The sequence below is a fragment of the Apium graveolens genome, chromosome 10 (genome assembly GCF_009905375.1).
Source record: "Apium graveolens cultivar Ventura chromosome 10, ASM990537v1, whole genome shotgun sequence".
In the NCBI taxonomy this organism is placed as follows: domain Eukaryota; kingdom Viridiplantae; phylum Streptophyta; class Magnoliopsida; order Apiales; family Apiaceae; genus Apium; species Apium graveolens.
In genome coordinates, this window is record NC_133656.1 from 207,018,261 (window position 1) to 207,090,349 (window position 72,089).

Here is a 72,089-nt window from a genome sequence, read left to right on the forward strand (position 1 = left end):
AAGGAATTTGCTCCAGTCACTTCTTCTCCATCAACTCCATCTCAGGAACCTGTATCTGACAAGGCTAATTCACCTTCTATGTCTCTTGTTGATCCAGGCACAAGTGCTGAAATTGATATTCAGAACCTGGTTGTGCCTGAAATACTTTTCTTAGAAGCTCCAACAGCAAATAATCCTTCCACAACACCTGTTACTGATGCTGTTCAAACTCCTGAGTTATCACTAACACCTTCTCTGCATCAAGATGATGATGATCAGATTTTAGGTGAGCATCAGGATATGGCTGTTGATCAGAACTTAGTATCAGATCAGCAATTAGAGGATGTTGAAGCCTCCATTGCTACTCACACAGTTATCTTATCAGAAGATACTGATTCTCTAAGTTCTGATGCTGCAAATGTTGGAGATACTGGTGAGGCTGCTACAACTGTAGATGCTGATGAAGCAGGTCCTTCAGGACATACTCCTCCACTGACTCTTCCTAAGTCTGAACTGGTAAAGGAGTTTGTTATCAGGGATGTACCAGTACCTTGGAGTGAAACTCCTGCAGGTCAGGAGTGGACTAAGGAATGGAACTCAGTTTCATGTGTTCCAAATGCTTTACATCTTGCTGAGCACTTGACTAAAGCTGATGAAATGTTACATTCTGATGATTTTAAAACCCAGCTTAGAGTCACTGCATTGAGTACTAAACATCTACAAGGTCTTCATTCCAACACTCATGCAGAGCTACACAAGATTCAGGAGAACTTTATCAAACAGGAACAAGTTTGGAAAATTGATAAGAAAAAGTTCTTCCAACCTACCATTGACAGGGTTGCTTATATTGAGAAAACTCAAGAGAAGCAACAAGCTCAGATTGATCAAATTCTGTCAAATCAAGCTTCTCAGCAATCGCAACTTACTGAAATCCAGACCTCAGTGGAACTACTTATCTCTCTTTTATTACCTGCTGATGCCAAAAAGGGGGAGAAGGTAATTGAGTCCAAATGCAAAACCAACAAGTCACTGCAAGGAAAGGATGATGGAAAAGATGACCAAGGAAACTCTGGAATGGGTAGTGGTCATAGTCAAGGTAGAAGGTTTACATCAAGACAAGATTGTCACAGAACAAGTTCTGATACTGGGAAAAGAATAAGTTCTGCTGCTGGTAAAAGGATAAGTTCTGATGAACTTCTAGATCTTGATGAGGAAATGTCAAGACAGTTATTTCTTCAAGAAAATCCAGGGATGGACTTGGAAAGTTTAAAGGAAGAAGAAGCCAGACTTAAATCAGAGAAAGTCACATCTAAATCTGAAGCTTCTGGTAAAAAGTTACTTCCAAAACCTAAAGGCATTGTGATCAAAGAAAGGATACATACTGAAGAAACTTTGGCTAGATCACAACCACAGATAGATCCAAGATCCAAGGGTAAAGAAAAGGTTGGTGAACCTATCAAGCCTTATGTACCTCCTGAGGAAGAAGAAATTACTTATGGAAAAGATGATCTTGCTCTGACTTCAAGAAAAGTTCTTAAAACAACCTCTGACATGGCTCAAGTTATTCAGAGTCAAGAAATTGTAAGTTCTGATATTCAGAAGAAGCAAGTAACCTCTGACAGTGCTCAAGTTAACTTGATATCAGAAAATAAATCTAAAACACTCCTACCAGGATTCACTAAAGCAAAACAGACTCAATCTTTGAAGACTACTCCAAGTGGTTTTGAAGCAAGAGTAGTTACTGGAAAGGAAGCTAGAGATAAAACTGGATTGGGAAGTGCTGATGAAAGAAGAGTACACAACACTACCGATGATCCAACTTCCTTGAGTGAACCAGGTATTGGAGCAACTCCTGAGAGATTGAATCAACTAGAATCTGTACAGATGGTTTACCATACCTACTTGAAAGAATACATCATGTTGTATTTCATGACAGATGGTAGGGTTTATCATATAAGACAAAATGCCATTCCTTTGAAGTATTTTGAAGAATTGGAGCATGTACTTTTCTTACTTCAAGTGGATGACAGAATAACAGAGACTGCTGCAAACTACTTGAAAGAACAGATTCAGAGACAGAAAAGACTTTATTCTGTTAAGTCTGACAGCATATATGTTCCAAAGTACAGAAATCACAATGGTGATATTGTTGATATGAAGCCTAATACTGCACAGATCAGAACATATCTTGGTATTAAGGGGCTTGAATTTAATCTAGAGTCTAACAAAGCTTATGTCATAAGACTAGATCGGGAGTTGAGAAAAGCAAAGATTAATGATCTCAGAGCTGCAATATTTCAAACTGGTGAAGATACTGCAGAGCTTAAAGATGTCAAACAGAGAATGATTGATGAACTCAGATATGTTGAGAAATGTTTGTTGAAGAATTATCTCAGAACAACTCCTGACATCAGAGAGATCAGAAAATGATGAAGCCAAGTCAAAGATCTACAACTACTTAAATTCTGATGTGTATACAGACCAAAGTTGTTATCAGAAGTTGAATTGGTAAAAGCTTTAAGGACTGTAAGTTGTAGTTATCTTGTCTATTTCTCATGCATTTGTACTTAATGTTTTTGACATCATCAAATATCTGTTAAACTTGTATATTTTGCTAATTTACAAGTTGGGGGAGATTGTTAGATATATTTGATAATGTCATGGCTAATATGTTTTATGTTTAGATTTCAGATCTTATTTGAACAGAATAAATCAGTACTTAACTGATCAGTACTTATACTGGACGTCAGAACTTAAGGGATATCAGTACTTATGTTATCAGGAGATAAGCATCAGGAGATAAATATCAGAACTTAAGTGCTGAAGGACGATCAGATAAGGACAGTAGCTGATTAAAGTTAAGAAGATCAAGATAAACATAAGAAGAGATATGCATGAAGAAGGAATTCCGTGAAGAATGGAATACTTGGAATAGAAGATATCTGATTGATATATTTTAGGAAGCAGAATTATATTCAATATCAATTAGAGATTATCTTGTAAATGTGTAGTATATAAACACAGACATAGGGTTTACACTATAAGTTTTATCATTATCGAGAATATTATTTACTGTAACCCTAGCAGCTTTCGTGATATTTTGTTCATCACTGAGAGATAACAGTTTCAGATTGTAACAGAGTTTATTGTTTCAATAAAGTTTGTTTTCTGTTACATAAGTTCTTGAAGTTTGATTTGATTGTAATAAACACTGTATTCACCCCCTCTACAGTGAAAGTGTGACCTAACAAGAACTATCTCAGAACAACTCCTGACATCAGAGAGATCAGAAGATGAAGCCAAGTCAAGATCTACAACTGATTAAATTCTGATATTTGTACAGACTGAAGCTGTTATCAGAAGTTAAATATTGGTAAAGCTTTAAGGACTGTAAGTTGTAGTTATCTAGTCTAATTCTCATGCATTTGTACTTAATGTTTTTGACATCATCAAATATCTATTAAAACTTGTATATTATGCTAATTTACAAGTTGGGGGAGATTATTAGATATATTTGATAATGTCATGGTTAATATGATTTATGTTTAGTTTTCAGATCTTACTTAAACAAGATAAATCAGTACTTACTGGAAGTCAGGACTTAAGGATATCAGTACTTATATTATCAGGAGATAATCATCAGAAGATGGATATCAGAACTTAAGTGCTGAAGGACGTTCAGATAAGGACAGTAGCTGATTAAAGGAAAGAAGATCAAGATAAACATAAGAAGAGATATGCATGAAGAAGAAATCCTATGAAGAATAGAATACTTGGAAGAAAAGATATCTGATTGATATATTTTAGGAAGCAGAATTATATTCCATATCAATTAGCGATTATCTTGTAACTGTGTAGTATATAAACACAGACATAGGGTTTACACTATAAGTGTTATCATATTTGAGAAGATTATTCATTGTAACCCTAGCAGCTCTCGTGATAATTATTCATCACTGAGAGGTAACAGTTCCATACTGTAACAGAGTTTATTGTTTTAATAAAGTTTGTTTTCTGTTACTTGAGATATTAAAGTTCGATTTGATTGTACTTTACACTGTATTCACCCCCTCTACAGTGTGTGTGACCTAACAAAGATTATTCATTGTAACCCTAGCAGCTCTCGTGATATTTGTTCATCACTGAGAGAGAATAGTTTCATACTGTAACAGAGTTTATTGTTTCAATAAAGTTTATTTTCTGTTACTTGAGTTATTAAAGTTCGATTTGATTGTACTATACACCGTATCCACCCCCTCTACAGTGTGTGTGTGACCTAACAAAGAAGGAACCAAGAAACATGTCCAACAAATCCAAATCTCACAAACTCAAACCATCAAGCCTATCCAAACATTATCTCAATCAAACCTACCTCAAAAGACAAAATACTTGTATATATAAACTGCAAACACCCTACTCATTATACAAATCAGATCAAGCCATGTCACACTAAAGAAAATCACAAACCTACCTTCATTCAAACCTCCAACCATAACTCACTTCAAAACTGTTGGAAGAAAATAAAGGAAAATGCAAGCTGGAGTTGGGGTCATCTAGAACTATTTCAATCTAAGTGACTTTCTGCCTCTATACATGTGCATCACAGATGATGACTTTTTCCAACAACTAGCTGAAGAAATTGTTAGAGTTTGGGTTATATCTTTAGCAGAAGTCAGAATCTACTACATGGATGGCTCTTTCATTTTTCTTAGCAGGACAATAATGGAAACATATTCAACCACAGAACTGAAGAGGGTGATCAGCTTGATGAAGGATAAGGACACAAGTACAAGAATGTGGAAGGCTGTGATGTCTGAAAGGTTGAGGGAAAGGAATGAAAGACATGCAATATTGAAGGTTGAAAAGGAGGAAAGGGACAGAAAATATGCAAAGGAGATAGAGATGTTTGAGTAGAGATTAAATGAGCTCAATGCAAGGGAGTTGAGTAGAATATCAAAGGATGGACATTTTATGAACATACAAGTTAGAAGATTCTCAAGATTCAGAGTTTGTTACCTAAATGGTTACTCATTGGATGATTGGCTCAAGCTTGTAGAAGCTCTAAGAGGGACTGAAATAATAGAAGAACTTCAAGTGCTAGTAAATCTAAAGGACCTCATTTAAAAAAAAACCAGGCTATGAGAAATCCATTTGATGGCTGTAATAATTGAATTAATTTAATCATCATTTATAAAATTTGTATTTGCCAATCTGTCAGTTTTTATGTAATTATTTTAACTTAGGGTTAGTCTTTCTATCAGGTATGAATTTATGATAAGTAATCTTTTCACAAATTGGGGGAGATTATTGTGCAAGACATGCCTATATAATAACAAGACTAAGTCACATTAACAACCATGAGATTTAGTTGTTTGATAATCAATTTTATATTTTGTATTGTATTACTTGAGTCTGTAAAAAGGTTAGAAGATTAGACTGAAGTATTTTTCTTTAAACAGTTTCAAGCAAAGGAATAAACTCGAGAAGAAGATCAAGCCATGATCATGCCTCAGAGAAAAGTGAAGAATCTTGGAGTTAAATAAAACTGTTTTATGAAAAATGTTCTAAGTCAAGATATCAACAAGTCAGAGATCAAGCAATATTGAGAAGTCATTCAAGGAGTCCATAATGACTTATCGAGAAGTTCAAAATGGCTTATAGAGAAGTCTCAGATATTTCGACAAGTCAAATGAAGATATGAAGATTGGAGATATCGACAAGTCATTTCTATATGTAGAGAACTCAGAGATATCGATAAGAGAAATGAAGATGTGAAGAATTGGAGATATCGACAAGTCCAGTTCTCAGAAATATCGACAAGTCAAAAAATATATAGAGATCTCAGAGACCCCAACAAGCCAATTCTAGATGTAGATATCTCATACATCTCGACAAGTCATTTCCCATGCAAAGATCAAGAGACCTCGACAAGTCAATTATATCTATAGAGAACTCAGAGATCTCGATAAGTCATTATACTTATCAAGATGCCACTACTCTATAAAACAAACTGGAGATCTCGATATGCCTCTCAAATATAGAATGCAAACAATTCAAGATTCAAGATTATCAGTCAACAAACGATCTATCGACTAGATTGAAAAGTCTATAAGGTAGCTGGGAGAATACAAGATCAAATGCCAAGATTAATCAGACAAAGGATGGTCACAGACCTGCAAGATTCTGTATATATTTTCTAAGCTAGAAATGGAAATAGAAAAAGGTTGCTTTAGAAAAGAGTTTAGTACATTTTAGTGCAAGTTTTGTAAAGTCGTGCTGCTAGTGTATAAAACATGCACTGGTCTTTACTTTAGATGTAACAAACAGATTCATATTTTCTTGTATCCTCTCAAGGAAGAAGTCGCGTTCTTATATTTTTAAGAACAAAGAATTTGTAGCAAGACAAACTTAATTAATACAAATTAAGTGAGTTTTGAAATATTGTACTTGTTGTTTTAATTCTGCTAACACAATATCTATGTAATTAAACTTTTTTGTTCACACACAATATCCAAACTGTTTAAAATGCTAAAAATCCAAAAAAACACATTCATCCCCTATGTGTTGTACTCAATATCTAACAAGTGGTATCAGAGCAAAATCTGAAAGTAAACAAATAAAGATCTTGGAAGTATGAGTGCACAAAGATAAGAAGTATCAAGATACCATCCTTTGATAAAATTAATTATACACTTTGTAAAAACAAGATGATGTTGTTCATAAGGATGATCAATCCACTATATATCCAGATTCTCAAGAATGACCATTTTACTCCCATGAAAAGGGTTGATGAATCTACTGATCGGAAGATATACTTTTTGTATCTCGAAATTTTATCAATGAAATTATTTCATTCTTGACAAAAAATATGTTTGATATCAATATATGTGTCAAAACTAACATAATTGAATCTTATGCATTAAATTATCATTAATTTGATGATATCATCATGTACTAACATTTTTCTGCTAATTTATTGCACTTATCATCTATTAGTTTTCACTTTTAATAATTTTTATCTTCCTTATTCTCATTTACTTTCCTCATTTTTCACATTTTTCAATTTATAATCTTATTTAATTTACTTTTTATACTAATTTTATGTTTTTAAAATTATTTTATTTACATAAATATTCACTAATTTATTTTAAATTTTTACATTTATAAAAAAATAATAATTAAGGATGTTATAATTTGTGTGATGCTATATTCGAGTTTTTTATATAAGTTAATTATATTTTTCATAATTATACATTATAAACACAATATAATACATATTTTTTTAAACTAAACTATTTCAAAATATATTTTTATAAAATAGTTATAATATAACTGGACACTTGCACATCATCTAATCAGTGTTCTAAAAATTGATTTAGGCGGTCGCCTGGGCGTGATGCTAAAAACGCCCCGACTCAAAAATCTAGATGGTGATTTAGGCGTTTTTTTGAAAACAATCGGTAAAAATCAAATTAAAGCGGTGGAGCCAGTCAAAAATCAGGTGTAGGCGGTCAAAACGGGTATAGGTAGAAGTGGAACGTAAATAAAAATTATATATTTTTAAGTTTTTAATGATTTTGATTCATTAATTTTACAACTTAACAAAATCTAATGTCCATTTCTAATATAAAATATTGTGTAAGAAGTAAAAAGTAAGTTATTATTTTTATTTTCTTACACAAAATATTAAAATAATAAATTGATTAATTTTGAAGTACGACTTTATATCTATCTAATATTATAAATTTGATAATTAGTTTGTAATGAGTGTCAAATGTTTAGATATTGTTTAGTACCATTCAATTTTTTTATCAAACAAATATTCGATCTATTGATTATTATATAATATAAAATTTAAAGAATAATATTATATTTTTCTCGATCGATAAACCGATTAATCGATTTGATTAATCTCCAATTTACCAATTAATATCTCCGAGTATGCTTAGTGAGATTTCTAAACAGTGAAACTAATCTAGTTTTTTTATGAAATGCAGGCTTCTGCGTAGGATGGAACATAGGAGACTCGAGTGTTGACTAAGGTAAGAAATTGCCTCCAATGATTATGAAAGTTTGATAATTATCTTGTTAGAACCGGTTTTCTGTCTTGCACGATCTTCGTCCCAATAGATTGACTTCGGCCTGCAAGGAGAAGAAAGCGAGGGAGCTTCCCCCCGATTCACCTCCGGTGTGAGAATGAGATAACTGGTTTCAGGTGAGTAATTAGAATATGAGATGGTCTGAGTGAAATTGTGTGTGTTGGTAAAAGAATCTCATCGTGTATATAACCTGAACAACGTTAACGTTCTTTCCTAGAGTCTTCGGGTTGTTCCGATAAAAGGGAGAGGTGGACTTTATGGCCAAGAGGACCACGCTTCCACCTTTCTCGGGCTGGTCTATTGTTTTCGTGAATGGGCTGAACTCTTTCCGGTCGGCCCAACTTTATTTGACATCTGCCCAAATACCTATTATGAGCCAAAGGAATGTGGACCTCTAACATGTCCTTGGACTTCGGCTAAGGATAAAAGCTTGGGCGAAGTCCAGCCTTTTCGGCCCAAGGAAGACCTAATACACAAACCTTAATATTCGGTGCTTCATAAGTTGAATGGTCACCAAGATTTTGTATGGGAAGGTGTGATTGTCTTAATGATGACAGATATCGTGTCTTGAGATCACAACCGCCATCCTACCTTTGAATTTCAAACGAATATGATCTCAACCATTGGTTTTAAAACCAACGTTTCTTAGACCAAACATCTCAAATGTCGCGTCTTTTTAGAGCTATATATAAATGCTCTTTTCCCCCACTGTCCCTATCATTTGGTCATTTTCTTAAACATCAAAAAGTTTTCCTTTGTGCCATTCTTCTACAAACGTCAAACGACGGGGAACAACAAATTCAAATTTCTTCCAAATCCTTACAGCGCATCTACCTTCCTCTATAACAGTAAGTCCTTTCTTTTCTTTTATAGTTCTTCCAAGTAGTTCTATTGTTATGTGATGCACACACCATTATTGGGATTCGTACTGGATTACTCGTGTAAGAAACCAGATGTATGTCCCTCTTCCTAGCGTAGTACTTTCTTTTTATGTCTGGGGGGGATTAAAGAAGGTACGCAGAGGTGTTTCTGGGTTTGAACTTCTTCTTCGCATGTTCAAATTTTGGAACACTCTTCGGGAACCGTCACCCACAAACTCTTTTCAACTTACAGGGGGTTCATTAAGAGTTAAAGATGGCATGCGGGTGTGTTTATGGCCTTAAATAGTCCTCGAATCATTTACGCCCTGGAACACACTTCGGGAGCCGATCTTTTAGCCCTCTGTAAACTATCTTTTATTCATTCCCTCCTTCAGACCGATCCGGCCTGTTGTACTCGACCATTTTTCTGTTTTTCTTTTATTCTTATATATTCGATCCGAGTACACGACTAATATTTTCTCATTCTCGGATGCAGGAACATGGATCAGTCTACTGACGAAGCAGGGCCTTTGAATATCCTCCCGATACCGAGTGGTTTGACCCACTTCAGCGGCATTTAACTCTTTCTGACAGCCAACAATCTCACGCAATTAAGGAAATTACATATAAAAATATTATATGATAAGTATCAGATTTCTGGATCTATACCAACCGAAGAGCTCGGATCGGATTCATTACACCCCTCTCATTCCAATGAGCTGCGGCGATTATGTAGTAGGGATTTCCCAAACTACATTCAAATGTGGCTTTCGCGTCCCCCTCTTGAAGAGGCTGAAGAGTCTTTTTCGGCAGATGAAAATAGCCTTTGCCCGGATGGATCCAAACAAAAAAGAGCGTGGGCTTTTACACTATGACTTCCGGAAGAACGAAAAGAGTGCGGGCTTTTACACTATTAGCCGAAGGGCTGGTTATGGGGATCGGTGTTTCACCAATTCCAGTAATAAGAAGAGTTACACCTACTGGTGTTACATCTAGAGCATATACTTGGCAGAGTCCGGGGTCTAGCGTGAGGTCGACTCAACTCGGTTGTTGATGCCCAATCTTGAGCCTGAAGAGGCTATAAACTATGGAAAATTGGTGTTTTTGGATGTTCCGAAGTTGCTGACAACCAGTAGTCGGGAGAAGAACTGGTTATTTACCCTATGGGGTAATGGTAACATTTTCGGAAAAAACAATGTTTGAACAAGAATTTAACAAAAAATCAATTTCGAATTCACATAAATTCGAGCATACAAAAATTCGAATTAACATTTATGATCAACAAAAATTGAATTTAACAAAAGCTATAATCATGTACTTTCACAGTTCGAACATTATCAACAAACATTTAGCAAAAACTTGAAAAAATGAACTATGTATACGTATGTATATGAATTCAGTCGGGAAACTACCTAAATGAAGAAAAGAAGATACAGTTCCATAAATCACACCAAAATTGAACAGAATTCGCCCAAATTGATATTGTCGATAATCGAACCCAAATCGCCCAACTCAGTCCAAACTCGCTGAAATCCGACATGAAATCGATTAAATCAGTCTCAATGACTTGTTTCTACCCAAAATCACTAAAAATGACTTGTTTCTCCCTCACCAAATCACTTCCTCCCTCCCTCAGCGTTGTGTTTGTGTGTCTGTGACTTTGTATAAGTCTAATTTGAATATTTTAGGTATTTACTTGGGTCGGGTTTAAACAAGAAAAGGGTAAATTCATACTTTTCTATACTGCAATGTGTCATTGTAGGATTAAGGAGCTACCGCAATGAGACATTGCGACAAACGAGAGAATATTTAAAGTACAATTTTGCCCTTTACACTGAATTATTAGTAAAAATATTCAAAATAATAAAATATATTCAAATTTTACTTATTTGAAAAAATATTATAGATTTCTTTTTAATTCTTTGTTATTTTTAAAATATAAAATATTAAATTTATGTTTAATAATAATATTGATATATTTAATTTTATTATTAAAAATTTTAATTTGAAATATAACAGTAATAATATAATAATTATAATATGAATATTTTATTAAAATAAATAAATAAATAATAAGATAAATGAATTATAATGAGAGAAAGGCAATACATGAGAAATAAAATATGTGGGCCATTGTCACAATGTATCATTGCCGGAGTCGTTTAATCGAAACTGCCCCTTCCTAGTTTCACGACACTGGTTGGTTGGTTGTACAACTAATCTTATCCAACAATGGTTGTGGACAAGGACCCTATGATCATTGTGTATGTATATTAATACACACCTATAAATAAATCAAACCAAACATACTCATAATATACCGCTTATAGCAGTGTCTGGGGAGGGTAAGATGTACGCAGACCATGCCCCTACTTCGAAGAGTAATGAGATTGTTTCTGTGAAGACCCCCGATAATGCAATAAATATAGAAAGTGACATATATATATGTGTGTGTGTGAGATCGATAATATTAAAACAACAAACAGAAATTTTGAAGCGCGTAAGATAATACCTGAGCCCATGGTTGTATTCACTTGAGACTTACCCACAAAGAGAATAAATAAGAACAAATAAGAAAAATTCGAAAATATATCGAAAATCCAGAGGCACACCACCCCACATCATAACAAATAAGAAAAATTCTGCAATTGTAGCCTCTACAAATCACTAGAAATCGTCTCAACTACTCGAGTTCGGCGTCTCCAAGAAGCCCTATCTAAGATCATGTCACATGTGAGATTTAAAGCCTCCTTACCCATACTTAATTGATCATCCCAAGTCTCACGTGATCTACCTCTTTTTTTCTTTCCCCTTACTGATATGCTTTCAACCCTTCTAACTGTAACTAATGCATGTCGTCTTCTAACATGTCCATACCAACGTAACCAACCTTCCCTTATCTTCTGGGAAATAGACTCAAAACCTAATACTCGTCTAAAGACATCATTTGGGATATGATCTTGTTAGATATTGAGTGCATTGAAATATAACATGGATGGGGGGGTGAATGTGTTTCTTGAATTTTACTTGGCTTTGAAAGTGTTTGACTTATAAATGAACAAAGCAGATATAAATTTGTAGAGATAAATTGTTTAACTGTAACACACAACCAAAATATAAAAAACTCACTTGATTGTATTAATCAAATTGTTTTGCTACAAATCTATGTTCTTGAAAATAAGAACTCAACTATAAATCTTGAGAGAGAATACAAGATATTTTCTAGATCTGTTTCATAACTCCTAAACTAAGGACCCGTGCATGCTTTATAGGCCAACAACACAGATTTACAAAACTTGCACTAAAATGTACTAACACATTTTCTAAAGCCATCTTGTCTATTTCCATTTCCAGTGTTAGCAAATTTGTGCAGAATCTTGTAGGTCTGTGACCATCCTTTGTTTAGTGAAACTTGGCCCTTGATCTTGTATTATTCAAGATGCTTTTGTAGACTTTTCAATTCATTGAATGGATTGTTTATTGACTGATAATCTTGAATCTTGAATTTGTCTGCATTCTGAATTTTGAGATAGTTTGTCGAGATCTCTTTTGTTCTGTAGAGATGTCACATATCGATAAGTATAATGACTTATCAATATATTTACTTGTCGAGGTCTCCAGTTCTCTATATGTAGAATGACTTGCCGATATCTCTAGTTCTCTACATGAAGATTTGACATGTCGATCTCTCTAGATCTTTACATGAAGAAATCACTTGTTGATATCTCCATTTTATAAAAAAATTTGACTTGTCGATATATGAGATCTCTACATGCATTTTGACTTATCGATATCTCTTGAGACTTCTCTACAAGTCATTTTGGACTTCTCGACAAACTTCTCGATATCTCTTGATCTGTGACTTGTCGTTATCTGACTTAAAATATTTTTCCCATAACAACATTATCCAGATCCAAGATGCTACACTACTATCTGAGGCATGATCAAGATTTGATCTTCTTTCATAGTTTATTCCTTAGCTTGAAGAATGTTCACGGAAAAATCCTCCATTTTAATCTACTTTACATTTTTACAGACTCAAGAAATACAATTACAGAATACAAATTTAGATTATCATACAACTTATCCTTAGGGTTGTTAATATAGCCTAGTCTTGTTATGTACATGCATGTCTTGCACAATAGATCTTCCATTGTACGACCATACATCCATCTCAACATACACATTGCCACCGTCTCTAACCTATGCTCTTGAACTTTCCGCAATAGCCAACACTCCGAACCATATAATAATGTTGGTCAAACTGTAACTTTATAGAATTTACCCTTCCACTTTAAAGGTACATGTCTATCACACAATACCCTTGTGGCATCCCTCCATTTAAGCCATCCTGCTATAATACGATGAGTAATATCCGCATAAATATCCCTACTGCTTTCGATGACCGAACCTAGGTACTTAAAATAATTTATCAACGGAACTCTATCTTCAGCGATACAAACTGCAACGTCCACCTCATTAATTTCCCCACTAAAATTAGCCCACTTGTATTCAGTCTTAGAACGACTCAAATGCAAACCTTTAAACTCCAATACTTTACGCCACTACTCTAAGTGCACATTAACTTCACTCATAATTTCTGCTATCAACACTATGTCATCAGAAAAAAGTGTACACCAGGGCAAGTTGGTTTGTATATCACGAGTGATCACATATAAAATAATGATAAATAGCAATGGACTTAACACTTATCCTTGATGAAGTCCAACCTTACTGGGAAAAAGTAAGTATCTCATATTGGCGTTCGAACACATGTCCCTACCTCCGAATACATATTTTATATCGTGCTTATATATATTGGGGGAACCCCTTTAGCTTTTAAACACCTCCAAATAACCACTCTCAGTACACTATTATACGATTTTTCAAGATCAATAAACACCATATGAAGATCTTTATGACATTCCCGATATTTTTCCATAAGATATCGAATGAGATATATCGCCTCAATTGTTGATCGACCAGACATAAAAATAAATTGATTTATCGAGATATCAACTACCCTTCGACTCTTGAACTCGATAACATTCTCCCAGAGTTTCATTATATGACTAAGTAATTTAATGCCACGGTAGTTACTACAATTTTGAGGAGCCCTTTTGTTTTTATAGAGAGTGTTAGAAATCCATTTTCATCAATTTTATTCTTGTACACCCACTTTATTCCAATTATACTTCTACTCTTTGGTGCAGTAATCAACTTCCAAACTTTATTTCTTTTAAATTAATTTAGCTCTTCTTGCATGGCACATATTCATTCAGGATCAAGTAGAGCTTCCTCAGTTTTTTAGGCTAATGTGTGAAAGAAAGCATGCATGTAGACATTCGTTAGCAGTTGCACTTCTAGTCCTCACTCCAGCATTTGGATCATCAATAATTGCATCTCTTGTGTGACTCCTATCCCATTTTATGGTGTGATTTTGTTGACTTGAATTTTCTGCATTTTCTTCACCATTGGCATGACTTGCAGAACTTTCTTCTCTTTCTCCCCTGAGTTTGTGCTATCAAAATCAGGTGTATGAGATGAGTTTTTGTTCTCATGATTCACTTGCTCAGTTGACTCTTCATTCATTCTGTTGCTTGTGTTGATCTCAACTTCATCTTCAGAATCACTTTCAATATTTAGATTTTCAAACTTAAGGGCTTCAACTTCATTTTCATCAAGGCATTCCAAGCCAGGACACTTGTCATCATCAAAGTTCACATCTGTGCTTTCCACAATTTTCTTTTGTTCAAGCACATAAACTCTGTAGGCAGTTCTTTCCAATTAATATCCCAGAAAAATCGCTTCAAAACTTTAGAGTCAAATTTTTCCATATATTCAGAGTTGTCTTTTAGAACAAAGCACTTTATTCCAAACACATGAAGATGCTTCACAACAGGCTTCCTTTTTTACAAAATTGAAATTGAGTAAGGTAACTTGCCAAGATTTTTGTTGATGAGAAATCTGTTTTGAGTGTAGCATGCAGTGTTGACAACTTCTTCCCAAAAACTTGTTGGCAAATTGGCATCTTGCAGCAATGTTCTAGTAGCCTCAACTAGAGTTCTATTCTTCCTTTCAACTACCCCATTTTGCTGAGGTGCTCTTGCAGCTGAGAACTCCAGAATAATATCCTTTTTTTTTCATAATTCATATAAAATTACATTTCTGAATTTTGTGCCATTGTCACTCCTCAATCTTTTCACACAATTTTGATCTTCAGTCTGCTTCTCAATTTTCTTGATGTGTTAAATAATGATGTGTGGAGTTTCATCCTTTGAATGCATAAACTCTACCCATGTGTATCTTGAGTAGTCATCCACCATCACAAGTGCATATTTCTTTCTAGAAATAGATAAGACCTTAACTGGTCCAAATAGGTCCATGTGAATAAATTACAGTGGTGCACTTATAAAATTCACAATTTTATTTTTGTGACTGGACCTTTTCATTTTGCCTTTTTGACAATCCTCACAATTTCATCTTGAGCAAATTCTAGATTTGGCATGTCTCTCACTAATTCCTTTTTCATCAAGGTATTAACTGCTTTGTAATTCAGGTGAGAGAGTTTATTGTGCCAAAACCTACTTTGCTCAATAAATACCTTGATGTAGAAGCAACATATACCATCCTTATTTGCCGAGTATAAATCTGCAACAAACAAGCTTCCTTTTCTTGCTCCTTCCAAAGCAACTTCACCAGTCTTTTTGCTGATAATTGAGCAGTCTCCTTTGTCAAATGAAACTTTGAATCCTTTATTTGTGAATTGACTGGCACTAAGGAGATTCACTTCAAGACCAGCTACCAGTGCTACATCTTCAATGATAATATTTTCAGAAATTAACTTGCCATATCCCATTGTGAATCCTTCGTTGTTGTCTCCAAAAGTCACCAATGGATCAGTCATCTCCTTAATTGTGATAACAGTGCTTTATCACCTGTCATATGCCTGAAGCATCTACTGTCTATGATCTATATGACTTTCTTCACCTTGCCCTATACATAATTAAGTGTGTTTAGCTATCCAAGCAGTGTTGAGTACTTTCTTTATTCTAACAGAAGTTGCAGCATTAGAATTTGATGGCTCAGAAAGAACAGTGTTAAAAGATAGATTTGCATTTTCTTTTTTAGCTGTAGACCCAAGTTTAAATTTTTTGAGATCTACTCTCAGTCTATGATAGCTTGTCGTTACTTTCATATTACAAGGAATGCATTCAAATTTATCACAGAAGGAATAGGGATCTTCAACCTTTGTTTCATTATATTTGCATGCTCCCACTTTTTGCTCACTAACAGCCTTTTTACAAATATGAGTTAGATAATTGGTTGAGCTACACTTCTGACATTGTTTCTTGGGAGCATCTGCAACAAATGCAAAGCTATTGCTCTTGTTCACTCTTATTTTCCCATTGCTATTTTTCTTCTTTTGTCCTGCATTTTCAGTCTTGATTGGTGTCTTAGAAACTTGATTGACCATGGGCTTCTTTTTAATTTCAGCAGTAGGAGTGGTTTTTTTATTTTTTCTTTCATTGTCTGCATCTGCAAGTTCTTGCTTGATGACCAACTCAACTTCACTGAAATTGACTTCACATGCGTTGAACAAAGGTACATCAACTTTTCTCAGTATAACTGGGACATCTTGATCTGCAATTGCTTTACCTTTGTCATCTTCATTTTTCTTATTGTTTTTCAAGGCATCATAGTCCAAACCAATAGCTATATTAGCAAATGGTTTATTTTTCTCATGGTACTGTCCAACCAACTGAGATGCATTTCTGAAAGACTTCAGTTTCACCCCATTCTTCTCCAATGTTCCCCTCAACCCATCTTCTATTTCACTTGCACACTTGAGCTTGTTTTTCAAATATTCATTTTCTTGCTTGGCAGTTTCAAGCTGAACAAGCTGCAGTTCATATTCTTCCTTCTCAATCTCAAACTTCTCATTTGTCTTTGACAGTCTACTAACTTCCTCAATAGCTGCCACCATGCTTGTTTGGATATGAAACATCTCTACACTCATCTTTTTAATAGTTTCTTTATACTAACTTGTATTTAAATCAATGGTAGTTAGAGTTGTTACCTCTTATTTTGATGATGATGATTCTCCTTGCTCAAGAGCCATAAGTGCATAATTTTCAAACTCTTCATTCTCATCTTCTTCATCAGTGTCATCCCAACTCTTGCCTTCAGCTATGTAATCCTTTCTCTGTTATTTCTTCAAGAGAGTTTCATACTTTGCTTCCAATTTCAGACAGACTTTATCCTTTTTCATTTTATTTGGATTCCTGCATTCAGAGAAAAGTGGCCCAACTCATCATAGTTAAAGCACCTTATCTTTGATCTGTCAACTGATCCAATTTTGTAGCCACCTTTGCTAGCTGAGTTATACTGAGTTTTTGGTTTCCATTTGTTGCTATTTGAGGATTGTTCCTTGTTCTTGAAAATCTTTGGCTTTTTAACCCTGCTGTTAGAGAATTTTCTAGCCAGGTAAGCCATTGATTGATCCATCTCATCTAGCTCATCAAGGGTTTAGAATTCATCTTCCTCTAGCTCCAAAATAACTTGTTTCTGAGGTCCCTTGTTCTTTTGCTCAACAACATGAATGACTGGAGCCTGAGCATCTTGTTCATCTTCACTTGCTTCACTGTCATTAAAAACTAAGGCACTGGATCCATCAACCACATATCCTTGGTTTGCTTTTAATGACTTCCTTTGTAACATCTCAAGTTCATATGTTTTCAAGATCCCATACTGAACTTCCAGTGTCATTCTGCCCAAGCCTCTTCCTTCTCTAATAGCTGATATTTTTTGTTCAAGGTGGTCCGGAAGAGCTAGCAAAAACTTTAGGTTAACCTCCTCAGCTTCATAATATTTATCATGAAGTTGCAAGTCATTTATCAGTTTGTTGAACCTTTCAAAAACTTTAGTAATTCCTTCTTTAGGCTTGGCCATGAAACCCTCATACTGACACACCAGTATTCTCCTTTAATTTGATCTTACTTCTTCTGTACCCTCACACAAAATTTTAATCTTCTCCCAAATCTGTTTATTTGTGTCATAGTTGACAATATTGTTGTACATAACATTGTCAAGTGACTTTATCAGAATTAATTGCAGGCCACTGTCCAAAGAGACTTTTTCCTTTTCAGGTTTAATGTATTTTGAGGGGTCTTTAGGGGCGTAATGAGCTGGAATGACCATGTCTCCATCAGTAGATTCATCAACCCTTTCCGTGGGAATAAAAGGGTCATTCTTGAGAATTTGGATGTTCATTGGGTTGGCCATCCTTATGAACAACATCAACTTTTTCTTCTAAAGTGTATAGTTGATTTTATTGAAGGCTGGTATCTTGATACTGCTTATTTTTTGTGCACTCATTCTTCCAAGATATTTATCTGTTTACTTTCAGATTTTGCTCTGATACCACTTATTAGATATTGAATGCAACACAATGGGGGTGAATGTGTTTTTTGGATTTTGAGCATTTTTAGAACTTGTTTGGATTTTATGTGAACAAAGCAGTTAGATTGCAGAGATATTGTGTTTACAAAAATAAATCAACAAGAACACTATTTCAAAACTCACTTAATTTGTCTTAATTAAGTTTATCTTGCTACAAATTATGTGTTCATAAGAATATAATAACTCAACTTCTATCTAAAGAGAATACAAGAAAATTTGATATGTGTTTGTTACATATGAACTAAGGACCAGTGCATGCTTTATAGACTAGCAACACAAGTTTACAAGACTTGCACTAAAATGTACTAAACTACTTTCGAAAGCAACCTTTTTCTATTTCCAATTCTAGCTTAGAAAATTTGTGTTGCAGGTCTGTGACCATCCATTATCCAGTTAATCTTGGCTCTTGATCTTTTATTCTTTAACCTACTTTGTAGACTTTTCAGTCTAGTGAATAGATCATTTGTTGACTGATAATCTTGAATCTTTAACTTGTCTGCATTCTGTACTTGAGAGTCATGTCGAGATCTCCAGTTTGTTCTATAGAGAAGTGATATCTCGATAAGTATAATGACTTATCGAGATCTCTGAGTTCTTTATAAGTATACTTGACTTGTCGAGGTCTCCAGATCCTTGCAGGTGAAATGACTTATCGATATGTCTGAGATCTTTACATGTAGAAATGACTTGTCGATATCTCCGAGATCTCTATATACATTTTTGACTTGTCAATATCTCCGAGTTCACTACATGCAGAAATAACTTGTCGATATCTCCAGTTCTCTACATCTTCATTTGACTTATCGATATCTCTAAGACTTCTCTATAAGACATTTTGGCCTTCTCGATAAGCCAATGTGGACTTCTCAAATAACTTCTCGATATAACTTGATCTGTGACTTGTCGATATCTTGTCTTAGAACATTTTTCATAGAACAGTTTTATTCAACTCCAAGCTTCTACACTTTTCTCTAAGGCATGATCGTGGCTTGATCTTCTTCCAGAGTTTATTTCTTAGATTGAATCCGTTCACAGAAAAATCCCCCAGTCTAATCTTCTAACCTTTTTACATACTCAAGAAATACAATACAGAATACATAATTGATTATCAAACAACTAAATCTTAGGGTTGTCAATGTGACTTAGTCTTGTTATTATACATGCATGTCTTGCACAACAGAGAGGTATCGCCACACTCGATCGCCACTCATTTGGCGTCCTAACCGACTGAAAAATATCATTAAAGAGACTTGTCAACCATCGTATACCAGTTTCTCCCAAACAATACCACGCCTCAATCGGTATCTCTTCTAAACCTACTGTTTTTCCCTTACCCATCATATGCAATGATGCTCTCATTTCTTCGATAGTAATATCTTGACCCATACTACAGTCAACTTCATCGATGTTGATGACTTCTTGATCTCGAATAACTTCTATATCTCTGGCTGACTTAAATAACTCATAAAAAATATCTACCCCACCTCGCTTTTATATCATAGTCATTTAATATAACATGGTCATCTTCGTCCTTAATATACCTTATCGAACTAATATCTTTGCGGAGCCTATTACACGTTTTTACAAGTTTAAAAATGTCATTCACTCCTACCTTGGTGCTTAGACGTCTATACATATCCTGATACGCCTTACCTTTAGCTTCTGCAACTGCCTTTTTTAGTTAGTCTTTGTGCAGTTTTAAATATTGATTTCTTTCTGTCTCTGTCTACGCCATCAGAACATGATAAGAAAATCCATAAAATATTGACGCTTTAACTGTACTCGTGCCTGAACTTCTTCATTCCACCACCACGACTATTTGCGAGAAATTACTCCGTCTGAAGTTACCCCCAACATCATTTTTGCTATATTTCGAATAAAGTTGGTCATTATAGTCCACATTTGGTTGACATCTCCTTCTTACATGAGATAACTTTGAAGCATCATTTTAAACTCTTCAGCTTTCAACTCTTTCAAATTCCGCCATAGTATCCTTGGTGTATTAACACTCGTCCTTTCAACCAACTGACTATTAATAGATAAATTCGGAGCTAATAGACGGTGCTTTGAGGCACACACTTTTTTTTGGAAAAACCTGACCGTCCTTACAAAATCTGAGATCCCTATTTCCAAGAAGAAGATAATCAGTTTGTGTGGCATGACCTCCACTCCTAAACGTTATAAGATTATCATCACGCTTCCGGAATTAAGAATTCACAATAACTAACGCACGAGTTCTCGCAAATTCCAAAAACGTTAAACAACGTTCATTTCAAACACCATACCCAAAGCCACCATGAGTGCCTTGATAATTATCTACTTGTACACCAATATGACAATTAAAGTCATCACCAACAAATTAAAACTGATCCACTAGGATACTTCTATTAGAATATAGATCCAGTTGGGCCATTCTCTAACACCTTGAGATTTTAGAGTAACTGGTTTTTTGACATGGTATCAGAGCTCAGGCAGCAGGAAGACTCAGGTTCGACACACGAAAGGCAAATTTACGCCTAAAAAATGGGCGCTCGAGATCTACTCTTCGATCTAAAAATGAGCTATCGAGTGAGGAGAAGTGTTAGAATATAGATTTTGTTGGACCGTTGTCTAACATATTGAGATTTTAGAGGAACTGGTTCCTCGACAGCTTCTAATCATATCATCCAAACACCCAAAAAAACCGCCGATTCACCATCTCTCAAACCAACACGAGGGCATTGACACATATCAATATTCCAACTATTGCCCCAACCACTAATTTAATACCATAATTATATGGGAACAATCGACTCCCTGCCACCCCTAATATTTCTCACAATTTATGAGGGACACGAAAGACAATTTTATGCCTAAAAAATGGGCGCCCGTGATCCACTCTTCGATCAAAAAATGAGTTCTCGAGTGAGGAGAAGTGTTAGAATATAGATTCGGTTGGACCGTTGTCCAACATATTGAGATTTTAGAGGAACTGGTTCCTCGAGAGCTTCTAATCAAATCCAACACGGAGGCATAGAGTAGGGTGCATGTCACAGCTGCACGTGAATGCCAAGATGGACATGTCATGACGTCAATTAGGCAGACATGCGTTTTCATGATTTGGCATGCCTTTTTACTATTTTAAAAAAAATATATATTTTAATATAAAAAGTATCCATAAATAATAAATATAATTCTAAAATATTTACATATATTTGAATATCAAAAAAATTATTAATATAAATGAATATTATGATAGTATTCGGTTGTTATTATGCTAACTTTAATTTTAGATTCAGGTTCAATGTATATAAATATAAAAATTATATTTTAAATTTTATTATATTTAATTAGTAATAGGCATGCCACTTCTTTTGGTAAAAAACATGCATATAGTCATTGGCTCATTGCCTTCTGGAGTCTGGTGACACTACCCTAGCATAAACACATATCAATGTTCCCACTATTGCCCCAACCAGTAATTTAATACACACGTGTAGATGAGGGCAACAAATCAGGCAATCATTGAAATATTAACAAACACTTTCAAATATGGCTGGATTCAGTTGTACTTCCTTACACGTAATATACGGGAACAATTCTAAGATAGTACAAAATTCTATCCTTCACTGTAGAATTTATCTTATTTATTTAATAATGTGCTCTGATTTGCGATTGCAGGCGTCTTCAAAGCACTGTCGTTGATAATACTCAATTAATAAATACTGAAATAAAATGAAAAGTATTGTCTTTTGCACTAGTCGTGACTCATGACTCGATTCATTTTTCTTCAATAATCAACATGTGCCGTATGAGGTGGATACACGTCACTACATTCGAGGACGTTTATTACAAAAGCTTGAAAAGATTGCTACCATTTTTTAATGCAACTAACGTGGCGATCTGATCCACAAACTTAAAAAAATATGTTCTAATTTTTCCACTAGAAAAATTAAGATGGGTAAAATTAAAGAAAAAAGAATGAAAAAAATGCTATACTTTCAGAAGAAATTGGTAAACTCCCTCTATCCCTCCCATTTGTTTACACTTTCCTTTTTTGGATGTACCTTCCAATTGTTTACATTTCAAAACTTTCCAAAAATAGTAAGGTTTTTATAATTTTTAAAATAACTACATCTACTATTTCTCTCCACTATACCCACTTTATACATATAATATTAATCGGTCCCACTATTTTACTCACTTTTTTAACTTTCCTCCACTATTTTATCATTTTTCTTAAACTCCGCGCCCCACCCAAATGTAAACATTTGGGAGGGACGGAGGAAGTATCAGATAGAAATTATTTTCCTCTTTTTGTTAATTGTATATTTATCTTGGGTAAAATGATCAAAAAATATTGTAAGTTATTAGTTACATAATTGAATTGGTAAAAAAATTGAAACAATTTATTTTCATTTTTAAAATTTTTAGTTAAGAGATTTTTTGGATACAAAATATTGATTTTGTTTACAATAAAATATCAATTTTACAAGTACCTATGTACCACAATCATTATTCGGTAAAACAATTTTTTAGTAATTAATCGGATAATCAGATTGATTAATTGGATCATTAATCAAATATATTTAATAAAATATAAAAATAATTAATTTATTAAACTAAATATTTAAATTTTTAAAAAAGTGCAGTGATTAATCGGATTTTAAAATTGAATAATTAATTGGATGACTAATTAGTAAAATAGGTGATTTTTAGAAATAATCAAAAGGCGGGATCTAATTGAAGCAATCATTTAAAAGAATAAATCTTAACATATATATATATATATATTCACTACAAACTCACTACCGGAGTTCTAACTACTTCTTCATTTTATTATTTTTATATTCAATTCTCTAATTTTTTGGGACCATTTGTTAAATAAAAGGTAAAGTAAAATATATGTTCTTATATTACTTTATTGAATATTATAATATGACATGAATGTTTTTCTTAATTCTCTTTTCCACACAATTATCCATCTAATTATTCAAATAATTACTATACACTTTCTAAAGCTAGGCTCTTATAAGAATATATAGAACTTGATAATCTTATATGTACCACAAGGAGAATATAAACCGTGAATACACGTGACATGCAAAAAAAGTGATAGATTAAAACTTAATACGTAATTAACATTTAATATTATAAAATGTGTTTCACTTTGTTATTTAATTTAGAGAATTTATCAAAAATACTATTTTTTCTATTTTTTTTACGATTTTACTATCTTCTGTTTTTTTTTGCAAAAATACGAAATAAACGAAAATCAACCACATATGCAACTAGTTGAATAATATTTTTTTGGTTGATTTGAGGTTACATGTAGTTGTATAAACTCGTCAAAATTGCATGCAGTTGATTCCAGTTGCCAAAAAATTACATTTTTGCAAAAAAATGTGAAAAATAGTATTTTTGCATTTTTTTTTAAATGAAAATATTTTTGCAAAAATATTTTTAGACTTGGTATTTTTCAAAAAAGCCCTTTAATTTAAAAGCTGGTCCATGTAAAAGAAGAAAAATTGACGATAAACAAAACAAAATTAAAAAAATTAGTATTTCATTAAATTAATATAAATATAAAATTGACAGGTTCGAATCCCACAGGAGGAGAATTTATGATTATGCCTCCCGAGCCTGAGCCTGACGTGATTTGCAGGCTATTACGTGAACCCGTAGGGTTTACCCCGTGCGCATCCGAAGGGTAGCGGCTGCGGGTTATTTACGATAAAAAAATATAAATATAAAATTGTAGTAAATATAAATTTTTAACTTTTTACTTTCTAAAATTTTCATGGAAAAAGAAAAGAAGAAGTGAAACTAATTTGATTTTAAAAATATGCAGGGAACTAAAAAAATAAAACAAGTACAAAATGGTGGGCCATCATAACTCCTAAAATTAGCGAGTTTCCAAGATTATTGAATTTGAAAACGGAACAAATATAGGGAGGGAGGGAAAGTCAAGTAAAAGAAATACTCCAATCAGCAATGGCGATTAAACCTGTAATCTCGAATCCCAATACAGCTCCTCATTTCCCAGCTATAAATTCCCACCTCTCCTCATCTTGTGTTGCACACAATCTCACACACTATCAATTTTCAGTTCCATTCCGGAACAGAATAGCTCATCTCCGTAATCAATCTTTGTTTTATTCTCACCATTCTTCAATCAAAACACCTCAAATTAAGGTACATCTTTCCTCATCACTCCTTCATTTTATTTATTTATTGAACTGGTTATTTTAAAGTAGTGGCAGAAATTATAGAATTAGTTTAGCTATGTTATTGTATTTTTGGTTAAACTTGAATTAGTTATTGTTGAGTAAAATTTGAATTAGTTAAGTTGTGGATTGATGTACAGATAAGATTAAGATCCGAAATGACGATCAGTTCGCAAGTTAGGGTTATTGGTGGTAAATTGGTAGTCAAAGGCAGGACAATACTGACTAATGTACCGGAGAATGTCATTTTGACTTCGGGTTCGGAATCTGTTCCGGTTGATGGAGTATTTTTAGGCACGGAGTTTGGTGAGGAAAATAGTAGGCATGTTGTGTCGTTAGGGAAGTTGGATGGTGTTAGGTTTATGGCCTGTTTTAGGTTTAAACTGTGGTGGATGGCTCAGAAGATGGGAGATAAAGGCCAAGACGTTCCGTTGGAAACTCAATTTATGTTGTTAGAGGCGAAATCGGGGTCTGGAGTTGAGGATGAGACAATGTATGTTGTTTTTTTGCCTTTGGTGGAGGGACCTTTTCGAGCTTGTCTTCAAGGGAATGTTCGGGATGAGCTTGAATTGTGTTTGGAGAGCGGTGATTTGGAGACCAGGGGGGATGATTTTTATCGTGCTGTTTATGTTGGTGTGGGTACGGATCCGTTTAGGACGATTACGGGTGCAGTTGAAGCTGTTAAGTTGCAGTTGAAGACATTTCGGCAACTTAAGGAAAAGAAATTGCCGGGGATTATTGATTATTTTGGGTGGTGTACATGGGATGCATTTTACCAAGAAGTAACTCAGGAGGGTGTGGAAAATGGTCTTGCGTCTTTGACTACCGGTGCAACGCCTCCGAAGTTTGTGATCATTGATGATGGATGGCAAGAAGTAGGAGGGGACACTGATCAACCACAAACTGAAGAACAACAGTTGATGAGACTGATTGGGATGAAGGAAAATAGTAAGTTTCAGTCAAAGGATAATCCCCCATTAGGGATTCGGAATATAGTAAGCATTGCAAAAGAAAAATACGGATTGAAGTTTGTTTATGTGTGGCATGCCATAATGGGGTATTGGGGTGGGGTAAGGCCCGGAGTGGAGGCTATGGAGCAATATGGGTCGGTTTTAAAGTATCCAGTTATATCCAAGGGTGTAATGGAGAATGAACCAGGATGGAAAGTCGATCCATTAGCACTGCAGGGTATAGGACTAATGGATCCTAAAAATGTGCACATGTTCTATAATGAGTACCATCAGTACCTGGCATCCGCTGGTGTAGATGGCGTGAAGGTGGACGTGCAGTCCATGTTGGAGACTCTTGGGACTGGTTTATCAGGTCGTGTTGAGGTCACCAAGAAATATCATAAGGCACTCGATGCTTCTATTGCTAAGAATTTTCCAGATAATGGTTGCATTGATTGCATGAGCCATAATACTGATTCCCTTTACTGGTACATTTCTAGCCTTCAACAGTTCATTTTATATTTGATTTTTTTTAATTTCACCTTTAGATCATTTATTTAAATTTAAATAAGTTGTTATGGAGGGTATATGACTGAGCGTATCTTCTTCTTATAAGGGGGGAAGAGTACCTCAAGAGGAGTGAACTACCCTTCTCCTCTTATAAAAAGAGGAAACTTCCAACCAGACAGACACATTATGTTTTACTTGTTCTCTTCTACTTATAACCTCTGAGGCTCTGATCTTTAGCAACATTAGGTTCCTTCTTTTTTCTTTTTGTCTTTTTGCATATGTAGTATCAGTAATGCCATATTGTACCCTTTGGGGCTTTGTAGCCACTGCGGCAAGGATGATTCTTATTTTCAACTATTGAAGTTATTTTTTCTGATGCTGCAAATACCTCAAGAAGCAATACAATTCTATATAGGCTTCTGCACAAATACTTTACCTAGTCGAAAACTTAAACATATATTATATACAAGATGAAATTCAGCAGAAGTAAAAGATGCACCAAACATAATAGTATATCCACTTAACACTTACATTTAAAATAAAAATAAATTGTTTACACGGGAATCCCAGATTTTATTATTATTATTATTATTATTATTATTATTATTATTATTATTATTATTTGTTTTTGATAAATATTCTAGAACAGTTTATTGCTAATGCAACACAAAAGATTTTTGCGGCCAGCCTTCCAGAATCAGTGAAAGAAAAGAATGGAAAACAAGTAATTTTCTGTTCTCTCTAAATCTTTGCAAAAGTGGGAAGACGATTTTGGAGACAAATATACGAAGATTTTCTCTCCAAATCTTTTGAGATCTTCTCTTTTCTTTCTTACAAAACCTTTTGGGAACAAGTTGAAGAAATCAAATCTTCACATTTCTTTTTTTTTTCTCTCATGAAAAAGTTTGTTGAACACATTGTAAAAGCATTTGCAGCTTATATTTATTGCCTCTCCCTCCCTCCCTCCCTCCCTCCCTCCCTCCCTCCCTCTCTCTCTCACACACACACACACACACACATTTCCAAATAGTTTTAATTATCAGTTTAAGCATGAGATTTTATTGGTCTTTTTCTGTTTCTGAACTAAATTTTCCATCGCCCATACTGCAGCTCGAAACAAACAGCTATTGTTAGAGCATCAGATGATTTTTTCCCTCGTGATCCTGTATCACATACCATCCATATTGCGGCGGTGGCATACAATAGTGTCTTCCTTGGAGAATTCATGCAGCCTGATTGGGATATGTTCCAATCTTTACATCCAGCAGCTGAATATCATGCATCAGCCAGGGCTATCAGTGGTGGCCCTGTTTATGTAAGGTTAGAGAATCCAACTTAATTGTTTTACTGACTATTTGTAAAAGCACTCGCAGTCAATGATTCTGTGTTTGTTGTTACATTTTATTATCCAGTGAATGATGATTCTTGTTACAGTGATGCTCCTGGATATCACAATTTTGACCTCCTAAGGAAACTTGTTTTACCAGACGGGTCAATCCTCCGAGCCCGCTTGCCGGGCCGTCCCACCAAGGACTGTTTATTCTCTGATCCCGCCCGTGACGGAGTTAGGTCAGTACTTACAAATGCAAACTGTTTTACTCAGTAAATATATCTATTGTGTTGCTATTTGATGAAGTCACGATGATTGGTGATTACTTAAAATTATAAGAGTTTCATACATTTATAATGTAATTTATGTGCTGAGGTCCTACAAAAATATAATGTTTTTTGGGCTAGAAAGTATTCTGGCATGAACTTTCCTATTTGATTAAAATATTATAGTATCAACTTAAAAAAATGCAAGAGCAATTTTTTCCAAATAATTTTGATATATGATTCAACTTCTTGATTGCAAAGGTCATTTGCAAACTTCCTAGTCAATTGCGAGCCTTTATTGAAGAAGTTCTTAGTGTACAACTAACCTCACATCAAACCAAATTTATACAATTTAAACAAATCTACAATAAAAGTAGGAAAAAAAATTGGCCGAGTTTCTCCTAGATTTGGAGTGAATATTATTGTTGCTTGATGATATTATTTATTTATTTTTAAATTAAGTGTTACTAACACGTAAGGGTACTTGGCCATTTTTCTTTTGTTTCAGCTTGTTAAAGATATGGAACATGAACAAGTACAATGGAGTGCTTGGTATCTACAATTGCCAAGGTGCGGCATGGAACAGCACTGAAAGAAAAAACATATTCCATCAAACTCCATCCGATGCAATAACTGGCTTCATCAAAGGCCATGATGTACACCTCATTGCAGACGTTTCTATGGATGATAACTGGAACGGAACATGTGCCTTATACTGCCACCAGAGCACTAACATTTACATTCTACCTTATGATACTGCTACTCCCATGTCCCTAAAGATCCTCGAGCACGACATAATTACAGTTACACCAGTTAAGATGTTGGCACCTGGGTTCCACTTTGCACCATTTGGACTCGTAGACATGTACAATGCTGGTGGAGCTATTGAAGGGCTTAGATATGAAGTGAAGAATGATGCTCAATTGTCTGGAGAGAGGGTTGAGAACCTCACAGAAGTAGTTGCAGTAGTTTCATTGAAAGTGAAGGGTTGTGGCAGGTTTGGTGCTTACTCCACCTCCAAGCCGAGAAGGTGCACAGTTGGATCGAGCATGATAGATTTTACATATGATGCAGCTTCAGGGTTAGTTATCTTGAGTTTGGATCATATGCCCGAGGAGAACCAGAAAGTTCACATTCTCAACATTGATTTATAAATCGCTCATTGCTTATTGTTATGCCAAGATTGAGGTTGATGCTCAGGGACTAAACTGTTTTCTAGTTTATTGACATTCCTAGGTGTCAAGTCTTGGCAAACTCCATGAATACATATATCATTTTATTGAGATTTTCAAAAGCTTATATATTTATATCTTAGAATATGTACAAGTTATAAGTATTTATTTAATTATGGGTGATGAGAAGGGATAATATTTGGAATTAAATTATTTTTCATTTTTGTTGTTGGCCATATACGAATCTAAGAAATTAGTATTATATTTTTAAAGAGTCGTGCTCCAATGATAACTTTTTAAAATGAGAAGAAAAATGATAGTTTTTGTAGTTGAAATTGGTAATTTTTTGAAAAGTTAAAATATCGAATTCGATTAATTGTGCTTTTGTGCAAATAATAATTTTAACAATTAAAATTACAAGTTCTCCCGGTTTTCATTTAAGCAAAAACTTATTTATAAATACTAAATTGTTAGAATTTTGCACAGTCTCCGATAAATTGATATATATCTTGCTAAGTAGGACAGCTTTTTCTAATTATTTGATTTATTTTTTATTATATGTCTATAATTATTATCTATCTATTTATATAAATATATTAAAAATATCATAATTGGATAAAATAAAAATTCAAAAATTTAAATTTTAAGTTAGGGATCACTGAAAAATTTAATAACAATTATGATTTGGGCATATGAAATAAAAATAGTGAATTTGTATATTTTTCTTATTCTTCATTAAAATTATGTATAATAATAATATAAAGGGTTTAAGCTAGTATCGTATGATTTCTGATAATTTGATTTTTCCAAATTAATTGTCATCAATTTTTTTGCGGGTGGCTGGATTCTTATTCAATCCTTTGTTGATCTCAATCGCAATCGCAATCGCCGCTGCTATTACTTTCGCTTTTGTTATCAAGGCCTTCGAATCAGTTGTATGCAATTCAATACCTTGTTTTTTTCTCTTCAATTTCCCTGTTAAATTTTAATGTGAACAAATCAGATCTGTATTTGTGTGTTGATGTGTGTTTATGAAACGGCGCAGTTTTGGTTTCAGAAATGGTGTTCTTTCGGAGTGTTTCGCTGCTAAACAAGCTGCGCTCTCGGGCTGTAAGTTATATATTAGTGCTGTTTGATATTTTATGTGATTCGTATGTGTTTAATTTTCTGATATTTTTCACTATCTGTTTTGACAGGTTCAGCAATCCAATCTCAGTAATACAGTGCGTTGGTATCAAGTGCAAACCTCGGCTTCTGATCTCGTATTGACTCTCTTTTCTGTGTTGCTTGTTTATTTATGTAATAGTTCCACAGCGTTTATATGCTAGTTTCTGTGGCACAAATTAGTTTTTAGATGTTTTCAATGCAAATCCCAGTGGATTTGTGAATATTTTATGTATATGCATTTCTGATTTGGTGTACTAGTTATAACTTCTAAGTTAAGAAATCTGAAGACCCTAATCTATTTCTGGATAACTATCATTGGAGAACCCCGTTTTAGGATACAAATATATGTAAATGAATCTATTAGTCTCGACACAGAATAATATTTTATGCATTGAAGAGTGTGTGCATTTGCAGAAATGACAATCGTGTTAGTGGTTGGAGTTGATATATATGAATACGAAAGGGTACACTTGAATTGACTTTGACATTGATGTGTTATAGCGGGACTATTGTTGAGTCGGTCAATAGAAAGAAAGGGTCCTGAGGGATGTGAAGGTGATGGTATTGAATAATGTGTGCATAGAACTGTTTACTGTAATTTAGAGTTCACCTGGATCAATTATTTGTACCCCATATACTCATCCATTGAGATACTACATGTCAATATTAATGATTAATTAGTTTTGGTGTCCACTAGAGAAATTTTTTTAGAGTGTGTAAATTGTGATAAAGTTGAGTGATATACTGATAATGGTGTATTACGTCAGAGATGTTATTCACATTTGGAAATTAAAAATCAGTAATATAAAAAACTGTTGTTTGTTTGGGATGAATATCAGTTTTGTTTGTTTGGGCATATAGATAAACTGCAAAGAAGTTTTTATTTTCTGGTATCACTCATATTGTGTATATTTTTTGTAGGATCTCCGTTCTCAGCTTAAGGAGTTGATTCCAGAACAGCAGGTACATTTCATTAGAATAAGATCGTAACTCACTTTACAATGTACATAAACTGTTTTGTGATGCTTGATGTCATTTGTACAACCTAAATTCAGTCCAGCTTTAATTTTTGGAAATCTTGTTTAACTCTACAAGTTAAAATGGTCTGGTTTAATAATTACAAACAAGGGCCTGTTTTTGCCAAAAGTTGAAATAACTTAATAGTGACTCCTAAGTTGAATTCTTTGAAATAGGAAATATGTACTGACTTCAGTTACTTGCTTCAGAATTTTGACTTGGAACAAAATTCAATATTACTATTCTCAATTCTTAATGCAACTTCTAGGATTTCTTTTTGTTTGTTATTTAGTTATTTTTTACATTGTATTTGTAAAGTATATAGTATTAATAAAGTATACAGAACTGATAATAACATTATAGTAGGACAATTTCTTTTATGTATAAGTTTAAAAGATCAAAAAGCCAAAAAGGTAACAAGTAACTTTCTTAAGGTCAGCCAAATGGGCAGTTTGTTTGACAAGGTAAAGATGTTATTCAATTTCTTTCCCATCTGAATCACCACAAGGGATGAAATCTGTTATAATTATATGGGATCACTATTTTTAAACCGTTTAACAATATCAGCAATTCCTTTCAATTACTATGACTGTGAAGTTCCTCTTTGTCGTATAATATTTTTTCTACAGGAGCGCATTAAAAAGCTCAAAGCAGAACATGGAAAGGTTCAACTGGGAAACATAACTGTTGATATGGTAAATGATATTTAATTTTTGATTCACTATTTTTAGTATATATCTGTATGTATGTATGTATGTATGTATCTTGTACTGTATGAATTAACAATCATTATAAAATTTGATATGCACCACTCAACATAACCTTTTCCAAATTGCAAAGGTACTTGGCGGTATGAGAGGAATGACCGGACTTCTGTGGGAAACCTCTTTACTTGACCCAGAAGAGGTATATGCATGGTGACTGACTTGTTTGGTTTGATGTTCTTCTGACCTTAAATATTAGCAGGTGCATTCATGTTTTATGAGGAAGTACTTTACTCTTCATTTGTTGAAATTTATGTTTTCTTTCTTCATCAGGGAATTCGCTTTAGGGGCTTGTCGATACCTGAATGTCAGAAGCTATTACCTGGTGCGAAGCATGGTGGAGAACCATTGCCCGAGGGTCTCCTCTGGCTTCTTTTAACTGGAAAGGTAGTTAAATAGAATATCCTGAAGACATATATTCGAATGATATACTATGGCTACATAGTAAAATGTTAATTCCTTATATTGCTCACAAAGATAAAAAAAAGTCTAAATTTCTCTAATAAAATGTCATCACTGAGTTTATGCTAGATTTTCATTAGGGATCATTCTTGCTCAACTGCTGGGATTTACTCTTATAGTGTGACATATCAGCTTATGTCACCTAAATTAAACTAATTTTCTTTATGTTTGATGCATTCTTGTTTTCTGCGTTTTTAAGTTACAACGCCATGCAGTGACACTTTATGACAATTATCTCACAAAAACACATTATACTTCTTAAGGAACTAATTTCCACCTCCTTAAATACACAGGTGCCAACTAAAGAGCAAGTAGATGCATTATCTGCAGAGTTGCGAAGTCGTGCTGCTGTACCAGGTTCATTTACAAACATTATCAATATGAAAAGTATTCATTACATAAGAGCAAATTTAATTAGTGTTGCTCGTATGCATATGACTGTTAGTTGGTGCAAGCACCATACACACCATGTTTTTTCCAGACAGTCATTATATTTGTGTTTATCTATTTGTACTCTTCCAAATGTGATTTCTCATTGTATCTGTTTACTCTGTTCACTTAAAGTTGAGTCAGCTTCTGCGTCATCTTTGCGAGTTTGTTGACCAAACATAATGTAACAAGATAGTAAAGCTGGGAAGCCACGGTTTTGCATTGTGACTTTATTCTTTCAAGCTTTTCATTATACAGTCTTTCCTTTGTCTCTCTGTATTAGAGGTGAAATATAAGCCACTTGCTTGGATTCTAACTTACTCCAGAATTGAAACATTCAGGAAAAAGTAGAAGGGCGTGTTTATACATTATGTTACATCAATTTTATTGTACATACAAATATGGCTGGATTGATATAATACGTGTTCCTTTCAGAAAGTTCCTTTTACCTTCTGTTATTAGTTGGATCCATTTTTGACAGGAAGTGTAACTTACATCTGGTAAATGACCAAGTAAGGCACATGACATGATGCTAGTCTAGAAATTTACTATACGACATTTTTTATGATTTAATAGAGGACTGAGATTCTTAAATATGTTGATGTATTTTCTGATAGTTCGCAGTTATGTAATGGCAGTAGATTATGTCTGTCATTTTTTATATTTTGATTTTGCCATGCATACGAGTATATTGATAATTTCTAATGGTTGTTTCAGATCATGTATACAAAACCATCGATGCATTACCTGTTAAAGCTCATCCAATGACTCAATTTACCACTGGTGTCATGGCCCTCCAGGTTGATTATTGAATTTTTTTATTGTTCCATTGTTAAACTTCCCTTGACCCACAAAAAATGGCTGAGTACAGTTCGTTTAATGGCCCAAATCTAAAAATACTATTTCACTTTTACGTTTTAATGATATCTCAAGATTTAGATTTTAGTATTGTAGATGTACTTTTTGATTGTTATAATTTTAATGACTATAGTTTAGACAAATCACATATATTATTTTAAAAAGGTCCCAGTACTTCTATTGTTTATTAGCTGATCTATGTTTCATTCTTTAATTTTAATGCATTACCCTCTTTAAAAACAATACTCGATCTTTATATATTCTAGAGCTTTGGGACCTTAGTATTACACTGAATATAGTTAATCCAGTATTTTACTTGCCAGTGTTCCACATATGGTGTTTTGTTTTGAGCTCAAAAACTCATTCTTACATTTTTATTATGAAAAGTTGAAAACTAAATGTTATGCTTGCCTCTTTGTTACTTTGTAGACCTTATTCATATGTTATCATTTCTGTTTCCAGGTTCAAAGTGAATTTCAGAAGGCATATGAAAAAGGGATCCACAAAACTAAGTGAGTTGGTTCTTGGAAATTCTTTGATCACCACATCCCCTTTCCACAATAAACTTTTTTTAAAAAATATACTCTTTCAGGTATTGGGAGACAACATATGAGGACTCTCTTACTTTGATTGCTCAATTACCAGTTGTAGCAGCTTATGTCTATCGCAGGTCTGTGAAGTTTGTAAATACCCTTATTTTGTAATATATGTCTTATAATTAAATCCCTTTGAAGTTATCCTTTGGGTCTATCTATATGTTTTATTCTTTCTGCAACATGCTATTGTCTAATAGTAGGTGGTCAAAGTTTCATGTACTTTGCCTTTTTTTAATTGCATTATTTAGTCTTTCCAGTTCTACTAATTTTTCTGATGCCGAAGACTTTTTGTTGCCGACGGAAAAAGAAGTTGTATTATTGTGTGGAGAATCCCTGTGTGAAATCACAGTTTTCAGTATGGCACTCATTTCTAAATCGAAATGATAATATTGACATATATTATTTGAACACATTGCAGAGTTAAGCTATCTAATTTAAGTATGTGGAATTAGATTGATGTGTGTACATATCATGTATCTGTTCATTTATGTGCTCTGCATGTTTGGATTATGCACAGAAGCACGTGCAGTACCGAAAGAGAATTTCTGCTTTTAGGGTTGATTTATCATCCACCTGGATACATATATATTGGTGCTGCCAGTGCCAGGGTATAATTTTGTGCTTTTGCTTTGTTTCTGAACTGACTTGTTTCATTTGTCTTGAAGAATGTACAAGAATGGACAAAGTATATCCACTGATGATTCTCTAGATTATGGTGCAAATTTTGCCCATATGCTCGGTTATGATAGTCCTAGCATGCAAGAGCTTATGAGGCTTTATGTTACTATTCATACGTAAGTTTTGGCTTTGTGCAACATACTATTGTTTTACATATTATTTGGTGTAGCTGTGTTCAGCTATATTATACACAAAGAAACTCCGTCAGTTTGACGGTAATTGACTGGTAAATCACTATTTGTTTCAGTGATCATGAAGGTGGAAATGTCAGTGCTCATACTGGTCATCTAGTAAGTGACTTGCTACTTTTCCAGGCTGTCTGTCTGTACTGATGTGTAAAAGTAACCACCTTTTTTTTTATTACCCTGAAGTTAAATTTTAGAGTGATTGCATTTCGTATTACCTTTTATCCATCAACTCTTCGTGACTGTATAAAGGCATACTATATGACCAATTCCCTTCCAACCAAAAATCTGATAAACCTTTTATGTTTGATACAGGTTGCAAGTGCCCTTTCAGATCCGTATCTTTCTTTTGCAGCTGCATTAAACGGTTTAGCTGGACCACTTCATGGTTTGGCAAACCAGGTATAATACTTATTAATATTATCACTTTCTCACGTGTAACTCTTCATTAAAATATTACCATGTTTACCTTAATTTGTTAGTTTTGACATGTGTAAAAAGGTTATTATGCTTAAATTGTAAAATTCCTGCTGCTTTTTCTTTTTCGTAGTACTTTTGATAGACATATTATCATATCCGATTACAAAAGTGGATGCAGCATTTACTGATAAAATAATAAAATCATTGTATTCCTTGTGGTCTAGGTTTCCTTCTATTGCAAAATATTTTTTCGTTTGCCCCATGTTTTGTTGCCATTCTTATAAACATTATGGTTTTTCTTTTTTATATATCGAGATTCGAGCAGTTAATTAGATCTTCAATGACACTGTTTTGCTTTGTTTAAACTAGCTTGGAAAAATATGTATTACGGGATTGTTCCTTCTTAAATTAAAGAGATATGGTTCACAATTATTGTTGCTGACATCATCATCGTCTTATTTAACCATATTGTTGGTGCAGGAAGTTTTGCTATGGATTAAGTCTGTGGTTTCGGAGTGCGGAGAAAATGTAACAACCGAACAGTTGAAAGATTATATTTGGAAAACCTTGAACAGCGGAAAGGTCAAGCTTCCCATTGGACAAGACAGTCCCATCTTACATTTGATAATTCCTGATGTTTTTTGTATTTATTTGTCATGTTCTATTTTCACTTGTACTTTATGTATATTGTTGTAACTTGCAATTGAAACACCTGCAAGCGGCTTTTTTCTAGATAGGAAAAAACAGGTCCAAGTACGCTTTGCATCTCATCATTATCTCCTACAAACTGCAGGTAGTTCCTGGATTTGGACATGGTGTTCTGCGTAACACAGATCCAAGATACATGTGTCAGAGAGAGTTTGCTTTAAAGCATTTACCTGATGATCCACTCTTCCAATTGGTTAGTCCATGAGCCTTAATTTCCTGATGTTTGTGCTGTATCATAGGACAATAACTGACAATGTGACTAGTGTTTTATTTTACTTGCTCTCTCTTTTGCTTCTATGTATAGGTTTCAAAGCTCTTTGAAGTGGTGCCTCCAATCCTTACAGAACTTGGCAAGGTAAGTTGCGTGTATTTTTTTAGTCAACAAAAAAAGTCTCTGATATGATCATATCAAAGCAGTACTGAATTAATAGGTGTACATGTATCAATTAAACAAATTCAATTACAGTTTATATTCTAAAATTTGGAAATGTGCGGGATTATTATTATGACATCTAAAGAATTGACATGCGTTAAATGGTATTGTCAGATAATTGCCCTGTTTCTGGCCCTGCCTTCTCTCATAATTTTCTTGTTGGGACTGAAGTTTGACCAAAACAAATAAGCTAAACTGGAATGTTCTCGATCATGTCATATTGTCATTATCACCCTTATAATTTCTAATCCTATCCATCCCTTGCATGATAGGCATTCGCATTCTCATTTTGAATTACATTCTTTAAATGTTTGCACATGTCATTTTGTTGGTCTACCAACATTTTTCTCTATATGGCTTAAGCCAATAAATTTATCACAATTTAGTTTATAATTATGACTCTGATCAAGCATAGTGTTAACTTGGGTTTTTTTATGCTAATAGGTAAAGAACCCTTGGCCTAATGTTGATGCCCACAGTGGGGTACTGCTAAATCATTATGGCCTGACAGAAGCAAGGTAAATTGCCACTGGTTACTATGTTTATTATGACCAATCGTTTCCTATCCTATTGTTGTAAAATCTGACTTTATTGAAATTCTGAACAGATATTATACTGTTCTCTTTGGAGTATCCAGGGCAATGGGCATTTGCTCTCAGGTATGTTGTGTGTTGTTTCGCAAATAATTACATTCATCTTTTGTCCTCAACTTGACAGTTGACCCTATTTGCTTATCTGTTTAAATTTGCAGTTGATATGGGACAGAGCACTTGGGTTACCACTTGAGAGGCCAAAAAGTGTTACAATGGAGTGGCTGGAAAATTATTGCAAGAAATCTTCATAATAAGTGAAAGTTACACGGCTTGTACCCCATTTTTCTATAATAATTGGTCATGTAGCATTACCTCATGTAATGGGATGCCAACAATTTAAGGGGAAAAAGGGTCCTGAATCCTTTAGAAAATTATGCAAGCAGTTTTTCATTGTATAGCTGCTCTAGTTAGTAGATGTCTTAACAATAGATTTTTCTTGCCTTGTTTCTTTTAGGATAAGGTCTTTATATTGTTGGCAGCTCAGCTTTGGACATGAATAGTTCGTGATTTATTCTATCCAATAAATCAAAGTTGTTCAGTACAGTGCAGAGTAATAACGCGTACGGTTTAAAATTGGTATTCGTGAATGCATTTTTTTATATATTATCACGAAATAGTATGCTGTACAAGAGATACGTTCATATCAGACTTATAGTCAGTGGCATTGCCACAATGCACGTCTTATTCTTTACTTACCATATATATTCACCAAAATGTGATGCCTGTGGACATTGTTTTTCTCCCATATTTTGGAGCCTGAATTTGTTTGGAGTTATGGGGTTGTATTACTCTGAGAATGCAAGGAAAATCAAAGTCGGATCCTATGTTTAATTTTGGGGTTGAATTTTGTCAACCCCGGACCGAACTTAGCATTTGTAAACAAACAAGATGAGCATAGTGTTTGAATTAAGAGTCCAGGCCCGCCCACAAGCCCATAAAAAAAAACAAGTTGAATTTGCTTCATCAATTAATAAAGATGGGGCAAACGAAAAAAGACAAAGTTATGGGTAAAATAAAAAAGGGACAGAAGGCCTACCAATCGTGTCGAGCATGTGGGGATAGTTTGCACTGGTAAACTGACAAATGAGTACTGATTTTCCATGCACTTGTCGTCCCCAACATTTGCATTTTGCAGTACGCACCTTGTTATTTTCTTTCTGATTTCATATCTATTTTCTGCTTTGTCTTCCACCTCATTTTAGCCCCAAGTGTTTGTATTAGTGTATGTGTATAAAAACATTTAACGTTTTTATTTTTTAGTTCATAATATTGGGAATAATAATAATAATATAACTTTTTTGAGAAGTCCGTTTGTTTCTTCTTCTTATTACCTGGATTACAATGTACCTCTTTTTTTAATAAATTTGTTGATTATGCATTTTGGAAACTTAATTTGCATTTTAACTTCATAAATTTTGTAAACTTTTTAATTTATTTACATTAAATATTCAAATTATAGTATTTTATGAGAAAATTTTATTTCTAGACAAAATTAACTTTAGTTTTAAATGATCACTAAAATATATGACTTGAATTATTGGATTGTTTTTTGTTTTTTAATATTGATGAATAACTTGTTTTGGGTAGCTAGAATCTCGACAGTGTTATCAAATCAAACCTAACAACGGCAATCACCCAATAGTGCTAGCTGAAAGGTTAAATGATGTCTAAACATTATTAGTGTTTTATTAGTGCTTGGCATCATCACATGACACCTAACTTACCCACCAACAAACTACCAAAAATTTGCACAGGCAAACAAATTAAGTTGATCGAATTTTTCTTTATCAAATTTGAGCTCCATTTATTATAATTTGTTTAAGCAAAACTTGTTTTATTTTTCCGGGTATAATTTTTAGTTCGAAATCAAGTTTGTTAATAAACAAGTTGAATTAGAACTTTAAAATTCAAGTTACTAATCACATATACATTTTTTTTGGGGTTAAAATCAAATTAAAATTATTCTGGGACAAACTTATCTGTGTATATATTCGTGAAATTTTTAGAAACAAGAATATTTAATTAGCAAATATAAAAAAGATAATGAGTTTTAGTTGATAAAATATTTATGTATTTCTCAATAAATATAATATTATAATTTTTTTTATTAATTAAAATTTTCCATGTCATTTTGAAGAAGAAGGGAGGTTTTGTTAAAAAAATATAGAAGGTTTTAGTTGAAAAATGGTAAATTAAATATTATTACTTTATTTTATTGTATAAAGTTGTTAAAATAATAATAAAGATAACTTATTTTGCTTGAAAGTGTAATAGGTTAATTAATATTTTTATATCCTTATAAATAGTAATTAATAAGCGTATGGAGAATATTATTCAAATTTTTTGTAGTCTTTGACACTAAAGACCAATGTATACTAAAATAAATAAATAAATTATAATTGTTAAATCTAAAATAAAGCAATATTTTACAAATAACAATAATCACATATACTTATATTTCAATAATTTAAATCAAAAAAAAGTAGGCATCCAATGAATAAAATTTTAATGCAAATTTTGAAATTCTCCCTTTTCTTCGTGTTATGGTTATGTTTTTTGCTGTACAATACTATTTAAACTATCACTGAATTAAACATTATTTAGTGACTTTCGTGTGTGCTGTAAAATTATCAAAATCTAATTTATAAAATTCAAGATAGAGCCGAAATAAAATAAAATGAAATTCGGTAATTTTTTTTGTTTAAATTTTAATTTGATTTTTTCACTAAAAAAATGATTTTTTTTCTTAAACCTTTTCAAATTAATAAAAATTTATAAATAAAAATTAAAAACTCACGAATTACAAGCCGACGTATAATTTTTTTTTGATCGGTCAGCCAATGTGGTACCTTTGTTTATATAATTATGGGATTACTTGTGTGTCTATATTATTCATACTAATATACATAATTCATTCGAGTTAAAACAATATCATATTATTGGTTTATATTAGAATACAATTAAAAGCAAAATAAGTATATTTAGTTGAATTTGATCTGAGTTTTGGGCTAAAAAATTATAATAAATAATATTAATTTGGCTAAAACTATGATAATCGAGCTAAAATAAAATTCAAATTGAAGAGTAATTCGTATGTATGTATAATTTTATCGGGTTAAAATAAAAATAATATATAATTTTCATTCAGGTTAAGTTATAATACTAATTGGCTGGTAAAAAAATATATTTTTATATATAATAAGCATAATTGCATAAGGAATATTTTATTCACTACTTTAAAAAAATCATATATGTTGAATATAAAAATTAGCATACCTTCCGATAAAATATAAATTACATATAATAATTGTTATTCCCAAGGAACTACTAACAATGAGATTTACAGAAGGGGGTTGAATGTAATTCTCAAAAGTTTCAAAGGCTAAGTGTTTTGATGAACAGTTGTGTGTGAATTGCTTTGAGCAGGTGCAAACAGATATATATTCAAAATACAAATGTAAAGAACACAAATGCTTTAAAAACTTTTCTGGTGGATTTGTTGTTCCACCAGAGATGTGTATTTCAGAAAATCTGTGATTCAAAAGAATTGATCACAACTGCGTCCTAGTACAAACTAGATGATTTTCTCTCTATGTTTTTCTAAACAGATCTGGAAAATTCACCATCTAATTACTAGCTGCAACTTGGTTTATATATCACCAAGTTTACAAGTGAAGACAAAAATAAAAGTACAATTAAAAAAAGTTCTTCACATGTTTCTTTTTCATTTCTCTATCCAATGCAATCTAGGATAATCTTTGAATCTTTGAATACTTCCCTGTTTGCACCAGAATGGAAATGCTGCATTTTCTTGATTCCTCTAAGAGACTACCACATTCCAATTGTCTCTGTCAACCCATGTGCCTCTGCCAGCTTATGAATTGTCACTGTCAACTGCTATTGAACTTAGCATCCGTTGAACCTTTCATCCGTTGATGGCTTTATCCGTTGATGCATTAGCAGTTGAAACTTTATCCGTTGATGCACTCATCCGTTGATGGATGTTATCCGTTGAAGCTTTAGAGACATCCTTTGAAGCTTTGTTTCTCATCCGTTGAAGGCCTTTAATCTATCAGTTGATTGTATTTCATTTATACAAAATTACAAAGCATGAAATATTTACAATTAGCCCTCCTATTTACATATCCACTAGTAGTCAACATGACTTATAATTTCCCACAACATCTAAAAATTATAGCTTAAATACAGAAACTGAAATGTGCTACAATACTAAACTTATTTCTAAGTAAAGCTACTCCATCAACGGATAGCCAGCGTGGTCTTATCCGTTGAGGCTACAAACACTAGATTTCTACTTAAGTGTTTTGTTTAACATATCATCAAACTAATACATATATTCCTAACAATCTCCCCTTATTTATGTCTACTAGAATTGTAGGCATAAATTTAGGTTTAACTTGATGATAACAAAACACTTAACTAATATATGAACTGAAATCAAGTAGAAATTCAAAAGTGATGCAAAAGTGTATGTACTGAGATAGAATTGAAGAATTATATTTTTTCCAAGGATGCTCCTTTAGGCTGAGCAAATTATTTTCTCTTTCTTTGATCTCTTGTTTTCTTTCCTAGCCTCCTGTCATTTTCCTCTACTTGGAGTTGGAGTTTTCTGTAAAATTCAGCTTCATCTTCTTCACTGATATCCAACTTAGATTGCATGTCCTTGAGAGTTTCATTACTGGCAATTTTAAGCTGGTCTTCAAGTCTGAAAAATCTTCTGACTCCTTTATTGTCTCTGAACTCCATCAACCAATGAGGTGATTTATGAATTGTAATTCCATGCTCAGGGATGAGTAGTGTTCTAGGCAAGGAATTAGACTCCCACCAAGTTTTTCTTATGCTGGCAATCTTGTTGAGAATCTCAGTTTTGGCAGTCCTGGTAAAGCCAGAATCCCTTTTGATAGCTGAGTAGACTCTAACCAAGGTAGAATAGCCTTCATTCAGAATTCTTTGAAGTGGCCAAGTCCTTTCCTCACTTCCTTTATACTTGAACACTAGCCTTTCTGGGAGCTGTTTGTATGCACTTATTCCCCTTACTTCCTCCAGCTCATCCAGATAGAGTTCAATATCTGTAAACTCTTTTATGTCACAAATGTGAACAGAATTATCCTTTGAGGCTTGTGGCTTAGGCTTAGGTTTATATTTCTGAGTGAATTTACTTGAGGTTAGGGGAGGTGCAGATTTGGATTTTCTTTTCAGTTTCTTTGTTGGTGGAGAGGTAGTTAGGAAGGTAGGCAAGTTGATGGTGTCCCAATCAATAGGTTCCTATTTAGGGATGATTGGTTCACCATGGACATTTATACTAGGATCAGCAACAAAAGGTTCAGGAATGGAAGGTAGCGGTTTAGATTTTTATTGGGTTTCCACAGTGTCATCTTCACTCTTCGTTTTTGTATTGGCCTTCTTTCTGTTCCCTTTCTGCCATTCCTTTCTTTCCTCCACACTCTCAGCAACCACATTCCCCATATCCACATTTCTACTTTCAATCTTGTATTCTTCACTCTTGTCCTCAATCTTCTTCTTTTCTTCATCCTAACTTGACTTTAGCTGTTTTTCAAGCTTTGCTTGTGCTCTTTTGTCAGCCTTCAGCTTTTTAGCTTCTTCCTTTAACCTCATGGTTTCTTCCCTCTTGGCTTTTGAGAATTTGGGATGTCTTTGCATCACACAGATACTCTTTCCCTCTCTAAAAATGATAGCCATATTCATTCTTTCCACTACATCATTGGTCTCTTTGTGCTTTATGATGCTACCACCCAAAACTTTGTCTTCATCAGGTTTTGGAAGAGGAAAATCTACTTCTTTTGATTGACTAAAGTTTAGAGGGTTCTTTGTAGATTTCCTGTTGAATCTAGTGGATGGCTTGAGTACCATAGGTTTCAAATTCCTGAAAGAGGATTCTCCAACCTTATTCCTCCTTACTGGCTTGTGCTCCATAATGATTGGCTCAACTTTTGTGCTATGTTTCACAGATAAGGATTTTGTAGTTGTAGAGCCAAACACCTGTTGCATCCTTTCATCAATTTGTCTCCTTTGCTCTTTCACCTTCATCTCAGTTGCTGCTATCTGGATTAGATCAATTCCATCAAGCTTTCCTTTGATTTGAAGTGTTGGAGAAGTAGCGATGGCAGGAACTAGCACTTTGGATATTTGAATGTTTGTAGATGGCCCCCCTCCCCCTTCCACTTTATTCTCCCCCTTTTTGTTATCATCAAGGAGAGGAGTCAAGCCTTGTGCTTTAGCTAGTTGCATTAGAAGACTTGTTTGAGACTGTTGATTTTGAAGAATGGTGACCACAGAGTTTTCAATGACTTGAACTCTGTCCTCCAACTTGGCCAGCCTCTTTTCAGCATCTGATTCTCTTCTCAGTCTCAGTAACATGTCCTGCATGGTACCATAGGGCATGACTGAATCCAGCTTATCAGAATTGTAGGACTTCAAGTCAGCAATGTCCTTCTTGAGTTCATCCACACTCAGATTCTGTCTTAATTGCTGTTGCTTCATGAGATGTAGAGAATCTAGTTGGGCTTGAAGAAGAGCATTGGTACCAGCATTGGAGGTGTTTTGAATGGCTTTTTGGATAGACATGATTTGTTTGACTAAGGATACATTGAATTGCCCTGGTGTTGACTCCTTTGTCAATGCCCATTCAGGTAAATCTGGAATAGAACTTGGGCCTTCATCTCCCCCTAAGTTCATGCTTCCATCAAATGAAACAGAGTCATCATCATTAGAATTTACTCCAAATTCTTCAGATGGCTCACCAGCTGTAGAAGACATCAAGTTGACAACAACTTTATTCCTTTGAAGAGATTCTGAAGTATGTACTAGATTCAAAGTCTTTTCTGCCTCCTCATTGCCCTGAGTAGCCAATAATTGATAGGCTGAAACAGGATGAGTAAAAGTATCAGCATCCAAAGAAATGTTATCAATTACAGCTTTGTAATGTTGCTGAAATTGTCTTTCCTTTTCAGCATCATCCACAATCATTGACTCATTAGCAATGGCTGGGTCCACCCTTATACCTTCTGTACCTGCTTTTCTCTCAATTTCTCTCTTTTCTTGCATCAGGGGCTCCCCCTGGCTTACACTCCTCACACCCTCACCTTCACCTACTAAGGTGGCACTCCTCTCACTTTCTATTGCCATGCTGGAAGAAATAACATGCATATTGAGACTCTCAACCTCTCCTTTTGCCTGGGAGCAACCCAACCTCTCACTCAAATTTTCACTCCCTTCCCTCAATCCTAGAAGTGATTGTACAGTAACCATGTCTTCTACACTTAGAATTGATTCAGTTATTTGTGTAGAGACTATCAATGGATAGGGAGTATCCGTTGAAGTAGGAACTGATGGTATCAACGGATAACTGCTGTGAAGCTTATCCATCGAAGAACAACCACTTGTCAACGGATGAGGAATATCCGTTGAAGAAGGAAAATAAGTAAAAATTGAAAGTGACATAATTGTTGAATCTGTGTGGATTGATTTTAATTTAGGTGACACAGATTCTTCAACTAAGTCTGAAAGAATTGGCTAATTGTAACGCCCCCAAATCCGGGGTCAAGGGATTTGGTCGTCACGATGAAACCTCAATCCAAAATAACCTGTTAAATCAATAAATAAATGCCAGCGGAAGATATTTATCATTTATGACCCCAAACTAATCCAAGATCTTTTAAGGTTACAGTTCTAGAAACAAGATATCCAAATTCCACAATAAATTTTTTTCTCTTTCGTTTAAAACTCTTTTCAATAAATTCCAACTCAAAACTAAACCCACTAGTATAACTTCGAAATGAAGTATACTAGGCCCAAATAAAATACATAACTATAATATAATATAATATAAACAACTTTACACAAAAGAACTTACACTAATTCACAAACCCTGGACCAACCACCTTCCAAGAGCTTCTTCTTGCTTCCTCGAATTACGCGGCTAAACAGCAAGCTAATCCTCACTGGATGTTAAATTTAAAAATAGGCAAGTATGAGCGAAAGAAATGCTCAGCAAGATCATTATGACATATATGGGGTCATTTTGATATAAAACCTACATCTGCATTAGAGCAGAACATTTAAAATCATAGTTGTTGAATCATAAAATTTTAGTTGAGGAATCCCAGATTTAATTCCTTAATTATATTTAAAACCAATTTGATATTTTTGAGCGAGATGCTTCAGCAATACTTTGAATCTTGACGAGAATAAAACTCATAAAACAGTGTTTACAGAAATATCGTAAACAACAATAACATGAGATAATCTTCAAATTAATACTTATTTTGCTATCATATCAAATTAGATATCAATATGAACTTTGATGCTCACAACATTCCATACTGAAGTCAACATCAATCATCTGTACTAATACCACCTTTGATATTTATCAACAAACTAAGTATTCTCAAACTAAGAAACTGAATCAAAACCACATTTCATCTTTTATTCGAAAACAAAATACTTAATAAATCATTCCTTGTAAGATATCAAAAGCAATATAATAATTTAGATTGGAATCCTCGAACGACGGTGTGTTGCCGCCGGTGATCAGCCGCGGAGCAACACCGGTATGCCGAAGCATATCCAACTAAACAAAGGGGTACCCAAGGCACATATCGGCCTAGCAAGGTGTTATATCCTGTATAACACATAGCTCACGCTGGACTGCCGCCACGACCTCTTACGCAACCATCCAATCTTAAAAACATTTTATTGAAAGGGGTCATAATACTCGACACCCTTATAAATTTTATTCCCCCATTCACTTGGGCAGAAAACCAAAACAACGTCATCTTTCTCAAAATCCACAACATTTATAAATCCGATAATTGGATAAGTAAAATCACTTAGCTACTCTGAACATAGAATAACAGAAGAATACTTGCATAAACAGAATTATTTAATTCAGCGATATGTAAAACATTTAACTATTCCGAACTGAATAGTGAAAGCAATACTTGCATGATAAAATTCAAAATAAATATCCCTTGAATAATAAGTGATGATAGGGATACTTGCATAATATGATTCGAAATAAACGTCACTTGAACGATAAGTGAAGTCAGGGGTACTTGCCTTTGAGTTTTTAGCAGTTAATCACACTCGCAAACATGCATATATTCTGACATTCTGTCTCAAAATATCACCGTCTTTCTTTTCAACACTTCACCGATATGCTGCTCCTGCGATTGCTAGAAGCCAAATATCCAATACCATCCATCTCATTCTTTATCCAACGTCTTGTCCCGACCAGCTCGAGAGATCCGCATCTATAATTAAAATATAGAACTTTAATCGTCTAAACGATAATGACTCGATGAACTACGCGTCAAAACCCTAATGTCTACCCATACGATAGCCCACACATAAAGGAAACAGTCAAACACAAGACTCTTGACCCACATACGCACATAATTTACATAGCACGTAAGCACATAACTCATGTATCACATAATTTATAATACACATCCCTCGATTCGTCAAAAGGTTCGACTCGGTATGTTTAAAACTAAAATCGGGTCAAAAATATGATTTATCGATCAAAAATTGACTTGGAATGATTCGTAAAACAAACGACCTTTCGAAACAAAAGGATTTGGGTCTCGAAAGTATTTTTAATGAAAGCAGAATATTTTTCTGAGTCTGTACGCGTTCGTTTCGTATTAAACGGATGAACGGTTGATTTAATATGAATTTTTGAACATTTTCGGAACAAAAACGATCTCCGAATCATTTAATAATAAAATAATAGGGTTCGAACACCCTAAAATAATTTTATAAAAATTATCGAGCTTGGAAAATAATTTAAAATAATATTTTAAAGCTCAAACTATTTTTTCGGGATTTTTAAATCAATAATAAATAATTAAATCTAATTATTAAATCAATTAAAATCAATTAATAATTAATTAAGTTAATTAATCAATTAATATTAAATTAATCAATTAATTAAAATAATTAAGAACTAATTAAAATTAATTAATAAAATAAATCAGATTTATTTTTGAATTAAGAATGAATTTTGAAATTTAAAATAAAGATTTTAGGAATAAAACATGAATTTTGAATAAATATTAAAAAGAAAAAGGCAGAAACAGATTTAAGGGGGCTGTCTTCTCCTTCCCTGAATCGACAGGCGGCATAGATGGCGGCAGGTGGCCGGGACCTAAAGAACAGGTCGCCGGATTCCGGGTTTCCCCAGAAAACGGCCGGCGCTGTTCCGGTCCGGCGAGCCCCTATACCGGCCCAAAACCGCTCAAATCCCCTATTTCTTCCCACCAATCCACTCCTTATACCTCCCTCAACACGACCCAGCCAAAATCAACCGCAAAAACTCGATCAAACTCAGAAAACGGCCAAACTCCTGCCCCAATTTCTTGTTTTCCGGCGAAACACTCAAATCTTCAATCCTTAACCAAATGCAACGTTTCTGGTCTCAAATTAAAGCTGATTACTTCTATAATCTATTCAACATCTTAAATCAAGCAACCAATCACGAACAATTCCAGAAATTCAATTTCAAAAATCAATAAAACCAATACTTCGAATTTAACTAAATCGAAACCAAAATTAACATGTTAATATACGAAAACGATCCTCAGAATCCCAGGAACAATAATCAGACATAAAAAATGTCAAACAAACACTCCAGAATCAAAAACGAATTTAAACGAAAAATTTCAAAAATCTGAAATCGATAATACCCAATCTTAATCGAATATTTTGGTATGGTTATGATCGTCTCGATGCAAGCTTCGCAACGACACCAAGAACACAATCAACGGTTGGTTGGTTTGATCAGAAAGCTTGATTGTTTGAATTCGGGTTTTCGAAAACAAAAAAAAATTAAAAATAAAATACAGAGGATTTTTGATCTTTATCTGATTTAGCTAATAACTGCTGACTGAAACAAGATAAATACGAGACGTATTTATAATTACACGAAAGGTCCCGATAAATCATAAATCGGTATCCGTTTCTCAAAATAAGGGTTTTATTGATCTACCGAAATGATTAGCGTATCGAAATTTTGCGCCGGGACGCGCACATGTCAAACCGTAATCCGGATTGAAAAAGTTAAAATACGGAAAATGTCCGGAATTACCCGATTAGGTTAGGAAGGAGTTTTCGGAAAAGTTTTGGGTTGTAAAAACGCAAAAACGGTTGAAGTCGGACGATTCCCGACTTTATAAAATAATTTTGATAATTATTCAGAAAATAATTAATAATTCATAAATCAATATAAAATTATCTAACAGTCCAAGAATTACCAAAAAAAATATCACAATTATCTATATTTTATTCTGGACATATAAAAATTAAAATACTCAAATAATATCACATCTAAACACCCAAACATCAATTCCACTTATCAGATAATTCACCAGAATTCACATAAAAGTCACATAAATAATTCGAAATAATTATAATAATAATATTTGAAAATATGGGATATTACACTGATGATCCAACAAATCATCTAAAAGATGATGATCACCAGTATTTGAGTGGGGCTCCTCCCTAAGTTGTAAAGAGGGAGAATCAGGAATTGATATGAATATCATGTCCACATCCAGAGATGGTGATGGAGAATTTGGTGATTGATGTGTGTCAATTTTGAGAGAATGGGGCTGTGACTCCATATTTGTTGGAGTCACATCAAGCTGAATTTGAGAATGCATAGATACAGGTGGGTGTATCTGTGCAGTGTGTGCTCCCAGTGTGGAAACTAAGGTTTTGACCCTCTTTCTTCTTGTAAAGGCTTTTACAGGTGAGTGTGTGGTTTCAGTGTCCCTCCCTCTTTTGTTCTGTGTCCCTGGTTAGGGACTATTTTCAATAGCTGCACCCTTTTGGGAGGATGCAGCTAGGGATGAGTTTGAATCCTTTTGAACCACCACAGTCTTTTGAGAAACTGTGGCTTGGCTAGCTGGGGTATCACTCACTTCTCCTTCCTTATCTTGGGGGGTTTCTTGGTGTTCACCCCTCCCCTCACCACTCACACCCTGTTCACTCCCCTCAGGATTTATGGTAGTTGTTACAACTGTTGTCTTTTGAGAAACAACAGAGGTGGCTTTCTTTGACTTTGGTTTTGAAACTTTAGGTTTGGTGGCCTTGGTAGGAATCTGTTGGGACAAAGACACAGATTCCATGGCCACACTTGAGGGCAAAGAAATAATGGGGTTGGAAGTAGCAGGAGTTGAAGAAGTATTTACCTCACTTACCCGAGGTGCATTCATTATTGGTAAATATACCAATGGCACATGATTGTTGAGGTTAATTCTCAAAAGGTCTGCAAGGACCCTTTTCTCTTGTGCCCAGCACTTGAGTTTATTACTCTCATTGGTTATGACCAAACCTTCAGCAACATGGTTAGCCAATAACATAAAGAATCTAGCATAATAGATGTTATGAGGTCTATTGGCTTTGTTACCTAACCTGGTACCTAATTCTAGCATAACATAGTTGCTAAAATTAAAATACCTATCAGAAACTAGCATATAGAGCATATTAACAAGAGATGAAGTTATTGCATCAAAGTTACTAATTTTCCCAGAGAAAACCTTGATAAAGGCATCACTAAGAAAACTCCATTCTTTCCTAAGGCCTTTTCTTCTAATACTCCCTAAACTAGCAGAATCAAAAGAATAGCCTATGGAATCTAACATGCTAGATACATCATTATCAGTGTGTGGTGTCATGGCATTGTTCTCAGGTAGTTTAAAACATGACTGTATATCATCACAGTTAATACAGTAATCTTTACCTTTGAGAGTGAAAGGGAAGGTCATATCAGTAAGGTTGAACTCTGCAGTTGTCCAAATCTCCTCAATTACCTCACAGTATAAAGTTAGGGCTTCCACCATTGCATAGCTTAGTTTGCATTTTTTGATGAAGTCCATCATCTTGTGATAATCTGAGTGGGCTTCATTATTTTCCACCAAAGCTACGAAATTGTTTTTCTCATAGACAAATCCAGAATGGGACATTATCTTTACTACCGGTGCCATTGTAGTGGGTAGAGGTTGCAGAGAAAAGTTGAGAGTTTTGGGAGAGAAAGAGAGTAAAAGCTTTTGAAAAATTGCAAGAAAGCGTAAAGTGAAAATAAGAACTCAAAGAGCTTTTATACTTTCTCAAATTAAAACATAAGAAGAATGAATAAACAATATTTTTAAGTAAATTAGAGCCGTTTGAGAATAAAGAAAACCGTATAAATTCTGAAAACTGACTTTAATACAAATACATACAACTGTGTATATATATATATATATATGTATCAACGGTTAAGTAAAAGAATCAATGGCTGTGACTCACTTAAAACAAGTGATGTGACACTTCAACGGATGAGGTAAACAGTTATCCGTTGAAGATTAACACAATTTTATCCGTTGAAGGATAAAATTACCAGAAATGTATTTATCTTTCAACGGATAACGAACATTCGTTGGTAGAACAATTTTGGCTTTCAACGGATAGGGAATATCCATTGATAGAATAAACTTTACTTAAAGCCAACTTTGTTCTTGCAACAAATTCATTTCAGGATTCAAAGCAAATTATAATAAGGACATGAATTTATGAATAATTAAGCATACCTAACTCACTTACTAATCTTGTGAATGTTGATTCATCAAGTGGCTTGGTAAATATGTCTGCAATCTGCTTTTCACTTGGAACAAAATGGAGTTCCACTGTACCATTCATCACATGTTCCCTTATGAAGTGGTACTTGATGTCAATGTGCTTGGTTCTTGAGTGCTGTACTGGATTTTCAATAATGACAATGGCACTTGCGTTGTCACGGAATATTGGAATTTTGTCAATATTTAGCCCATAGTCAAATAGTTGATTCCTCATCCACAGTATCTATGCACAGCAACTACCAGCAGCAATGTACTCAGCTTCAGCTGTTGATGTAGAAACATAATTTAACTTTTTGCTGAACCATGACACAAGCTTATTCCCTAGAAATTGACAGGTGCCAGTTGTACTTTTCCTGTCTATTTTGAAACCTGCATAATCTGCATCTGAGTAGCCAATTAGATCAAAACCAGACTCTCTAGGGTACCAAATTCCTAGATTTGGGGTCCCCTTGAGATATCTGAAAATTCTTTTAATAGCCACTAAGTGAGATTCTTTAGGGTCAGCTTGAAATCTAGCACAGAGACATGTAGAAAACATTATATCAGGTCTACTAGCAGTTAAATATAGAAGTGAGCCAACCATGCCTCTATAACTTGTAATGTCCACAGACTTTTCAGCCTTGTTTAATTCAAGCTTGGTGGCAGTGGCCATGGGAGTTTTTGCAGATGAACAATCCATTAAGTCAAACTTCTTTAAAAGATCATAAATATATCTAGTTTGACTAATGAAAATTCCACCAGTAACTTGTTTAACTTTTAAACCGAGAAAATAAGTTAGCTCTCCCATCATGCTCATTTCATATTTACTTTGCATTAACTTAGCAAACTTTTTACAAAGCTTATCATCTGTAGAACCAAATATAATATCATCTACATAGATTTGAACAAGTATTGTAGAGCCAATAACATTTCTAAAGAAAAGAGTTTTGTCAACAGTACCTCTTGTGAAGTAATTATCTAGAAGAAATTTTGACAAAGTCTCATACCAGGCTCTAGGTGCTTGCTTTAGTCCATAGAGTGCTTTCAACAGATAATACACATAGTCTGAAAAATTTGGATCTTCAAATCCTGGAGGTTGGCTTACATAAACTTCTTCCTCCAATTCTCCATTTAGAAATGCACTCTTGACATCCATTTGATAGACTTTGAAATTGGCATGGGCTGCATAGGCTAGAAAGATTCTGATGGCTTCAAGTCTTGCAACTGGAGCAAATGTCTCATCAAAATCTATTCCATCTTGTTGAGAATAGCCCTTGGCAACCAATCTAGCTTTATTCCTTATTACAATGCCGTTTTCATCCATCTTGTTTCTGAATACCCATTTTGTGTCAATAGAGCTCTTGTTCTTTAGCTTGGGTACCAGCTTCCATACCTTGTTCCTCTCAAATTGGTTTAGCTCCTCTTGCATTGCTAAAATCCAATCTGGATCCAATAGAGCTTCTTCCACTCTCTTAGGTTCCTCCTGTGATAGAAAACTACTGTATAGACATTCATCTTGAGTAGCCCTTCTAGTCTGCACCTTAGAAGTTGCATCACCAATGATCAATTCAAAAGGATGATTCTTGGTCCATTTCCGTTGAGGTGGTAGATTAGCTCTAGATGAAGTTGCCTCAGTATTGTCATGATGTGAGATATAGTGTTGATTGGTTGAAACTCCCCCTGAGTTACTGATCCTTTGAAAGGAACTGAGAGTTCTATCAACTGATGAAGTAAATTGATTATCCGTTGATAGACTATGATCAACAGATGCTTCATTATGTACTTCAACGGATGATGCACTTTATCTTTCAACGGATGCTGCATTACTTCTATCAACGGATGCTGAATTAAGACTTTCAACTGATGCAGCATTTTGTGCATTATCTAAAGGCATATTTTGGATCCTTTTCGAGATGCCTTCTCCATCATTCTCCATCATTCTCATCTTCACTATCATCACAATATATCTCAATGTTATCAAATTTGAGTCCTTCATGATGTCCCTCATCTGTTAGTCCATCAATCTTTTTATCATCAAACACAACATGTACAAATTCCATAACAATGTTGGTTCTTAGATTGTAGACCCTATATGATTTTCCAGCAGAATAACCAACAAATATCCCTTCATCAGCCTTTGCATCAAACTTTCCTTTGTGGTCAGGTTGATTCCTTAGAATGTAGCATTTGCAACCAAAGACATGAAGAAAATTTAAGGTTGGTTTTCTTCTCTTGAACAATTGATAGAGAGTCATGCCTTTTTCCTGATTAATTAGAGAAATATTCTGAGTGTAACATGCACAGTTAACAGCCTCAGCCCAAAAATATGTTGGGAGTTTTGACTCTTCAAGCATTGTTCTTGCAACTTCAATTAGTGATTTGTTCTTCCTTTCCACCACACCATTCTGTTATGGAGTCCTTGGAGCTGAGAACTCATGCATGATCCCATTTTCTTCACAGAACAACCTCATGGTAGAATTCCTGAACTCAATTCCATTATCACTCCTAATATTCCTCACTTTGAAATCTGGATGATTGTTGACTTGCTTGATGTGATTGATAATGATTTCACTAGCTTCATCCTTTGATCCAAGAAAGTAGGTCCATGAAAACTTTGAGAAATCATCTACAATCACTAGGCAATATATTTTCCTTGAAATTGACAATACATTGACTGGTCCAAAAAGATCCATGTGTAGCAGTTGTAATGGTTCATCAATTACTGATTCAAGCTTCTTACTGAATGATGCTCTCTTTTGCTTTCCTTTCTGACAAGCATCACACAGTCCATCCTTTGAGAATTCCATTAGAGGCATTCCTCTAACTAAGTCCTTTTTGACTAGATCATTCATTGTCTTGAAATTCAAATGGGACAGCTTCTTGTGCCATAGCCAACTTTCATCTGGACTTGCTTTGCTGAAAAGACAAGTAATTGATTCTGCATCTGTAGAGTTGAAGTCAGCCAAGTACACATTCCCTTTTCTAACTCCAGTTTGAACCACTTTGTTGTCCTTCTTACTTGTGACAACACAGGCTTCAGAATTGAAGGAAACAGTATTCCCTCTGTCACATAGTTGACTGATGCTTAATAGATTGTGTTTGAGACCATCAACTAATGTAACTTCATCAATGATGACATTTTCTTTTGAAATCAAGCCATATCCCATAGTGAACCCTTTGTTGTCACCTCCAAAAGTTATGCTAGGGCCAACTCTCTCCTTGAACTCTGTGAGCAGGGTGGAATCTCCTGTCATATTCCTTGAACAGCCACTGTCCAAGTACCATAGATTCCTTCTTTTTCCCTGCACACAACAAAACCAAATCAAGTTAATTTTGGTACCCAAGTTTCCTTGGGTCCAGCCTTGTTAGTCTTTTTCCTAGACTTCATACTTCCTGTATCTTTTGACTTAGGTAACTTTAGGTCAACCTTGGTCTCAGATGTAGTTAGTTGAAGTGTAAGGTTAGTCACAGAATCATTTAGCACATTTGGTTGAATTTGATAAGGCATAGATTGTGCAAACATATTATTCCATATAGGCATGTTGTATGGTATTTGAGGCATACTGAATGCAGCAAAATAAGGATTATTAACATATGACATGTTTGCAAAATGTGCATGAGGATTCTGTTGAGACATAACAGGCATAACATGCAGAGGTGATATAGACATGTTAGGCATGGAAGGAGTTAAAGGCATGGGAGCATTCTTAACAGACTTGCAGTTAGCAGATAGATGATTAATACTTTTACAATGCACACAACTTTTTCTAGGAGCATACTTATCAGGTGTGTAATTGTTGTGTTTGTTAATCCCTATCTTCCCATTTCTATTAGATTTCCTTTTAGTTTCCTTTTTATCCTCAACCAACTTAAGCCTATTTTTCAACTGATCTAAAGTCATGTGTCCTATATTCACCTTACTGGCATCTTTGGATGTGCTAGCTTCTTCTTTGACAAAGTTCTTGGAAGTTGAACCAATCTTTTTATTGAGATTTTTCAAATTGTCCTTTTTAGAATCACTTGCCTGTTTTAATTTATGAGCCTTCAACGGATGCTCCTTTTCTTCCTTCAACGGATAACTTTCATAATCTGTTGATTCCACATCCGTTGATAATCCATCAATTAATTTTATTTTCTTTTTATTTTTCTTCCAGGCATTCTCACAGAGTGATTCAATTCCCTGAACCTTGACAATCTGAGCACTAACATTCCTAGATGTTTTCCAGGCCTTGATTACATCTTGCTCACGTTCTAATTGTTTAGAAAGAATTTCTACTTTCTTAACAGATTCTTCTAGTTCACTCTCAACAGATAAGCATTTGATTTTAATCTTTTCAAGATCAATTACCTTACCTTCTAACACAGCATTCCTATCACTTAAAAACAAATTATTCTCTTTAATTCTTGTGTTTTTTTTAGCTAGTGATTTAAGGGAAACACGCAAATGATATAATTTATTGGACATATCATTTATAGCTTCATTGCATTCAATTTTAGAAAGCTGAGAGAGGTCAGTAGTAATTACCTGGTTGCTTGATGAACTAGTTTCATTATCATCAGAATTAGCCATCAGGGCTAGGTTGACATATTCCATATCATCATCTTCATTGGCTCCATCAGCTGCCCAGTCATCCTGAGTCAGAAAAGCTCTTTCCTTTTGTTTGAGCAAATCGAAATATTTCTTTTTGTAATCCACTTGCTCAAATTTCTTTTTCTCAGAAGATGACTTTCTGCACTCATTTGCAAAGTGTCCACTTATGCCACATTTATAACATTTGAACTTAGATTTTTCTACCATGTTCTTGTTTGACTTAGTGAATCTAGCATTTTTCTTGAATTTCATCTTTGCAAACCTCCTGTACAGAAAAGCCAGATGTTCATCAACATTATCAGAGTCATCTTGACTGGAACTATCTTCAACCTCAGCTACTTGCTCCTTTCCCTTGCTTGATTCTGATTTGCTTGTGCCAATTTTGAGATTTGGCATTGTCTTTTCTTCATTCTTGTCTTCAGTCTTCTCATTGTCAGCTACAAGTGCAACTGATCCACCTTTTCTCTTTCCCTTTTCCAACAGCTCTTCTTGCTCCATCTCAAGTTCATAGGTCTTCAAAATTTCATATAATCTTTCAAGTGCGAAGTCCTTATAATCTTGAGAATTCCTTAGTGAAACAGTCATAGGCTTCCTTTGGTAGAGACCTCAGAAATTTTAAGTTGGAATCCTTGACTTGGTACACTCTGCCATACAGCTTCAATCCATTCAACAGTTTCTGAAATCTATTTAAGGTATCATTCAGTGATTCTCCTTCTTCAAAATGAAAGTATTCATACTGTTGAATGAGAAGCTGCATTTTATTTTCTTTAACTTGTTCAGTACCTTCACAGATAAGTTGCACAGTATGCCAAATTTCCTTAGCAGTTTGGCTGTTAATGACATTATCAAACATATCTTGATCTAGGCCATTAAACAGAATGTTCATGGCTTTCTTGTCCTTGTGAACCTCTTCAATATCTTCATCAGTCCATTCTGCTTTTGGCTTGGGAATAGACTGTCCAACAACAACTGTGGCAGTTGCAGCTGTGGCCACCTTGTGAGGGATGTGAGGACCATTTTCAATGCAGTTGATGTAGCTTTCATCTTGAGAGAGAAGATGTAGATGCATCTTCACTTTCCAGTGATGATAATTATCTCTTTCCAGGATTGGAATCTTTACACCAATATCCTTCTTACTCATGATATTAGTAGAATAGATCTTTAAACTCTTCGTAAGTTAAGAGCTTGCTCTGATACCAATTGTTATTCCCAAGGAACTAATAATGAGATTTACAGAAGGAGGGTTGAATGTAAATCTCAAAACTTTTTCAAGTTTTGAGCAGTTTCAAAGGCTAAGTATTTTGATGAACAGTTGTGTGTGAATTGCTTTGAGCAGGTGCAAACAGATATATATTCAAAACACAAATGTAAAGAACACAAAGGTTTTAAAAACTTTTCTGGTGGATTTGTTATTCCACCAGAGATGTGTATTTCAGAAAATCTGTGATTCAAAAGAATTGATCATAGTTGTGTCCTAGTACAAACTAGATGATTTTCTCTCTATGTTTTTCTAAACAGCTCTGGAAAATTCACCATCTAATTACTAGCCGCAACTTGGTTTATATATCACCAAGTTTACAAGTGAAGACAAAAATAAAAGTACAATTAAAAAAAAAGTTCTTCACATGTTTCTTCTTCATTTCTCTATCCAATGCAATCTAGGATAATCTTTGAATCTTTGAATACTTCCTTGTTTGCACCAGAATGGAAATGCTGCATTTTCTTGATTCTTCCAAGACGCTACCACATTCCAATTGTCTCTGTCAACCCATGTGCCTCTGTCAGCTTATGAATTGTCACTGTCAACTGCTATTGAACTTAGCATCCGTTGAAGCTTTCATCCGTTGATGGCTTTATCCGTTGATACATTAGCAGTTGAAGCTTTATCTGTTGATGCACTCATCCGTTGATGGATGTTATCCGTTGAAGCTTTGTTTCTCATCCGTTGAAGGCCTTTAATCTATCAGTTGATACTACTTCATTTATACAAAATTACAAGGCATGAAATATTTACAATTAGCCCTCCTATTCGCATATCCACTAGTAGTCAACATGACTTATAATTTCTCACAACATCTAAGAATTATAGCTTAAATACAGAAACTGAAATGTGCTACAATACTAAACTTATTTCTAAGTAAAGCTACTCCATCAACGGATAGCCAGAGTGGTCTTATCCGTTGAGGCTACAAACACTAGATTTCTACTTAAGTGTTTTGTTTAACATATCATCAAACTAATACATATATTCCTAACAATAATACATGTGCATACTAATTACACTATAAATTATATATAATTACTTCATATTTACACTCATAAGACCTCTCAATATAATTATTATAAAATAATTTTAACAAGTTTTGTTTGAGCTCGAACTCAAAATTATTTAATTGAATCTAGTATGTGTTTAAGTTGAGTAAATCTCGGGTTCTAACTTGACTGTGTTTAGAATTTTAAATATGTTATTACTAAAATTTAGATTTGTTTGTTAGAAATTGCCCAAATCGTTTGTGGAACGAATAAAATGCTAATATATAAGCAGTCACATAATTTTATTACTAAGTGACCTTTTGAAATATGCTTAAAAATATATATGTGCGGAATTGATAAAAACGAATAATATCATTTATCTATACTACCTTATAATAATATTGAAAATTTTGATATAATACATATTTTTTAGTACACGTTAATTTACTCAATTACATTAATTCTACTTCAAAAAATTTATTAACCTTTATTAATATATTATTGTTAATAGTAAACAAAATTAGAGTAGTTGAAATTCCTGGATTATTTTCCGGCCCACCACCGTGCCACAATTCTAAAGTGTCATAAATCTCGACCGTTTACATTAATATCAAGTCTCCCGCCAAAATTATCAACACTAATAAGAGTGTTGTTACCCCTTACTTACAATTTTATCAGATTTACATATTATTTATAATTTTATATTAAAGATGAAAAGTGAAAATTTGGTTGATAGTAATTTGATCACATATGTTTTTGGTTAAAAGCCAAAAAAAGTTATAATATTGAATCGTCTAAAACAAAATTTAAATTATTGGTAGGTATAATGACACAAGATATAAGAAAATAATATACATTATCCGTTCTTGTTTAGACTTAATAAAAATATATACTATTGATCCAAGTTAAAATAACAAATAAAATAAACTAAATATAAAATTAACTGGATTTTCCGCATCGAGCGAAAATAAAATAATAATTATTACTCACGCGGTTAAAAAATCATACTATTGAACCGGGTTAAAACAAATTAAAATTGAAAGATAATTAATTGGTCGATAATAACATTCAATTCAGAATAAAATTGATTTTCAAACCAAACTAATTATAATTATTTGGATTTGATTGATATGACGACCTTATATATATAAATAAAGATAATTCGTCATTTTGTATTATAGTGTCGGAATAAAATAAAATAAATATTTTATTCACCATGGCTAAAAAAGATTTATACAAGTAACTCAAGATAAAATAAAATTAAAATAAAAAATATTTATATCAACTAAAACAAAATATTATGATATAAATTTTATATGTTCTGACTCGCACTGCTTCTGATAAGATATTTCATATCAATATTAGTACTTTAACACGCTAATATCAAAAGCTAAAACATTAATTAAAAAAGCACTTCAATCTCCGCTAAATTCAGTTGTAGTCTAGTCGCTTAAAATCTGATCGTTAAATTTTTTAATCAAATTTATAATTAATATAATGTTAGATATATTTGATAATGTCGTGGCTAATATGATTTATGTTTAGTTTTCAAATCTTACTTAAAACAGGATAAATCAGTACTTACTGGAAGTCAGGACTTAAGGATATCAGTACTTATATTATCAGGAGATAATTATCAGAAGATGGATATCAGAACTTAAGTACTGAAGGACGTTCAGATAAGGACAACAGCTGATTAAAGGAAAGAAGATCGAGACAAACATAAGAAGAGATATGCATGAAGAAGGAATTCTATGAAGAATAGAATACTTAGAAGAAAAGATATCTGATTGATTTATTTTAGGAAGTAGAATTATATTCCATATCAATTAGGGATTATCTTGTAACTGTGTAGTATATAAACACAGACATAGGGTTTACACTATAAGTGTTAATATATTCGAGGAGATTATTCATTGTAACCCTAGCAGCTCTCGTGATATTTGTTCATCACTGAGAGGTAACACTTCCATATTGTAACAGAGTTTATTGTTTCAATAAAGTTTGTTTTCTGTTACTTGAATTATTAAAGTTCGATTTGATTGTACTTTACACTGTATTCACCCCCTCTATAGTGTGTGTGTGACCTAACAAGTGGTATCAGAGCCTATCTGTTAATGCACAAACAGTTTAAGATCCAAACACAATCATGTCTGACACCGAAACTCCAACTAAGCCCACCAAAACTGAAGAACCTCCAAAGACATAAATTCAAAGTCGGTATGAGACCATCAGAGTTCCCATATTGAGACCATCTGAATATGCCATATGGAAGGTAAGGATGACCATGTTTCTGAAAGCTACAGATCCAGAATATCTTGATAGAATCAAGGAAGGACCTCACAAACCAACCAAGCTCGTTGTTGCAGTTGCAGGTGAAGCAGCAAAGACTGTACCAAAAGAGAAGAGTGATTACACTGCTGAAGATAGCGCATCAATTGCTAAGGATGCTAAGATACGACACTTACTGCATAGTGCCATTGATAATGTAATGTCAAACAGGGTAATTAACTGCAAGACTGCAAATGAGATATGGGATGCTCTGGAAACAAGGTGTCAGGGAACTGATACAATTAAGAAGAACAGGATGACAATACTCACTCAAGAGTATGAACACTTTGACTCAAAGGCTAATGAGTCATTGACTGATTTATATGATAGATTTGTCAAACTCTTGAATGATTTGTCACTGGTTAATAAGGAGTATGATCTTGAAGATTCAAACCTTAAATTCCTGTTAGCTCTTCCTGAATGCTGGGATTTGAAGGCAACAACAATAAGAGACAACTACAATCTTGATGAAACAACTCTTGATGAAATTTATGGAATGCTCAAGACTCATGAACTTGAGATGGAACAAAGAAACAAGAGAAAAGGTGGAAAGTCAAGGACAATTGCTCTTAAGGCTGAAGAAGAATCCCCCAAAGCACTTACCTCAAGGAAAGATAAGGGTAAAGCTCTTTTCACAAAGTATGATACTGAGTCATCAAGTTCTGAAAGTGATGATGACTCAGAAGATCTGAGGGCAGAGGAGGAAAGTCTGACAGAGGAGATTATACCAATGTCAAATGCTATAACTGTGGTGAGAAAGGCCACATATCTCCTGATTGCAAGAAAGTGAAGAGTGAAAAAGGCAAGGCTCTTGTCACAAAGAAGAAAAGCTGGACAGATACTTCAGACTCTGAAAGTGAGGAAAATTATGCTTTGATGGCAAATGCTGATAAAGCAAGTGCTGAAAGCAGTTCTGAAGCTGCTGAATCAAAGGTACCTCAGACTACTTATGCTTTTCATACTGATGATATTAATGAGTTGAGAAGATATCTTAAAATCATGTTTGTTAGTTATAGAGATCAAACTTTAACATGTGAAAGATTAACTTCTGAAAATCTTGCTTTTAAGAAAAGAAATGATTTCTTAGAAAAAGAGTTAGTTATGTTCCATCAAACTCAGAAAGATAGAGATGATGCTTTTTATGTTAGGGATGAAGTGCTAAAAATGAATGAATCTCTAAAAACTGAGTTAGAAAAGGAAAGAGAGGTTATCAGGACTTGGACTAACTCTGGCAGAACAACTCAAAATTTGCTAAGTAGTGAAAACTGGAAAGAGGGCTTAGGTTATGGAGAGGATAAGAATGATAAAGGAACTGTAGAAATTAAGCCTGTTGTTGTTAAGCAAAAGCCAAAGTTAAAACCTGTTAAGTTTGTAGTTGTAAAGTCTGATAATGAGAAATCAGAAGTTAAAAGGGGATTAACTTCTGACAAACTAAAACAGGAAAAGATAGTTGAAGTAAACATAGGCTTAATGACTAAGAAGCAGCTTAAGCATAAGCTGAAAGATGTTAAGAATACAAACAAGGTAAAATCACCTAGAAAGAATAGGAATGGAAAGGAAGGAGTGAATAAAAGCAATGATTATAAGCCTGTTCCTGATGCTCCTAGGAAAACGTGTTATAACTGTGGAAGTTCTAACCATCTGGCTTCTTTTTGCAGGAAGAATAAGAACATAAACTCCTTACCTTCAAGGTCAGGAGTTAAGAGTCAGTCTGTTAGATATAAACCACAAAATCCTTGTTTTCATTGTGGTAGTTTATGGCATTCCATTTATACTTGTAAGGAATATCATAGTTTGTACTATGATTATTATCAAATAAAACCTTCTTTAAAGAAAGTTTCCATTGTTCCTTCTAGTGTAAATTCTGATTCAAAGTCTGATAGTGTAAATTCTGATAAGAAAAATGTTAACATAAACTCTGATGCTAAATCCGCTGCAAATGTTAACAAACTTGATAAGGCCAAAGGATCCAAGCAAGTCCGGGTCCTTAAAACTAATCATTAGTGGTCTTTGTGATTGCAGGGCAACAGGAAAAACATCCTAGTTCTGGACAGTGGATGTTCAGGACATATGACTAGAAATAAAACCCTGTTATCAGACTTTGTGGAGAAAGCTGGCCCAAGTGTTTCTTATGGAGATGACAACATTGGAAAAACATTGGGATATGGCAATATCAATCTTGGAAATGTCATCATTAATGAAGTAACTCTGGTCTCAGGACTTAAACACAATCTGCTGAGTATAAGTCAAATCTGTGACAGAGGTTATCATGTTGATTTCTTTGAAGAACACTGTGAAGTTGTGAGTAAATCTACAGGCAAAGTTGTTCTGAAAGGATACAGGCGTGGTAACATTTATGAAGCTAAGCTTTCAACAAGTACTGATGGTTCTGCAATCTGTCTGATGAGTAGAGCATCAATTGAAGAAAGTTGGAATTGGCACAAGAAACTCTCTCATTTAAATTTCAACAATATAAATGAGTTGGTCAAGAAAGATCTTGTGAGAGGACTGCCAAAGTCAGTATTTGCTCCTGATGGCCTTTGTGATTCTTGTCAGAAGGCCAAACAAAGAAAATCCTCATTCAAGAGCAAAACTAAATCATCAATTCTTGAGCCTTATCACCTACTACATGTTGATCTATTTGGTCCAGTGAATGTCATGTCTATTTTAAAGAAGAAATATGCCTTGGTCATAGTAGATGAGTTCACCAGATACACATGGGTGTATTTCTTGCACACAAAAAGTGAAACTGCATCTATCTTGATTGATCATGTCAAACAACTGGATAAATTGGTCAAAGATTCTGTGAAGACAATAAGGAGTGATAATGGCACTGAGTTCAAGAATTTGATAATGGAAGAGTTCTGCAAAAACCATGGAATCAAGCAGGAATTCTCTGCTCCTGGAACTCCACAGCAAAATGGAGTTGTTGAAAGGAAAAATAGAACTCTCATTGAAGCTGCACGTACAATGCTTAAAGAAGCAAAGCTTCCAACCTATTTCTGGGCTGAAGTTGTACAGACTGCTTGTTTTACTCAAAATGCTACACTCATTAACAAGCAAGGAAAGATACCATATGAGATGGTGAAGAAAAAGAAGCCAAATCTGAAGTATTTTCATGTATTTGGATGCAAGTGTTTTGTTCTTAAGACTCATCCTGAACAGCTATCCAAATTTGATCTAAAAGCTGATGAAGGAATCTTTGTTGGATATCCACTTTCCACAAAAGCCTTCAGAGTCTATAACTTGAGAACAAGAGTGGTCATGGAGTCTATCAATGTCTCTTTTGATGACAAGAAGATTACTGGACTTGAAGATTTTATTGATCATGATCAGCTGAGATTTGAAAATGAAGACTCAAATTCTGATACCGATAATCCTGACAAACCAAGTCCTGATACTGTAAACTCTGATGGATTAAACTCTGACGTTATTGAAACTGTGGTGACTACGCCAAAGGAAGATGCACCTATGCAGGGGGAGCATACTCAAGATCTTACCACATCTCAAGAAGCATCAGAACATACATCTGGCTCTTTAAGTTCTGATATGCCAAGTTCTTATAGTTCTGAAAATCTACATTCTGAAGAATCCAACTCAGAGAGCATAGTTTCAGGGGGAGCATCAGAAAATGAAAATGAAGACAACATGGATCATGGGGAAGCATCCAGTTCTAGAGAAAACCTTCCATCTGCAAGAAAGTGGACTAAATCACATACACCTGATTTGATAATTGGAAATCCTGATGCAGGTGTCAGAACTAGAACAGGTACTTCAAATGAATGTCTTTACAATTCTTTTCTTTCTCAGACTGAGCCAAAGGAAGTGGAAGAAGCTCTTCAAGATGCTGATTGGGTGCAGGCAATGCAGGAAGAGTTAAATGAATTTGAAAGAAACAAAGTCTGGACCCTAGTGCCAAGACCAAAGAATAGATCTGTTGTTGGTACAAAGTGGGTATTCAGAAACAAAACTGACAGTGATGGCATAATTACAAGGAATAAGGCAAGGCTGGTTGTAAAAGGATATTCTCAACGGGAGGGAATTGATTATGATGAAACATTTGCACCAGTTGCTAGGTTAGAAGCCATAAGGATATTTTTGGCTTATGCTGCTCACAAAAAGTTTACTGTCTTTCAAATGGATGTGAAAAATGCTTTTCTCAATGGAGAATTGGAGGAAGAAGTATATGTTGAACAACCTCCAGGCTTTGTAGATTCCAAATATCCAGATTATGTCTACAGGCTTGATAAAGCACTTTATGGACTTAAGCAAGCTCCTACAGCATGGTATGAGACTTTAGCTCAGTTTCTTCTAGAAAGTGGATTTAACAGAGGAACTATAGACAAAACACTGTTCTACCTCAACCATGGAAATGACTTACTTCTGGTTCAGATCTATGTTGATGATATCATTTTTGGGTCTACAAATGACATACTTTGCAAAAAGTTTGTCAAACTGATGCAGTCAAGGTATCAGATGAGTATGATGGGGGAACTTAGCTATTTTCTGGGCCTTCAAGTCAAGCAGAATGAAGAAGGCACTTTTATTTGTCAAACTAAGTACACCAGAAACTTGCTGAAGAAATTTGGAATGCAAGATTGTTCAAGTGCATCCACTCCCATGGCCACTGCAACAAAACTGGACAAGGATACTGGTAAATCAGTAGATATTACTGATTACGGAGGTATGATTGGCTCTCTACTCTATCTAACTGCTAGTAGACCTGATATCATGTATGCTACCTGTCTTTGTGCAAGATTTCACATCAACTGCGGAAGCAGAGTACATTGCTGCAGGAGGCTGTTGTGCACAGATTCTTTGGATGAAGAATCAGTTACTGGATTATGGGTTAACATATTTCAAAATCCCTATTTACTGTGATAATCAAAGTGCTATTACTATGACAGGTAATCCAGTTCAACACTCTATGACAAAGCACATCAGCATCAGGTACCACTTTATAAGGGAACATGTGGATGAAGGTACAGTGGAATTGCACTTTGTTCCAACAGATCAACAACTAGCAGATATCTTCACAAAACCACCATGTGAAGCTACTTTTACAAGATTGGTAAATGAACTTGGAATGGTTTCAGGTTCTTTCTCTAAATCTGCTTAGTTTTGTTATGATGCATCAGACTTTATGATCAGTATTTACAGAAATTACTCTCTTTGTGTATTCTGTGCTTAATTGAAAATTTGCTTAAGTACTGACTGTTGTCTGATATAAGTTTCTAAACTCTGAAAATGATATGTCTGTTTATGTAACTATTCAATCCCATGAGGATACCTGTGCTAGATGCTGACCTAGTAGTCTTCAATAAACAAGGGATCCCATGTTAGAAGTAATTATTTCTATGGAAATCTTTTGACACAAGCAAATTCTGATATTGAGCTTAGTTGAGTTTACTTTGTCTATCTTATTACTAAGTCACAAACTAGAATAATGCTTCTCATCTGTTAAGTTCTGATGCTAGTAAATCTGTTGAATGTACTAAGTGTTGATAAACCTCTCTTATTAAAAGAAAAAGAATAGAATCAAGGATTAAAATTCAGGTACTCCTTTGAAATCTAGAGTACAAATGTGGAAGGGACGACCCAAGTGCATTGCTGATATTAAGTATATATGCATCAGAAAAGCAAAATATTTTCTTGGTGACTTTTCACACTCTATGATTACTGGAGAAATACTCTGATAATAGCATAAATTCTGATAAGCAGTCGTGACTCACTTACACTGAGAAGCTACTGTAAAATGGAATTTAAAAAGATGCACAAAATAGTTGAGGTGGACTCAAGCATAAACTCATTCAATAGTAGGTTTCAGAATAATGACAGGTTTTTAGTAAAGTTTTAGTGATCTATGTTATTTTAGATGAACAGTTTCTGTGTCACATTGCACAAATTCTGAGGACAAGTTCTGATTGCACGTTCTGATGATTAAGTTCTGAAGAATCTATATCAGAATTTGTGTGAGGACTTACTAAGATAGGCATTCATTTTTCGAGTTAAGAAATCATGTTCTGATAACTGTTAAGTTCTGATATAAGTCTAATCTGATCCTTTACTTGACTTATTTGTGGATAAAATCTAAAAAAAGTTTCATTTTAAATCAGACCATGTTTGGGTAGAATATTAACAGTCAAAATCATTAGGGAAAGTGGTTCATGTACATGTACAGTAATGTTTACTTGTTACTTGTGCGCATTAAACCCTGACTTACACTTCCAATGGCTGTTTTTCGTCTTCCCAGTCTAGGAAGACGAGGTAGAATTAATTCTACATGTCAACATTGAATTTCCTTGCGTCTCCTGGCATTCTTTTGCCTATATAAACAACCACTTCACATCAGCCTTCACATCAACTCTTTTATCACAAAACTCAACTCCATTTTCTTCATATCAAAAATACCATGGTCAATTATAATATGTTTTTGAACTATGAAATATTCAACATAGAGCTGAGCTGTGAAGCATGGCAGCAGGAATGGCACGTCACTGTCATTCCTGATGAGATATGGGACTCAGTTCCCCAGAAGGTACTCACCCACCTCCTGTTCTTCTACATGGATTGCCATCGCCATCTGGAGCGATTGGAGAAGGAAAGGCTGGAAGCTCTCAGCCAGCAAGAGCGAATCATCTGACTCGCTATTCTGTTTGTCGAGAGTAGGAAGAAGAAATGATTTAGTTTCTTCTTCCTGTTTTTCTTCATCGTCAGTCTTGCCCTGCTTCTTGAGCTAGGACTAAGGCTGTTGATGTTAGGTTTAGCAGCTTAGGACAATCTTGTAAAAGTTCTGATGTAATTTAAATTTCAAGAATGTATTCTCTTAATATATTAATGAAATTTCTTTTTTTGCAAGTTCTTGTCTCGGAGATGTTCTGAAATGCATTGATAAATCCTGATAAATATTCATATTCTGATGACCATTTCAATTTTAATTTAAATTAAGTTCTGATTTTACATTATCAGTACTTGTTCCCTTGATTTATTTTGGTCATTCTCACTCGATTTTTTTTCCAGAATATTGGTGTTGCAGTGAAAAATAATTGAATAAGTGGAAACGGTTTCAATTTTGAATTAAAACTGATTTACCTTGATTAATGGAATTACTGGGTAAGTGGAACGGTTTTTCCTTGAAAAACTGCAAGTGGGTAAGTAATGATTACTGTTTTCCCGTGCCCATTAACTATTCCTTATTACTGCATGTCTGACAGGTGTCCAACGGTTACATTTTTTTTCAAAGTATAAGTAAGACAGAGAGAGGATTTTTTAATCTTTTATTCACTTTTATACTTTATCTCTCTATTTGCTTTTACTCTCTTTCTTCTCCTGACGTTGGTTTTTCATATAGACATTCTATCAAACAACTAACAGGCACTCTTCAATCTCGATTATTTTCATGACACCTAAGGATTTAATCATTGATGGAGCTAAATTTGTTCCAAATAACTATGCTGCAATTCTTGATCATGCTGAAGCTCCATCTGAGTTGCATTTTGTGCAAGATCTTCTTGCACACAGTGAAATCAGGTATGCATTGACCCAACCTTCAACCTTTTTGAGCCAACAAGTTCTGATATTTTGGAGGACTGGAAACTTTGATAATGGTGGTCAAAATGGTACTCCTAGTATTGTTTTCGAAGTGGATGATTCTACATATGGGGTAACTCCTGGTACAATTCGCAAGGCCCTACATCTACCAGAAGGACGTACTTTTTCAACCCCGGAGGAATCAGCTCTTAAAGAGTTCATGGCTAGTTTGGGGTATGAGCAGAGTTTGACAAAGCTTGGGCAGTTGAAACGGGCTCATATCAGAAAGGAATGGAGCTTCTTCTTTGACTGCATCACTAAAGCTTTTGGGAATAAATGTTCAAACTTTAATGCCATTCCTATAATGAGTCAGCACATCGGGTATGCTATCATTAACCAAACTCATTTTGATTTTGCAATTGCTGTGATAGGTTTTATTGGGGATAGGATGACAGAAGATAGGAATGTTGTCTACTTTTCTAGATTTTGTCAGCTTATTTATAACCATTGTTATGCTGATAACCCCCAACCTACCACTGACTTAACTCCATCTTTTAAAATTGCAAAACGAGCTTTTAATGACCTGGTAAATGTTGATCTTAAGAAAATGGTGGTTAGACCTTTACAGATTCCTCAGTCTGTAAAACAGATCTTGGTAAATGCTGATCCAGATACCTACAGATCTGTTTATCCTGATGTCCAACCAATAACCACCTCCCAAACACCACAGCAACCATCAGAACATACCACTCATACTACTCAACCTACCCTCAGACAATATCTCAAATCATATCTCTCCACTTCACAGACAGTTCAAACTTCATCCTCAGCACCTACTGTGAAGCCTTCATCTTCTAAGGCCAAGAGGACAAAGACTGTTTCTCAAACACCTCAGAAGAGAAGGAGGATTGTTTTGAGAGATGAATCTGATAATGAGGAACAAGTTTCTACTTCAGAACCTGTTAATAAAGAAGCTGAGAAAGTTCCTTCTCAGAAGGATTCTGCAATTGGGGGATCTAGGCTTCTCAAAAGGCTTAGAAGAATGACTGTTGATGAAACTCCCAAGGAATCCATATCTTCAAAGAGATACAAGAAACAGAGGGCAAAAAGGCCAGTTTCAGATGATGAGGAAGCAGCAGCTAAGGAAGGAGATCAGGAATCTCTGATCTCACAAGAAGCAGAATCTGCTAAGGCCACTGCTTCTCCATTAACTTCAACTAAGGAAGCTGTTACTGAAAAGGCCAACACACCTTCTGTGTCTCATAAGACTGTATCTCCTGTTAATTCAGGCACAAGTGCTGATATTGATATCCAGAACTTGGTTGTGCCTGAAGTACTTTACTTAGAAGCTCCAACAGCAACTAATCCATCAACAACACCTGTTACTGATGCTGCTCAAACTCCAGAATTATCTACTACACCTTCTTTGCATCTAGATGCTGATGATCAGAATATAGGTGAGCATCAGGATATGGCTGTTGATCAGAACTTGGAACCAGATCAGCAATTAGATGATGATCTTGAAGCCTCCATTGCTACTCATACTGTTGTTTTATCAGAAGATACTGATTCTGTAAGTTCTGATGCTGCAAATGCTGGAGATACTGGTGATGCCGCTCCAAATGCAGATGCTGCTGAAGCAGGTCCTTCAGGACATGCTCCTCAACAAACTGTTCTTAAATCTGAACTTGTTAAGAAGTTTGTTATAAGAGAAGCACCAGTGCCTTGGAGTGAAACTCCTGCAGGACAGGAGTGGACTAAGGAATGGAACTCAGTTACCTGTGCTCCATCTGCAAAGCATCTTGCTGAGCACTTGACTAAAGCTGATGAGATGTTAATTACTGATGATTTCAAAACACAGCTTAGAGTCACTGCATTGAGTACTAAACATCTACAAGGTCTTCATTCAACTACTCATGCAGAGTTACATAAGATTCAGGAAGAATTCATTAAGCAAGAACAAGTTCAGAAGATTGACAAAAAAAAAATAAATTCTTCCAACCTACCTTTGACAGAGTTGCTTATATTGAGAAGACTCAAGAGAAACAACAAGCTCAAATTGATGATATTCTGAAAAATCAAGTTTCTCAGCAATCTCAACTTAATGAAATCTAAGCCTCAGTGGAATTGCTTGTCTCTCTTCTCTTACCTGCTGATGCCAAAAAGGGGGAGAAAGTAATTAAGTCCAAATGCAAAACTGATAAGACACTGAAGGGGAAGGATGATGAAAAGGATGATCATGGAAACCCTGGAATGGGTAGAGGTCATAGTCAAGGTAGATGTTTCTCATCTAGAAAAGCTGAAATCACAAGTCACAGGACAAGTTCTGATACTGGAAAAAGAATTAGTTCTGCAACTAGTAAAAGGATAAGTTCTGATGAACTTTTAGATCTTGATGAAGAAATATCAAGACAGTTATTTCTTCAGGAAAATCCAGGAATGGGCTTGGAGAGTTTAATGGAAGAAGAAGCCAGACTTAAATCAGAAAAAGTCACATCTAAATCTGAAACTTCTGGTAAAAAGATACTTCCAAAACTCAAAGGCATTGTGATAAAAGAAAGGACAAATACTGAAGCAACATTGGCTAAATCACAACCGCTGATAGATCCAAGATCCAAGGGTAAATAAAAAGTTGGTGAACCTATCAAGGTTTATGTGCCTCCTGAGAATGAAGAAATCATTGATGAAAAGGATGATCTTTCTCTGACTTCAATAAAAGTTTCTAAGACAACCTCTGACATGGCTCAAGTTGTTTAGAGTCAAGAGACAGTAAGTTCTGATATTTCGAAGAAGCAAGTAACCTCTGACATAGCTCAAGTTAACTTGATATCAGAAGATAAATCAAGGAAACTCCTACCAGGATTCACTAAAGCAAAACAGACTCAACCTTTGAAGACTGCTGCAAGTGGTTTTGAAGCAAGATTAGTTACTGGAAAGGAAGCAAGAGACAAAACTGGATTGTGAAGTGCTGATGAAAGAAGAATACAAAACACTACCAATGATCCAACTTCCTTGAATGAACCATATATTGGAGCAACTCCTGAGAGATTGAAACAACTGGAATCTGTACAAATCGTTTACCATACCTACTTGAAAGAACACATCTTGTTGTACTTCATGACAGATGGTAGGGTTTATCATATAAGGCAAAATGCCATTCCATTGAAGTATTTTGAAGAACTGGAGCATGTACTATTCTTACTTCAAGTGAATGATAGATTAACAGAAAGTGCTGCAAACTATTTGAAGGATCAGATTCAGAGACAGAAAAAGCTTTATTCTGTTAAGTCTGACATCACATATCTTCCAAAGTACAGAGATCACAAGGGTGATATAGTTGAAATGAAGCCCAACACTGCTAAGATTATAACTACCTTTCTGGGTTACAGGGCTGTGGAATTCAATCTTGAGTCTGATAAGGCATATTTGATCAGACTGGATCAGGATATAAGAAAAGCTAAGATTAATGATCTCAGGGCTGCAATCTTTCAAATTGGTGAAGATACTGCAGAGCTTAAAGATGCTAAAAGGAGGATGATTGATGAACTTAGATATGCTGAGAGATGTTTGTTGAAGAACTATCTCAGAACAACTCCTGACATCAAAGAGATCAGAAGATGAAGCCAAGTCAAGATCTACAACTGCTTAAATTCTGATATTTGTACAGACTGAAGTTGTTATCAGAAGTTAAAGATTGGTAAAGTTTTAAGGACTGTAAGTTGTAGTTATCTAGTCTAATTCTCATGCATTTGTACTTAATATTTTTGACATCATCAAATATCTGTTAAACTTGTATATTATGCTAATTTACAAGTTGGGGGAGATTGTTAGATATATTTGATAATGTCGTGGCTAATATGATTTATGTTTAGTTTTCATATCTTACTTAAAATAGGATAAATCAGTACTTACTGGAAGTCAGGACTTAAGGATATCAGTACTTATATTATCAGGAGATAATTATCAGAAGATGGATATCAGAACTTAAGTACTGAAGGACGTTTAGATAAGGACAACAACTGATTAAAGGAAAGAAGATCGAGACAAACATAAGAAGAGATATGCATGAATAAGGAATTCTATGAAGAATAGAATACTTGGAAGAAAAGATATCTGATTGATATATTTTAGGAAGCAGAATTATATTTCATATCAATTAGCGATTATCTTGTAACTGTGTAGTATATAAACACAGACATAGGGTTTACACTATAATTGTTAATATATTCGAGGAGATTATTCATTGTAACCCTAGCAGCTCTCGTGATATTTGTTCATCACTGAGACGTAACAGTTCCATACTGTAACAGAGTTTATTGTTTCAATAAAGTTTGTTTTCTGTTACTTGAATTATTAAAATTCGATTTGATTGTACTTTACACTGTATTCACCCCCTCTACAGTGTGTGTGACCTAACATATAATGAAAACGGTTATCATATAAATTACTTCAAGAATTGGATCTTATCAACAACTAAGTAATTTTAAATCAAAATATTTTTATTAAAACACATAACCTATTTAATTTGATTGAGTATATATTTTTAAAAATTTATATATCGAGTCAGTTTATTAACTTGTTTATTTTAAAACCTAAT

General features: G+C 34.3%; 2 protein-coding genes across 3 annotated transcripts; both read left to right on the plus strand.

Moving 5' to 3' along the window:
* The first annotated feature begins 24,321 nt into the window (after nucleotides 1-24,321).
* LOC141689688 (putative galactinol--sucrose galactosyltransferase 6) lies at nucleotides 24,322-28,981 on the plus strand. Its single transcript, XM_074494047.1, has 5 exons — nucleotides 24,322-24,574; nucleotides 24,747-26,044; nucleotides 27,177-27,386; nucleotides 27,501-27,635; nucleotides 28,171-28,981. The coding sequence occupies exons 1-5, from the start codon at nucleotides 24,374-24,376 to the stop codon at nucleotides 28,814-28,816; spliced, it is 2,490 nt and encodes an 829-aa protein (XP_074350148.1). The 5' UTR covers nucleotides 24,322-24,373; the 3' UTR covers nucleotides 28,817-28,981.
* Nucleotides 28,982-29,607: 626 nt separating this feature from the next.
* On the plus strand, nucleotides 29,608-37,687 carry LOC141690346 (citrate synthase, mitochondrial). Of its 2 annotated transcripts, none has more exons than XM_074495138.1 (20): nucleotides 29,608-29,769; nucleotides 29,892-29,944; nucleotides 30,031-30,096; nucleotides 30,923-30,964; nucleotides 31,648-31,713; nucleotides 31,859-31,924; nucleotides 32,056-32,169; nucleotides 32,538-32,601; nucleotides 33,391-33,473; nucleotides 33,994-34,043; nucleotides 34,124-34,201; nucleotides 34,793-34,921; nucleotides 35,053-35,095; nucleotides 35,306-35,392; nucleotides 35,891-35,992; nucleotides 36,204-36,311; nucleotides 36,423-36,473; nucleotides 36,996-37,069; nucleotides 37,159-37,210; nucleotides 37,303-37,687. In XM_074495138.1, exons 2-20 carry the CDS (start codon nucleotides 29,894-29,896, stop codon nucleotides 37,393-37,395), a joined length of 1,419 nt encoding a protein of 472 aa, XP_074351239.1. In that variant the 5' UTR covers nucleotides 29,608-29,769; nucleotides 29,892-29,893; the 3' UTR covers nucleotides 37,396-37,687. The 2 variants fall into 2 exon arrangements, with proteins under 2 accessions (XP_074351239.1, XP_074351238.1); XM_074495137.1 differs by having other exon boundaries at nucleotides 29,609-29,769; nucleotides 29,880-29,944.
* The last annotated feature ends 34,402 nt before the right edge of the window (nucleotides 37,688-72,089 follow it).

What these genes read in the sequence shown, in the direction of transcription:
- LOC141689688 (XM_074494047.1), top strand. Translation starts at nt 24,374, where the DNA reads ATGGCGATTAAACCTGTAATCTCGAATCCCAATACAGCTCCTCATTTC. An exon ending in AATACTGATTCCCTTTACTG is followed by an intron (nt 26,045 to 27,176) that starts GTACATTTCTAG and finishes CCCATACTGCAG; the next exon opens with CTCGAAACAAACAGCTATTG. An exon ending in CCCGCCCGTGACGGAGTTAG is followed by an intron (nt 27,636 to 28,170) that starts GTCAGTACTTAC and finishes CTTTTGTTTCAG; the next exon opens with CTTGTTAAAGATATGGAACA.
- LOC141690346 (XM_074495138.1), top strand. Translation starts at nt 29,894, where the DNA reads ATGGTGTTCTTTCGGAGTGTTTCGCTGCTAAACAAGCTGCGCTCTCGG. An exon ending in AAAGGGATCCACAAAACTAA is followed by an intron (nt 34,044 to 34,123) that starts GTGAGTTGGTTC and finishes ATACTCTTTCAG; the next exon opens with GTATTGGGAGACAACATATG. An exon ending in CAATGGGCATTTGCTCTCAG is followed by an intron (nt 37,211 to 37,302) that starts GTATGTTGTGTG and finishes TTAAATTTGCAG; the next exon opens with TTGATATGGGACAGAGCACT.